General features: G+C 41.9%; 2 protein-coding genes across 2 annotated transcripts; both read right to left on the bottom strand.

The window, feature by feature from the left end:
* Positions 1 to 20,305: 20,305 nt before the first annotated feature.
* On the bottom strand, positions 20,306 to 42,664 carry LOC130100371 (globoside alpha-1,3-N-acetylgalactosaminyltransferase 1-like). Its single transcript, XM_056265806.1, has 5 exons — positions 42,575 to 42,664; positions 34,342 to 34,377; positions 21,859 to 21,888; positions 21,612 to 21,749; positions 20,306 to 21,096 (listed from the first exon to the last, which is right to left on the bottom strand). The coding sequence occupies exons 1-5, from the start codon at positions 42,643 to 42,645 to the stop codon at positions 20,406 to 20,408; spliced, it is 966 nt and encodes a 321-aa protein (XP_056121781.1). The 5' UTR covers positions 42,646 to 42,664; the 3' UTR covers positions 20,306 to 20,405.
* Positions 42,665 to 61,596: 18,932 nt separating this feature from the next.
* kcng4b (potassium voltage-gated channel, subfamily G, member 4b) lies at positions 61,597 to 66,152 on the bottom strand. Its single transcript, XM_056265805.1, has 2 exons — positions 65,407 to 66,152; positions 61,597 to 62,533 (listed from the first exon to the last, which is right to left on the bottom strand). The coding sequence occupies exons 1-2, from the start codon at positions 66,145 to 66,147 to the stop codon at positions 61,757 to 61,759; spliced, it is 1,518 nt and encodes a 505-aa protein (XP_056121780.1). The 5' UTR covers positions 66,148 to 66,152; the 3' UTR covers positions 61,597 to 61,756.
* Between the last annotated feature and the right edge of the window lie 5,937 nt (positions 66,153 to 72,089).

The following is a 72,089-nucleotide window of genomic DNA, read 5'->3' as shown; positions in this document are numbered from 1 at the left end:
TCTTCCCTCAGATGCTGTGACGAGGTGGAGCCCAAATGCTACAGATTCAGACATTGATGCAGCAATGGCGGAACACCTGAAGCACGCTCCAGGAAGAGCTGGGGGTGGTGGATAAACAAAAACCATAAAGCCATAAATAAATTGCATAGACTCTAAAAACTTTGTATGGCTGTTTAACAGTAATGCAAGACTGTTAGTAACTGAAAGTTAGTACTGCCACAGCTCTGCCTTCTATTCATCAATGATGGAATATTATAGAAAGACTCTAAAAATAGAATGTGTTGACTGTTCCTGTACTGTTACATTCTGGTTTGATTAATGGCTGCTTAACCTTAATGTGAAACTGTTAGAGAAAATGCCATTACCACGGAATTTACCACATTGTACTATTTTTATTATCTTTTTTGAACAACTGGAAGACATTTCAAATGTAATATTCACAATAAAATGTTGTGCTAAATTATAACACTCTTTTTTGCTTTAGTCCACAAATAATGTGTTGATGTACACGCGATTAAATGGTTATATAGACGTCCAGATCTGACCAGACCAATTTTGGACCTTTTTAGAACCTTTGTCAAGTTCAGATGCGTAAAAATAGCCTAATTGATTGCCTTTCACGATGTTACACAATATGGGTGTGATTATTTTATATGCAGGATTATACACATACATTTGATGTGTATCAGTTACATGCGCATCAGATACCTGTGTGTGTTTACAGGGGTTTCAGGAGAGATACCTGTCCTAACTGTATTACATGTGCATCATATACCTGTGTGTGTTTACGGGAGTTTCAGGAGAGATACCTGTCCTAACTGTATTACATGTGCATTGAGCCCGTTCTCATCCCAAGGCGTTGTTGTGGCAAAAATTCATCTCAAACAAACATCACTGCGTAAGAGACACTCAGAGTCAAATTATATAAAATAGAAGTATTTATTCTTGCAAGAATAGGAGCAGTCTAATACACAGTTGTTACCCTGTGCAGAAGAGTGACACCCCCCCAGACAGACTGAACTAGCTTTTATCTTAGTTTCAAGGCCTTCTTCCCCCCAGAGCCTTCCTCCCAGTAGTTTTCCATAGACGTCACTAGTTGGCCCAATAAGCCCCCCTGCACTAAGTGGCCTTCTGACATCTAGGTCAGAGGTCCTTGTTCGTCTGTTCTCTGGAGTGTCTCCCTCTTCTGCCTCCCCAGGTACATAAACAGAATCTTCTCTCACTACAAGTGAGACACACATGTGACATTCTTTGAATCATCTATATTTTACTAAAGATCAATGAATATCATTAAAATTGCCACTACAACTCCTCACTTTTTATCATTCTGATTACCCATAATCACAATAATAAACAATAAAACAAATTTTAAGTCATATCATCACACTTATACTCTTTATCTCTGATTTTTGCATAAATGATCACTCTCCTTGAACCTGTGAAGAAAAGTTTAGAATGAAGAAGCATAAGGCTGTTTTTGTGGGGGAAAGGCCCCGTAATATTTTAGCAAGCAAGTAAACATTTTTACTGCGCCGGGCTAAGCGAGAAATCTCTGTTCCTGCGCTCCTGTAAACAGACCCTCAGTCACGCCAGTAAGGAAAAAGGTAGTTATAACATAGTAAGGAAACAAACAGATAAAATTATAATAAAATTCACTCAGTTTCAAACCCTATCTTTGTACGCCATCTCGTAACACGGATGACCGCTGCTTGTAACCTTCTTTAAATCTTTTGCCCTTAATCTTTCTCAGAAAATAAACAAATAGAAGAAAAACAAACAGAACATACATTTAACACATCTCTCACTGTAGCTCCCGCTACCTGTATCGTCACATAATTTTGTTCATCCTTGGGATAGACTGTCATTTTCACCAATTGAACAGACAGCATGTTTCACCTGTCACTGTAATCATATTCACCCATGAATAACAAAATTATTAGAATAACAATCCTAACTCCTATCATTAAGCCTTTTCCATTAATCTACGCCCATCTCCATATTTCACCTCGGTTTTCCTAACCATATTGTGTTCACTTCTAATTCAATTTAGTAAGCTCTATTTAATGCCATATTTAACTAAATCTAACCAGAGAAGTCTTATAATTTTATCCATTCTTCTAACCAATGCAGTTGTTCAATATTAACTCTAATATTTCCATTACAGACACAATCAATATATTTTCTACATTTACAATCAAATCAATACCTAGTTTGATTCAATCAAACAAAATCATCACAAAAACAGATTCTTCTGTTAAACTTAAACCATCAGTTGTGTTGATCATCTCGTTCGCCCCACGGACGTTCTGTGTTCTTTTACCTTTAACTTTGAATTCAAACATGCTGTGGTTCTACTTAATAAGCTTCAACAATTATCCCTATAATTTACATTAATTAATAGATCTTCTCTTCCCAAAAACATTTTCCTTAAATATTTCCTAATGAATAAGTAACCAATCAAATCTTTTGATCTACTGTATATCAATACTAAGCCCTATTTTGATTTAATCAAATCAAATCCTCAAAATAATCACAAAACCACATTCTTAAACCATTAGTCGGTTCACATCCTCCTCCAGGCGTGTTGATCATCTCGTTCGCCCCATGGACTATGGGATGGTTGTGGCCTGTCGGTGTAGGTGAGAGGCTTGGACCCAGGTGTCACACTCTCCAACCATTTTCTGATCCTTATTAGGTTTTCCCTTATATCACGACCGCACCCCCACTGGAGTGAACTGTCACCTGTGAATGGAGACCTTAAGTATTTTGTTAGTGACCGCTTGACAGCCGCTCGTCCCCTTTGGTGTGACCTGTGGAATCAACAACCTGAAACATTATCTCCGGATAATTTCTTGCTCACTTAATAGCACTCGGGGTCCTTTTACCCTGAAAAACACAATATTTACTTTGCTTACGTTAACAAGTCAATATTCATACATTTGGAACAGAATTAGTTCTGTTTGATCCAATCCATCCTGACATTCTGTAAAAGGAAAATTTTAAGTTATGCGCTGCGCAGGTGTAGCACCTTTCTGCCACACTAATAACCCAGGCCAGGACAGTTAGCCAAATTCATCCATAACCATTATTTTATTGGCACATTTTGCCCTGTCTCCCAATCCTGCATGCTCTCTGTAAAGAGAAACAAATTTCGAGGTTATTGTCAGATAGTAAAGTACGCAGTTTCTTTTGTCTACTGTTCTCCCGTGTCCTTCGATGCCCTGGCGTTTCCTGTTGAAACAATCTTTGTTATTGGTGTGTGCACACTCACAGACATCAATTTTGTTAGGCAGAAAAATGGCCCCTAGTGTTCTCCCAAAATTTATTCAGCAAATGTGAACCCCTTAATAAACCATATTTGGCAATTGTTATACCATCTCCCTCTTGATGCACGACACAACTCGAGCATCAATTTAACATAACATTTAACATAGTGTTTTTTATAAAGTTTGCCATCAACACTAACCCAAACGGCGTCCTTCAGCCAAATTTTGCCTCTGAAACAAAAATATTACATTCTTCACTTAAAGCCACAATCTCATCTTCTTATCGAAGTATTTGAAAGGCAACGGCCCTCAGTCTCACATCGAATCTTGCTTTTCAGGCCTGTTGTTTGGTCTCTCAAGTCAGTCATCTACAAACATTTCCAAAGTCATCAATTTTCCCTATCAGGTCAAGTCGTGCTGTACAGACTTGGTCAATGTCAGTCAATCATTTCTCCCCCTTTGTTCACAATAATCATAAATGTGAGAGGCTCTCTTGATAATTTCATGTTGACTTAGCCAATATGTCACTTTGTTGTTTCCCTCAAATCTACAACATTTTCATTTATCTCAGCCCATGCCAGATGGTGATCTACAACTACACAATTCCAATTTACTTAAACTGATCTTCAAATCTACATTATGTATGACAAAATTATTACTACCAGACAGAGCTTGATGGCCAATCAACTTAAAGCTTGTCCCATGTTCTGTATTGTCTTTTCATCAGAATTATCAGCTTCTTTAAAATTTGTCATTTGCCTTACCCCATCTGTAATGATAAACTCATTCCAGAGGTTAATGACGCAATATACACACCATTCAGGCGGAATATTAGTGCCCCAAACTAATACATACAAGACATAAAGTGCTGTCACCATCACACGCACTCATACTAGACACACATATGTTAACTGTTCATTTTCAATATTCATTTTTCTTTATATTATTGCTAAAAGATTTACATTTTAAATAAGATTTTAAACTTCCCATTTTCCGGTAGCTTCTACCTAATTTTACATGGTCTCCCAACCAGTTTCAAAGCATGTCTTGTTCATTATTCATTAGAATTTAACAAGGTCAGCTGGGTTGTTTTGTTTCATTATCATTATTTTGCTTCAGCTTGCCCTAGCAGGCCAATAACAGAAAGACAGACACAGTTACCATCCCTTCCTCCGCTCAAGCAGTCTCTCTCACTATAAACAAATAATTTTTTCACCAGCCTCCTAAGGCTGTAACTTTGGTCAAAGGTTATTGTAATGAATACAAATTTTGACTTTCACCTTTGTCATCCAGACTTTCCTTAAATCAAAAGCTGTCTTCATTTTTAGCCACCACCATGTCTAACGACCTTCAAGAGTTAAAACTATGTTATAACATATTAGTTCAAAATCAACACTATGATTTTCCTTGCCCATAAGGCAAACCAGTACATAAAAAGTTTGCTACTGTCTCCACAACAACTAATGGGAATCACTTCATGGCCTCAGCTGGCTCTTGAAAGCCCACTCCTGTTAGCCCTTTATCTATAATCTCCATCAGGGTGTTTTCCCCTGGCATATTTGCAGACGCTTGTCACAATAAAAAAACAAGCCATACAATGAATGCGGTTTCTGGTGATTGGTATTAGAGGAACACTCACGTTTCGGGGTCAGACTGTCTGTAACTCCTCACAGCGCATCCGCCCTAACGATAAAGGATGCTGCTGGCCTCACAGTCATCCGCTCCACTCTCATACCTTTCTCACATAAACACCTCCATCTTGAGATGCCCAGTGACTTTACGTGATCCACTCTGGCTTGGGTTGCCCCCTGTCTGGCCAATAGAAGGTCTTACCCGTCATAGAGATGGCCACTCGTGCCCACTGGTGACCGCTCTTTCCCATCACAGGCTGTTTGCTTCAACAGAACTCAGCTGTTTTCTAGAGCTTAGGAAAGGCACGTTCAAGAGTCACCAGAGCCATTCCGATTGCCTAATAGTGTTCACATAGGGAGACAGGTCAATAACAACAGTATTTAATCACTTAAATCCATTAACCATCTTAAAAGCAGCAACCTAGCTGCTTGGATTATACTCAGTGAATTTAGATCACAACCGTACATTCAGTGTACATTTCCGTCGGCCCCTCCCCCGTTTCATGGTGGGGACTAAGATCAGACAAAGAAGTTACTGGTCCTAAATTAACCTAATCAAAATGTCATCTCTATCTGTATTATTATTTTAAATACTTCTTTAAAGTCATTCAGTTTTATTTTTAAAACATCTCTGTGTCTATGATCCTTCAACTGAAACACTGTGCTTTACACATTATCACAGATACCAGCTTTTAGCCAGCCCGATCTCATGAAAGTGCGTATCTATACCACGAATTAAATTTTTTCGTGTCATTTATACGCCAAAAGTAGTTTTTGCGTGTTTATGATACGCAGTTTTTCGCGTGCATATGATACGCATTATTTAGCGTGTAATACGCACGCACTCCCCATCCCTAATCCTACCCAAGAGATTACAGTGCGTAGCATATGCACGCAAAAACCATTTTTGGCGTATAAATAGCACGATAAATTAAATTCGTGGTATAGATACGCACGTTCATGAGATCGTGTTGTTTTAGCTGACTCATTGAATGAGAGAGACTCTGAGACTCTATTGGATGGTACACTGCTCTCTCATATACTTCTAACATCAAACATTTATCTATCATCTTTTAACTCTATCCCAGCTTAAGGCATCTTTGCCAGAAATTACATACGGTTTCAAATAAACATATTATTTATATTTGTCTTTTGCCCACACATCAGGAAATTTAGGCATTACAAATTTCCACTCAGATTGAGTCTGTTGCACTGGCAGTTTCAGCCACAGCACACATCAGATTCAGATAAGCAAACTGTTTCCTTACAGCCAATAACAAACTTATCTTTTGAAAGCAAAACATCAGCTTCTAGTTCTTTCATGGTCAACTTTTCAAGCTGTTTGTTTAATCAGCATTTAGCAACTGTTAATCCAGTACTGCTTCTGCTTATTTGTTCTTACATAAAAATAATTATTCTAGTTCTCAATAACGTTTCACATTTCTCAATCTCAATTACCATAGCTTAATCTCTGACTTCAAAGTTTTCTCTTCTAGGAGTTTATCAGTCTCCAATCAGGATTCACACTAACTTTGACAAGGCTACTCACTTTTGCAGTTATTATAAATCATCTTTGAGATCTGTCTCTCTATATTACCTTTACATATTTTGCAACTCACATTTGTTGGAGTCACAAAAGGATTCACTTTAAGACTTCAATCTTTTGACCTTTTTTTTTTTTTTATCTCTTATTTCTCAGACCAAAAATTGTCACTGTCGTCATTTAAACACTGATCTATTTTCAAACCAATATTATTACCAGAAATGTGTTGTCATTTTATCACATTTTTAAACACCTTCTCGGTGGTCATTTACAGTTACCTATTAAATTGTCCCGATGACCACCATTAAAACACTCTCTGTCATCTAGTGAATTTGTTTCAGCCTCAACTTCAGCATCAGACACCTTGCAGTTTGATCACTGTGAGCTTCCAAAGGGCTTCAACTTAACACGCCCTTGAAGCAGTGTGTGTCCCATTCAGGAATGTAAACAGACCCACTGATAAGCAGTTCTCTGTATTCCTTTGACCCTCCACTAATGGCGGATTCAATCACAATAGCCAAATCATACTCTTCATCATTATTATTGGCAGAACATAATTTTCATGAGCAGCACAGAAAATGCTCAAAATATTCTAATTTGTTTTCTGTCTTTACCTTACAAATTTGGTATTATCATCAACAACACTAATTACAAGTACATGTCTAACATCCGGAAACCGGGCGAATAAGCAAGCACTGTTGCTGTTATCCCAGCTTATCTTTTACAAAACATCATCTGCAAATCTCTTCAAAGTGAGATCTTCAGAGCAGAGCTGTTTACAGCATTTGCTCTCTTCTGTCTCACTATTTATTTACTTATTTATTTTCCCGGACTGTTCCGTTACTCTTCATAAAGTGTAACAATTTGTACATCATCATTTTCATTACAACTGGTTTGAAGCCTTTTTTCCTTCCATCACATTATTGTCTCAGTCTTATCTCTACTGTTTCTCCAAAACAGATTATATTACTCAGTCCGTAAATTACACAGACAACCATTATAGCTACTTGCTTCAATACCCTTATTTTCTTAACATTAATAAAATAAAGCAGATATATCATCATTTCAATCATTATTTTATCAAAATCTAGAATTGTTCCCCATTCTGCTCAAAACATTCTTCATATCATGTTAATCCCTGTCAATCATACAATGCCTTATTTTATTCTAAAACTTTTCATATCATTTGAACAGTTAATTTGACTTCCATAAATTCTGTCAGACCATGTCTATTTTCATCACATATAGTTTTCTACTATATTCCTCCTTCCTTTTCCCTACATGCCAGTTCCTTCATTATCCTCTCCTTTCTTTTCTCAAACATGCCAGTTCCTTCATTATCTATTGTTTGAACAATCCCCACACACACATGTCTCACACACCAACCTTTTTGTTTTTTCACTTCCCTCTATTTCACACAGACAGCCTTATTGCTTCTTGCCACTTCAATCCTTGTCATATAAATTTAAGTTCTATAGACATCTAATGTCATGCATCCATTTACTGGACGAAGAAGTAAAAAAAACATTATTTATCCTGGCAGTTCGACATTTTATCTTCAACTGAACAATCCATTATCTGTTCACATTTTTTACACACATGTTGAACGCAGCCACAACAACCTTTTGTCCCGCTGCCCTGTTCCACTGATTCTCGCACACTCTTAGTCTATTTGTGCTCAGTGTTCCCTCCCTGGGAAAATCATGGTATTTTCTCAGTTTTTTCAATATCTAAAATATACATTTCCCCCCATACTTTCCTAGTTCTACAGAAAAACCGGTGTATCAAATTTCGCAAGCTTGCTTTTGAGACATCCCCATACTGGCTGTTTTCTGTTCTCTTCAACGCGCGTTTTCTTTAATCTGTTAGGCGTCCCTAAACAAATCCGATTCTTTTCTTTTAACCCAAATCGGTCGGGTTGCACTATTAGTGCCCTCCTAATTATGGTTTACCAAAAAATTCTGGTTCCCCCTAATTAGCCTCAGTACCTAAAAACAATTTGCTCCGTTGTGGAACAACTAATTTTCAGGGTACCTATCTGTTTGAAATCTCTTGATCTGTTACAGTTCTCACTTAATCCCAGATTATTTATCTGCTTGAAATTTCTTGTTCTGTTACAGACCTCAATTAATCTCAGATTTTTCCCTCGTATCTGTTTGAAATTTCTTGATCTATATAGATCTCAATTAATCTCAGATTACGTACCACAGAAACAGCCTTCAGCCAATATGGTTCAATTTCACTCTTCTCCCCAATTAAACTGAATTTAATTAACTTACCCAAAAGAAAATAAATTGAACTGTCTCTTACCAGAGATGCTTCTGTTGCCACCTGCGGGTTCTTTAGATTCCAGTGGTCGATTCTCCCGGCCCTGATATCGGTCGGCCCCTCTCTCTCAAGTTTACGAGGTAGAGCTGGAACTTACTTAGTCCAGGTGGCCAAACACCGTCCGATCTCAGGTCCAGGAGGCACGTCCAAGGAATATCACTTCTGACACCAAAACTGTTGTGGCAAAAATTCATCTCAAACAAACATCACTGCGTAAGAGACACTCAGAGTCAAATTATATAAAATAGAAGTATTTATTCTTGCAAGAATAGGAGCAGTCTAATACACAGTTGTTACCCTGTGCAGAAGAGTGACACCCCCCCAGACAGACTGAACTAGCTTTTATCTTAGTTTCAAGGCCTTCTTCCCCCCAGAGCCTTCCTCCCAGTAGTTTTCCATAGACGTCACTAGTTGGCCCAATAAGCCCCCCTGCACTAAGTGGCCTTCTGACATCTAGGTCAGAGGTCCTTGTTCGTCTGTTCTCTGGAGTGTCTCCCTCTTCTGCCTCCCCAGGTACATAAACAGAATCTTCTCTCACTACAAGTGAGACACACATGTGACATTCTTTGAATCATCTATATTTTACTAAAGATCAATGAATATCATTAAAATTGCCACTACAGCGTCATAAACTGACGCTTTTGACATTTCGTCTAAATCCAACGCACATGGCACCCTTTAGCGTCAATATGAGACGCAGATATATATGGGCCAGAAGGCGCCTCCTAGTGGTCTAACCCTAACCCTACCCCAGAACTAAACTTACCCATAACTATATTGACGCTAAAGGGTGCCATGTGCGTTGGATTTAAACGAAATGTCAAAAGCGTCAGTTTATGACGCCTTGGGATGAGAATGCGTTGGTGCATCATATACCTGTGTGTGTTTACAGGGGTTTCAGGAGAGATACCTGTCCTAACTGTATTACATGTGCATGAGATACCTGTGTGTGTTTACAGGGGTTTCACAAGAAATTCTTGTTATTCTTGTTATTCTTGTTGTTGATACCCTTACAGAAAAAACACATGAATTTCACATGTTATCACATGTTTTCCACATGTGCCCACATGTGACCACATGTGACCACATATGCCCACATGTGACCACATATGAACAACATGTCATCACATGTGAACAATGTTTCACCACATGTGAACAACATGTCACCACATGCAGTAATGTTCGACCACATGTGAACAACATGTCACCACATGCAGTAATGTTCGACCACATGTGAACAACATGTCACCACATGTGAACTTAATGGAACACGTGGCACATGTGGAAAACATGTTATAGGTAATAATGTGGAGCTCATGTGAAATATATTTGCACGTTGTAATAGGTTTTAACATGTGAATTATGTTACCACGTCACAAATACTGTACATTTTTAGCTTCAATAGCCTTTTTCACACAAAATGCATAGAACATAAAGCTTATAATGCATGTGTATATACTAACACTTATATACACGTATAGTTTTTAATGAGTTTTTGCAATACTTTTATTTCAACACTGTTTACCATTTCTAAAGCTATATTGTAAATATATTTTACATAATCAACAGTATATTATATTTGATATAATCAATAGGCTACTGCAAGCACGTTTTCAAATAAAATAAAGTGGATATTAAACTTTTCATTTTAAGTGCTGCATGATTTTGACGTGGTTTAATCAATGCCGTGCGCGTGAACTTTCGAGTATTTCAAACACTGGAGCGGCCGGCGCGCAGAGTTGCCATGGAAACGGCGCGGGACCACTGCTACTGGTAAGCAACAAAACTCCCTCTCTCGATGTTGTTTAAACTTTTCACGGCTTTTTCCAGGTGAGATTAGTCTCTAAAATCACACGAATAATACTCACAACTGTTTTTGACATTTCTCTTACTTGTAATTGACACGATTCTGTTAAAAATTTACATGGTGTAGTGTCTTCGGAAAAAGTCCGTTAGGATCTCAACCGTTTTCTGAAGAGGTAGCAGCTAGCTAGGCTAACGTAATGTTAACTCGGTTGAACTTTTATTTATTAAAGTTTGGGCTTTTAATCACCTCTTATGTGTAGATGAGAGGTTTTGTAAAGGTTTTACTTGGAAGTGAGCTAATTTATTTAACACAAACGTAAACATAACGTATCGGTGATGTTACTTTCAGGAGCAAGAAAATTGGCTGAAACTAACGTTAGCTCAATGGTAACGTTAAACACATTTTGATTAAAAAATGTTCTGTGATTTCAGTAGTAACAAAATAACCCATAACAGAGAGAAAGCTCCACGACTTCAACATTTCTGGAGAAAGCTGCTGCCGGAGAAGTAACGTTAGGACACAGGTGAGCCGAGGAAGCTCATTAAATAACCTCATTTTATTTCTCAATTTGTTTTTTTAAATTGTTTATTTTAAGAAGGTTTTGACATCCAAACGAAGTTACACCGTATGAGCAAAATTAAATGAATAAGTAAACCCAAAAACAAATTCTGTTATCCTAGTTAAGAAATTATATTCTGTATATTCTTTAAATTCTTTCTCTTTTCTGCATTTCACCTCTGCTGTAGCTTCTTTCCTTTCAATAAACCTGGCATTGCATTGTTGGCTCAGTGACAAATGGCTTGTTGTGTTCTTAGATCCTTCAGTGCTGATGCCCTTCAACGGAGCGGAGTGGAGCTGATCTTCATCTCTAAAGCACTATTGATGAACCATATGATTAGTAAGTAAAACGCCAAACATACACTAATGTCAAACATACACTAATTGTCTTGGTACAAATGTTTATGTCTCTTTCTCTTATGTTCACCAAAAAACATTAAAAACAATAATATTGTGAAATAATATAAATAAATAAAAACTGTTTTCTATGTGAATATATTGTAAAATGCAATTACTTCCTATGATCAAAGCTGAATTTTCAGCATCACAGCTTCACATCATCCTTCATAAATTATTCTAATATGACGATTTGATGCTCAAAAAAACATTTATGATTATTATCAGTGTTGAAAACAGTTGTGCTGCTTCATATTTTTGTGTTTTTCAGGATTATTTGATGAATAGAAAGGTTAAAATAACAGCATTTATTTGAAACAGAAATCCTTACTCTCTCTTTTGATCAATTTAATGCATCCTTGCTGAGTAAAAATATGAATTTCTTCTTTTTTTTCTGTTCATTTTTAAATCTATCATTGACCCCAAATGTTTGAACATTAGTGTAAACTACCCTTCATATGTTTGTGGTCTATTTAACAATGAATCCTGGAGGGGAAAAAATGGTTTAAACTGTTACAATGGTTTACACAAACACATTAATCAGCACAACTGTTTTCAACATTGATAATAATCAGAAATGTTTTGGATGTTTACATGGTAAGAATGTATAGAATTCAAATATAAAAAACACTGACTCGTTAGGTCATGTTTACTCATTAAAGTCAGATGATTTCCTATTAATTCAATAGAATATGGTGACTTCAATTTACATGACGTCATGAGCAATCAAGTCATTTATATAGATCAGTGAGTAGTGCCCAGCATATCCAAGTCCACTAAAGGAGATTTCTCGCATTTTACCCCTAAACTCTGGAATATGAAGGTAAAAGAGTATCAAGACTCGAGCATGAACAATAAATACTTGTATGCTAAAATTTACACTCACAGCTCCAAAGTGAAAACCTCACCTAATATGCAATAACGTTGAAAAGATCACGGTTTCTGTCCTGACGAAAATGTTCTATTTTTTATTTTATTTTTTGCTTTGCAGAACAAGTCTGTGACTGACTTAATGAACCCAGTTGCTTTGGATCATGCTCAAAGATGTAAGGGCTACAAAAAGTTAACCAGAACTCTTATGGACTCCATCTTCTCTTTCGAAGAGATGGCAGCATGAACGGAAAAAAAGGGGTTGTTGGTGAAAAAAGAGCCTTGACCTACAAAAGGTGCAGCTAATAATTGGTAAGCATGTCTGAATATCTTTTATCAATAGTTATTATATATGACAAGCGCTGAGCGCGTCCGTCAGCGCCAGCCATAGCGCGGAAAGCACAGTTTGAATCTGACAGTTATGTCACTTCATGTCAAACTTGTTTTCAAATTTTAATGTAATCAATCTCATTTCTTACAGACCATGTCAAAAAGAGGCACCCAGGCATCGGAGGCACTGAGATCAAGGTCTGCATGGCACAAAAGTTAAAAGATCTGAGGAGACGAGCAGAAAGGTAATATTCAGACGATCCAACATCCAAGTGTGATCCCCATGTGGTCTGTTCACATTTGCGAAACCGACATGCGCGAGGACTGATGACTCAGTTTATTCCTCAGTCTACATTGTGATCTAATCACAAACTGTCAATAGTTTTTTTTATAAATGAGACGCACCACTCGTCTTATACAGTTGTTTAAGCAAGATGTATTTCCATAGCATATTTACGTAAAACGTTTAATGACATAATAACATTACAAATGAATAATAATTAATTATTAAGCCCCATAAAAATGCTTTTCAGAAACCTACGGGGTGACGTCACGGACACTACGTCCATATTTTTTTTTACAGTCTATGGTTTGCACTGCCCTAATCTTTGATCTTTTTCTATCCCAAAACAGGATGCCTGCTGCAGGAGACACAAAGGACTGAGACAACACACTTTCACAAACGCACACCACACACACACACATGCGCGTATACCTGCGTTTTTTGCGGCTTTTTATGTATAATTTTAATTTGGTTTTGCTTTGTTTGTTTTAAACATTCAATTTGTATTGCATATTTTGAAATGAAATAAAAAGTGAAAAAAATTTTTTTTTGAATTATTTGTTTTAATGTTGGGAAACATTAGGCTATAGAGCCTACACAAGAACATGGTAGGCCTACCGTTTTCTGTGGTATATTGCTTAATGATTTTTACATGGATTTCACATGAAGTTACAGGTTTACATGGTGTGTAGCTTTAACATGGATTGTTGATGGGTTTCAAATGTCATTCTATGGGTTTCACATGAGATATTTTACATTTCACATGATATCTCATGGGTTTCACATGTGATTAAATGTTTCACATGGGAATTTTACGTTTCACATGTAAGCTCATGGATTTCACATGGGAATTTTGGGTTTCACATGCAATCCCATGGGTTTCACATGTAATCACATGGGTTTCACATGCAATCACATGGGTTTCACATGTAATCACATGGGTTTCACATGTAATCACATGGGTTTCACATGGGTTTCACATCCCATGGGTTTCACATGTAATCACATGGGTTTCACATGCAATCCCATGGGTTTCACATGTAATCACATGGGTTTCACATGCAATCCCATGGGTTTCACATGTAATCACATGGGTTTCACATGCAATCACATGGGTTTCACATGCAATCCCATGGGTTTCACATGTAATCACATGGGTTTCACATGCAATCCCATGGGTTTCACATGTAATCACATGGGTTTCACATGTAATCACATGGGTTTCACATGGGTTTCACATCCCATGGGTTTCACATGTAATCACATGGGTTTCACATGCAATCCCATGGGTTTCACATGTAATCACATGGGTTTCACATGCAATCACATGGGAATATACATGGGTTTCACATGAAAATGTTCCAAAACCACACGTTTCCCATGTGCAAATTACCTTTAACATGTGCAAAGCACATGTGTTCCACATATTTCACATGTTAAATTTCACATGTGCAAAATCACATGTCCACGTTGTCACATGGGATCACATGTGTTTTTGCACATGTGAAACTCATGTGGTTTTTCTGTAAGGGTAGCTATTTGCTATCAACACTGTCCCGTCAGCTGATCTGCTCCAGCTGAGCTGCATTAGCTGGTTAACTCCCCTCGCTGCTCAATGGCCAAGCTCAAACAAGGCGCCCTATTTAAAGCTCATTCACCTTGCTCATACATGCTTGCTGCTCGCTCTGCTGGCTCGCTGCTCGCTCGCTGCTCGCTTCTGCTGCAATATTGACACAGGACTTGACGTGATTCATTCTCCATTCATCTCTGAAAATCTTCACGAAGCTAAGTTCCTTTTTAATATTCATTGCTAAAAGCTATCAGTGTGTTGGCAACATCCTTCTTGTAATGCTATCCGTGTGGCATTTGGGCTTATCTAACTAGTCGTTTTCATAAAAATGCTTATGCGATCATACTGGCTACGTGCGTTATCTGTTGTCATTGGCAACTGATCGCGTTGCTCACGCTGGCTTTTACCACTATGCAGCGCAGATTCAAACAGCTTGCTGTGATAGGAATTCACTTCTGCGGACTGCCTTTTCGGACCGTATACAGCTCATTCTTACGCATTGTGCAACAACTACGGCGGCGACACGTACTCGCTCCGGTTTAACCCTTTAAGCTATGGGGCGGTGGTTTCTGCTGCTTACGAACGATACCTCCGTCTCGATGTTCGGGATATTCTTGACGACCAGAAGCCATGAGCTCAAGTCTCTGATTTGTTTCGTTAATAAAACACATTTGATCATTATTTTGCTCGCGCTCTGCTCAGTTAACGCCCCTGAATGCGCTATCAGCTGTTAATTTATTCATCTAGCTCGTTCTCAGAGGTGGATTAATCATCTATCCATAGAGCTTACACTGTAGACTGTCAAACAGTAAATACAGATAATCTAGGTAACAGCATGTTTTAGCTATTGCGGTCTTGATTAGTCATTTCAGTAATTAATTAATATTTTTACTATTATAAATCGCTAAATTAGGGCGGCTCAGTCGACACCGTTCGAGACACTCAATTTTGTTTTGGGGGGAATAGCTCGTGTGGTCAAATAAATCATCCTCTGTATCACAGAGGATTGCCAGGTGTGGTTTTGTTTGGGGGGATATTTTAGCTCTCACAGTCTAAAACTGTGTGAGCGTTCCCTAATGCTGCTGCTGCTGTCCTCTGACTCTCTGCTATTTCATGGTGCTCATGAAAGGTCAGAGAACTCCCTGAACAGAGCCATACTGCCAAATTTCAATTCAGGAACATCAACCTGTTTGCAATCTATTCAAATAATTCTTAATTATTTTGTCTGTGTGTTCTTGACTTAACGGACCTGACAGAAATTGAGCGTCAGCGTCAGTTCTGGCAGGCCAGGTAGTCAAGCAGCTGCTATGCTATTTGCTATCAACACTGTCCCGTCAGCTGATCTGCTCCAGCTGAGCTGCATTAGCTGGTTAACTCCCCTCGCTGCTCAATGGCCAAGCTCAAACAAGGCGCCCTATTCAAAGCTCATTCACCTTGCTCATACATGCTTGCTGCTCGCTCTGCTGGCTCGCTGCTCGCTTCTGCTGGCTCGCTGCTCGCTTCTGCTGCCCGCCACCTCCCCAGCTCCTGCTTATGCATAACGTGGCATTTTCTATGTCATTTTGCTGCTCTGTTCACAGGGGGATATTTTAGCTCTCACAGTCTAAAACTGTGTGAGCGTTCCCTAATGCTGCTGCTGCTGTCCTCTGACTCTGCTATTTCATGGTGCTCATGAAAGGTCAGAGGACTCCCTGAACAGAGCCATACCGCCAAATTTCAATTCAGGAACATCAACCTGTTTGCAATCTATTCAAATAATTCTTAATTATTTTGTCTGTGTGTTCTTGACTTAATGGACCTGACAGAACTGTATTAAATGTGCATCAGATACCTGTGTGTATTTACAGGGGTTTCACAAGAGATACCTGTCCTAACTGTATTACATGCGCATCAGATACCTGTGTGTGTTTACAGGGGTTTCACAAGAGATACCTGTCCTAACTGTATTACATGTGCATCAGATACCTGTGTGTGTTTACTGGGGTTTCACAAGAGATACCTGTCCTAACTGTATTACATGTGCACCAGGTACATGTGCATGCTGCTTTTTCAAGATGTCATTCAGATCGGTTTCGTGTGCCCGAAACCGTTCTAATGCCTCTTCCTCCCTCTACTACCCTTGACGGCAGAGCAGCTAAGGTTTACGTGGAGATCCCCCCGGTGGAACGGTCTGTGGTGATGCAGCTGTGTCCCAAGACCGCTAACTCCTGGCGGGGAAATCCGCGCCTCCCCTCCCGGGCGTGTAAGTTCTCGTCCGCTCTCGCGGACAAGACTTACTCAGCCTGTGGAGAAGCTGCCTCCGCCCTGCATGCCATTGTGCTCCAGCAGGTCTACCAGGCCAAGGCGCTCAAGGAATTGCACGAGGGTAGTTCTAATCCAGGGGTTTTGCAGGAACTGCATACAGCGACGGACCTTGCCCTCTGGGCGACTAAAGCCATTGCACGCTCCCTGGGTCGGGCGATGTCCACGTTAGTGGTCTAGGAGTGACACCTGTGGCTGAACCTGGCAGACATGCGTGAGCTCGACAAAGTGCGGTTCCTCAACGGCCCTGTCTGCCAGGCCGGCCTCTGCGGCAACGCTGTGGAAATCTTTGCCCAACAGTTTTCCACGGCACAGAAGCAGACGGAAAACACATCCTGCCCGGACAACCAGCTGCTGCCTCCACCCAGTCGGTGGCGGCGCCTCCACCTGCTCGTGGCCGAGGGCGCCCCCCTGTGGACCCTCAGCATGGATGCACTGGCACACTGCTGGCCCCGGGGCCTACGCAAGTATGCGTTTCCCCCAGTGAACCTTCTCGCACAGACACTGTGCAAACTCAGGGTGGACGAAGAGCAGGTCTTGTTAGTTGTGCCATATTGGCCCAAACGTACCATGGCCCATTTCTCTGAGGAAGGACCTGCTTTCTCAGCGCACTGCAGAGACCTCCCTTTGAACCACTGAAGTCAGCTGAGTTAAAGATTCTGTGACTAAAGACAGTGCTCCTGACTGCTCTGGCTTCCATCAAGAGGGTAGGGGACCTGCAAGTATTTTCGGTTTCGGTTTCGCGAATTTGGGCCGGCCAACTCTCACGTTGTCCTGAGCCCCCGGCTTGGATATGTGCCCAAGGTTCCTACCCTCCCTTCAGGGACCAGGTAGTGAACCTGCAAGCGCTGCCTTCGGAGGAGGAAGACCCAGCCCTAGCTTTTCTCTGTCCCGTCCGCTCTTTGCGGTTTTACGTGGACAGAACGCAAAGCTTCAGGACCTCAGATCAGCTCTTTGTCTGTTAAGGAGGCCAGCAGAAGGGAAAGGCTGTCTCCAAGCAGAGGATGGCCCACTGGATAGTGGATGCCATCACCCTGGCTTACGTAGCCCAAGACGTGCCTTGCCCGTTCGGGTTGCGAGCACACTCAACTAGAAGTGTTGCTTCCTCCTGGGCACTGGCTCAAGGCGCCTCGCTGACAGATATATGTAGAGCTGCGGGCTGGGCGACACCTAACACGTTCGCTAGATTCTATAGCCTCCGTGTAGAGCCGGTCTCTTCCCGTATACTCGCCCCCAGTGCTATTTGCTCCAGTAGTTTTCCCCTGAAATGGCTAACCCTGTGAGTTCCTCCGTCACCCCTGCGGCAGTCAGACGTTGCGGAGCGTCTGACGCCAGGCCTACACTCGTATGCATTGTGGAACCTGTGTTAGGCTGGGTGTCCATATGTAGCGGTCCCTGCGGCGACCCCATATGTGTATTGCTCCACAATCAGCTCCTCTGCGGACGTGCCCGTGTCTTTCCCTCGTCTTTCCCCCTATAACTAGGCTGGAACCACCCCAGAGACTGCCATATGTTGTACTACCCTGCTTGGCTAGTCCATATGTGTATCCGTGCCTCCCTCCGGGGTAGGATGTGGCTTTCACACCGTTCCCTTCCCCAAGGGCACGCTTTCCCTGCGTTATCCAATAAGTCACACTGAGTGGGTCTTGCGGAACAGCAGTGACTGATTGTGGCGAGCAGGATGAGGCAGAGGGCCGTGGGAGAACGGCGCGAGGCCGGTGGCGTGATTGATAATGAGCGACACCTGCGCAACGCACCGGTCTCGTATCTCTCACGGAAGCGGAAGCATAAAGGAGGAGCGATGACAGTGAAGATCGAGAGAGGACAGGCCTGAACTTATGTTGTGTTTTGTTTCTGTTTTGTTTAGCCAGCAGTTGGCTGCTGCTTATACTTTTGTTTTGTATTTGTTTTATTTCGTTATTAAAGTTGTTAAATGTTCGCCGGTTCCCACCTCCTTCTTCCCATAACAACGAACCTCGTTACACTGATCTTCTCTGCTTAGAGCTCCTACTTCTGCCCAACACTGCGGTCACGACAGGAGGCTCAAGCGGAGCGCTGGAAGGGCCAGCAGCTGTGGCGTTTGGGTAGATATCCACATTCGTCAGTCTAGAATTACTCGTAGTGACTGACGAAGGGGAACGTCTCGGTTACGTATTGTAACCCTCGTTCCCCGAGGAGGGAATGGAGACGTAAGTCCCCTCACCACAGTTACTGAGCTTCCGCTATACGGCCGAGTCACAGGTCCGACTCCTCAGTGGAAAAACAAGGATGCGAGGCACCTTCTGCTCATTATATGCTCACACCGCGATGCACAGCAGCTGGTGCAACAATCGCATGCCAATGTGCATTGGCTCATTTAGTTTCACTAGAAGTATATAGGCTCTCGCAAGCAATCCCCATTCGTCAGTCTAGACTTACGTCTCCGTTCCCTCCTCAGGGTTACCATACGTAACAGAGACGTTTTCCTCAGCAAAAACAGAAAATTAAGATACTTTCCTCTCATGGTCACTGCATCACAGGGACTTTGGTTTGGAACAACATAAGAGTGAAGAAAATAATGACAGAATTTTACTGAACTTTATACTCTTTAATGGATCACAGTGACATTCCTTCCACATACATCAGAGACAGAACACATATGACCAAACTGACGTATGATGAAACCCAAACCCATAGAGATAAAAATGAAAATAAATGTGAAAAAATATCCTGCAAAGTACAAATATTTGTAATTTGGTAATAAAAATTACATCACTGCCAATTTTAGATAAGTTTGTAACTTTTTTTTGTGTATATATATATATATAAACCATGCAAATCTTTCACCAGTTTGTTTTGTCCATTGTATCATTTTGAACATTTTTAAACATTCAGAAAATTAAATGTTATTAAAAAAAAAAAAAAATTACGTGCAGGGAACGTTCTGGAAAGTAGAGGTCTGTGTTTATGGATAGACTGTCATGATATCAGCATCTGCAGTTGTCATAAATTTATTTAATGCACTTAGAAACTGTAAACACTCTGGACAAATGTGTCAAAACAGTTTTTAGTACTTAAATATCCTGTTACTTTGAAATCCATACCTGTGGCTGTAAGAAATTAATTGCTTACATTTTATCTATTTTTATCACTTGAATTCATATATATAAGTAGAAACAGGGCAGCACAGTGACTCAAAAATGTTTTGCACGTTCAGAAAACTTACAGAAATAACGTTTTCATTACATTTTCAAAATGATTGAATGGAATGTTCCTTTAACGTTCACATTAACCAAGAAAAAAATGTTCTTAATACATTTTAAAAAACTGAACGTTTAAAAAACATTCATAAATAAATAACCTAATTGAAATGTTAGCAAACCATTTTGTTAGCTGGGAAGCTGCTCTTTGCACTTTAGTGAAGTAAAAATATAAGTCTGATAATATATATAGGTTATCATCCATCAGGCAGCATAGATGTTGTGCAACTGATGGAAAAATATTTGGCATGTTTTGTTTTTTGCATGTTTAAGTTAACAGCTGCTAAGGGTTTGGACGAATTTCATTATAGTTTTTGATAACTTGAGAGAAGCGAATGATTTTGATCTCCTCTGGTTTAGATTTTTTGTCATCCCACAGATACTCGGGTGAAAGCAGTTTACTGGGTTTGTTATAAAGGAAGTACTTGTTCAAATGAGACTCCTCCTGCCATACTGCCTCAATGGATTTAGATGCATCAATGTCCAGCTGCTCCCGGCAGGTTTTAACAAGCTGATATAAGTTTTTCACTAAGCCACCGATCACAGCCCCGCCATAATAATAATCACCCTCACCAGAAGGAATGAAAGCTTGAGACTCTGGTCGGCGTTCATATGTGAATTGTTCACGAGGCTTACCATAAAACCATGCATGTATGACACCTACCAGAGGACTCAAAGTCTCCACCCCCCAGCGACCATAAAACTTTGAATCCACATCAAGGCTGAAAATATAGTCGGCTTCATTGAAAAGTCGACTCACAATCAGTTTCTCCAGTCTTGCCATCCTGCTCAAACTGATCTCCTGCCATCTGTTAGAACTAGGGACTGTCAACACTGTCAGATGATGTTCTTCACTCAGTTTCACTGCAGGAACCTGTTCTGGGTGATCAGTGAACACATAATAATGCACACGAAATCCAACAAAGTAATTCTGCTCTGCAGACTCCAGGAAATCTTTAAGAAACCGTGTATACCTGAAAAACAGAGAGGGAGAGAAACACAATTGTAAAATAATAAACTGGCAAAATTATTTTCCCCTTTTGGCAGTTTATTAAAAAAGACTGTACAATGAACTCAAATATACTGTACATTCACCCTGAGTTACCTCAGCTTTTAGATCTAGAAAGTTAAGGTTATCCATTTTTTTTTTTATATAATTCATAAATAATAAAATAATTCATAAAAAAAATTCTTTATGAATTGTGTTATGCACAATTCTATTGGTCAAGGTATGCTTAGGCTGCTAAGGAAATGCTTAGGCTGCTGCAGTTTTTGGAATAACAAAAAAGTATTGAGTTTTGAAACTTAAAGGGTCTTTTTTATAATATAACGAACTCTTAACTGTCAAAGGATCAAGGAACATTTGAATTCTCATTCTATGACCCCTTTAATGTAACCATCAGCATTACTGAAAGGGCATTCTGGTTTATTTAATATTATTTAAATTTAAAGTCAATGAAGATCAGAGATAGGAGAGGTATATACTCACTTTCCAAGAGCGAAGACTGTAGTTGCTATGGTGATGTTTTGTTGTTTGTAGATTGAATCAATCAATATGGGATCAAAAGTTCCTTCCTGTACAACTGGGGCCAACCATGGTGACAAGGGAACAATTTTGCCATCTGGGCTGTTTTAAATGAGGATATTCACAAAAATATGCATGAAATCCAAATCCAAATGCATAGTAGTATAAAAGAAAAATATATGCATAAAAAAAGACCTGTTTATGTTCTTACCCGACTGCACTGGGCTGGTTGTAAGAAAGCCTGTAAAAAAAAAAAGGTTATTTTGTTATCTTTGTTATCTTGTTATTCCTCATTTTGTAACGTCTGTTGTAGATGATGTGTCCTACAGTGGGCTGAACTTGGATCTTAACATCTAAAGCTCTTGATTGACTTTATTATTGTTAAAACTCAGCAGGGCATTACACCAAAACCATTTCCCCTTGTTACCTATCAACTTCTGCATTCAACTGAAAAAATTTAACAATAACTTTCAATGCTCTTTACAGTCCAATCAGTCCAATGGAAAGACGAGATGTCATAGGCGGGTGACGTCATCGACCAGGAAACTATAAAGCGCACCTGAAAACAGACTGTGTTAGCTTCTTTGCCTTTAGCAAGCGCTCTCTGTATGCTGTCTCTGTCTATTTATTGTTGTCTGTCATTGAAAGCACAATATTTCACAAAAAGATATATATATATATATATATATACACTCACCTAAAGGATTATTAGGAACACCTGTTCAATTTCTCATTAATGCAATTATCTAATCAACCAATCACATGGCAGTTGCTTCAATGCATTTAGGGGTGTGGTCCTGATCAAGACAATCTCCTGAACTCCAAACTGAATGTCAGAATGGGAAAGAAATGTGATTTAAGCAATTTTGAGCGTGGCATGGTTGTTGGTGCCAGCCGGGCCGGTCTGAGTATTTCACAATCTGCTCAGTTACTGGGATTTTAACGCACAACCATTTCTAGGGTATACAAAGAATGATGTGAAAAGGGAAAAACATCCAGTATGCGGCAGTCCTGTGGGCGAAAATGCCTTGTTGATGCTAGAGGTCAGAGGAGAATGGGCCGACTGATTCAAGCTGATAGAAGAGCAACTTTGACTGAAATAACCACTCGTTACAACCGAGGTATGCAGCAAAGCATTTGTGAAGCCACAACACGCACAACCTTGAGGCGGATGGGCTACAACAGCAGAAGACCCCACCGTGTACCACTCATCTCCACTACAAATAGGAAAAAGAGGCTACAATTTGCAAGAGCTCACCAAAATTGGACAGTTGAAGACTGGAAAAATGTTGCCTAGTCTGATGAGTTTCGATTTCTGTTGAGACATTCAGATGGTAGAGTCAGAATTTGGCGTAAACAGAATGAGAACATGGATCCATCATGCCTTGTTACCACTGTGCAGGCTGGTGGTGGTGGTGTAATGGTGTGGGGGATGTTTTCTTGGCACACTTTAGGCCCCTTAGTGCCAATTGGGCATCGTTTAAATGCCACGGCCTACCTGAGCATTGTTTCTGACCATGTCCATCCCTTTATGGCCACCATTATCCCATCCTCTGATGGCTACTTTCAGCAGGATAATGCACCATGTCACAAAGCCCGAATCATTTCAAATTGGTTTCTTGAACATGACAATGAGTTCACTGTACTAAAATGGCCCCCACAGTCACCAGATCTCAACCCAATAGAGCATCTTTGGGATGTGGTGGAACGGGAGCTTCGTGCCCTGGATGTGTATCCCACAAATCTCCATCAACTGCAAGATGCTATCCTATCAATATGGGCCAACATTTCTAAAGAATGCTTTCAGCACATTGTTGAATCAATGCCACGTAGAATTAAGGCAGTTCTGAAGGCGAAAGGGGGTCAAACACAGTATTAGTATGGTGTTCCTAATAATCCTTTAGGTGAGTGTATATATATATATATACACGTTGTGTTGTTCCCTGTGTGACGGCCCATGGGTTTCTTGTTTCTGTCAGGATGTTTGGGTGTGTCTTTGTGTTTGCACAAAGACATAACTGGGCCATAACAAATTGGGGGCTCGTCCAACTTGGAAATTATGCTGTTAACAGGGTGTAATTTATGTACGTTTTTTTCGGGGTTTCTTTGGGCCGTTAAAACGGTGAGTAGGAGCGCGTTTTTGTAAATTAGTGCCTTGACTAGATGTCTGACTGCGGGAAGAGGACGCGCTAAATGTGGGCTTTCCCAGCTGGTGACGTCTAGTCTGGAATTTTTTTTGGGGAAACTGGCGTGAGGGAATTAACCAGGTGATGGAATGGGGCCCATGGGTTTCTTGTTTCTGTCAGGATGTTTGGGTGTGTCTTTGTGTTTGCAGGGTGAACTTCCTGGTGGAGTGGAGCTGAGGCCATCACGCAGATCGGAGTCTAGATGGCATAAAACCCGCCCCTTCCTGATTGTCGCGGGCTGGACTGTTTGTTCTGTTGCTTGTCCCCAGCATGGCGTTCCCTTTTGTTTTTGTTGTGTTCCGTTTGTTAGAATAACTGGCATTATGTTTTGCCAGTTCCATTTGTTGACTTTTTTCTAATGATTTATTATTTGTTAAGTTAATCTATACTTTTGTTAATAAATATTCTTTTTTTGGTATTCCCTTGAGTGTGGTTTCCTCTATTTGTTGTGGCTTTTGAGCTGGGCCATAACACCTGCCCTCGTTTTATCACGGGTGGGGACACACATCAGCTTTGTGTTGCTTGTTTGGCAGTGAAGTATGGCCAGTTAGTTCTCGAGGGAGCTGACTGTGAGCATTGCGAGAAGCTGTCCGTGAGGACGCTCCGCTCCCACCAGGCGTTCTTTGAGGAGGACGGTTCGGTGTGCGTTCCCCAGGGTGCGGGTCCCGCTGTGCCTCGGGCAACTTCGCCACAACAACGGACGTGCACATCTTGGGGTTCGCAAATGGATCTGACAGCAGGGTTTGAGACGGGCCCAGCCCCTAGAGTCCCTGGGTCAGCGCAGTCTTGCAGCTAGAGAGGATGTGCTGGAGGCTGGGACATTGGTGGCCGCAAAGCTGGCAGGGCTCCTCTGTGCCGTACCAGCGGGGGGAGAGGCACTCAGTAGCACAGTAACAGAGTGGTCCTTGCTGACACCTGGGGGGGAGTGGGCCCTTAAAGCTGACCGTCTCAGGTTACGACTGTAACCTCTGTTCCCTGAGAACAGGGAACGAGACAATACGTCATCGACGCTATGGGGAACGCCTCAGGCGTGACAGGTGTCTGAAATCACTATCAAATCACATCAATCACATTGACCGGCGACAGCCCGTGAATCATTAACGTGAATGATTAACGTGCGACCTGGAAGTATATAAGGGCGCCTTGCAAACATGACAAATCACCTTATCGTCTGAAGGGACTGTACGGTAGGCAAGCCCCGAGGCATGGCAGGGAGACGTATTGTCTCGTTCCCTGTTCTCAGGGAACAGAGGTTACAGTCGTAACCTGACACGTTCCCTTTCGAAGGGAACTCAACAATATGTCATCGACGCTATGGGGAACGAAATACCCACTCCGCCATGCTGAGGGGAGTGCATGCCCTCAGGCAGTGACAACTGTACGAACCAGCAAATTCAAATGAAATGCTAGAACCACTCACCCTCAGGTCACACTGGGCTGTCAGTGACATCATTCCCTACGGTCATAGCCCAAGCTATAAGCCTCACAGGAAAACCTCCATAAACATAGTTAAATGAAAGGCCTACCTGGGCCTGCTCAAAAACCTAGGACCACAACTTCAATTAGAAGGGGTCCCTTCTAGGGAATGTGGCTAGGGAACCCGAAGGAACCCCAGCCAATCACTATTCAGGGGAACGTACTAACCCCAAAATGCCACCAGGACGGCCTGACCTGGCATCAGATACATAGACACTTAGTCTGGCCACTTCCTGTCTGTCCGAAGACAGAGCCTCTGGACACTTGCCTTAGGTAAGGCATCCAACCCGAGGGACTGCGAAGCTGGCAGTGAACCACTAGGCCCGGATCTCAGAGACGGGATATACCGGAGAGCATGACTCAGCATAGTGCTTTCCAACCCTTGCTAGCGAGGGGAGTTTCTCTACTCGATCCACGGATCAACCCAGTGTCTGTGTTTCAAAACACTGAGGAGGCCTGTGAAGGCCTAAAGACTGATCTAACTGGGAGGCCTCACGAGAGGCCTACGACCGTCTGACCAGACTCAGGAGTCCGCGTGCTCACAGTGACCCTCAATGAGGGGAGCATATGGTCCCCCTGGTAGGCAAAACCAGGCTGTAGGCAGGAAAGAGGTTCCGGGAGGGAACCAGTAGCAGAGAATGAACACTTTAGTCGAGCCAGGGCGCAAGCTCGCCTTCAGCAGCTGCCTGATAAGGCCAGCTGAAATGATAGCAAGAGGCCACTAGCTTCCTGAACCCAGCATTGCTAGGGAACCAGGCCTCACCAGGCCTCCTTGTGAGGCCTACTACCTGATAGCAACAGTATGTTGTCACCTACAGGGAGGCCTAGAGAGGCCTACTACCTGATAACGATAGTACGTGGGGAACTCACCCTCAGGGAGGCCTGGTGAGGCCTACTACCTGATAATCACAGCATGTGGGAACTCGTCTTCAGGGAGGCCTGGTGAGGCCTACTACCTGACAGCCATAATATCTGGGAGCTTTTTCTGCTACCCGATAGAAAGTCAGGCTAGCTGTCCAGTTGTCTGTCCTTGGGCTTGTCTCCAGGGAGGCCTGGTGAGGCCTACTACCTGATAGCCAATGTAGGAGGGGATTCACCTTCAGGGAGGCCTGGTGAGGCCTACTACCTGATAGCCAATGTAGGAGGGGATTCACCTTCAGGGAGGCCGGGTGAGGCCTACTACCTGATAACCATCTTAAGTGGGAATTCACCTTCAGGGAGGCCTGAGTGGCCTACTACCTGATAGCAACTGGTAGCTGAGTCCAGGTGACAGTTCCAAGGCGGCCTGCTAAGGCCAGCCAGCTGGGGACTCGCCTATCAGGGAGGCCTGGTTGGGCCTACTAGCTGATAGCAAGTCAATTCTGCTACAAAGGAACACTGTTGGGAACCATACTACACCAACGTAACTATTGGGCCCACCCACAGGAGGCCTATTACGGCTAGCTACCTGAAGCGGCTATAAAGTATGTCCCACAATGTTGGGACTCACCTCCGAGGAGGCCTGTTTAAGGCCTACTACCCACCGGTGAGCCAACTGCCCGAACCACCAAGGCCAACCATTTCTCTCGAGAAGTGGCCTGCAGCGCCCTATTGGGGGCTGCCCATACAAGGAGGCCTGCTGAGGCCTACTACCTGATGGCACAGCCTTCGTTGGCAGATAAGCTGTTTACACAGCGCCTACAGCATCCTGGTACCTAATCACATTGCCCACGGCAGTGTACTCAGCAAGAGAGCTTAGCACCCTTAAAAACAAGGGGAGTACAACATACGCCACTCTGCCTCAACGGAGGCCCCAGTTAGTTAGGGGCCTACCATCTATGCATGGGCGTCAGCTCAGCTTACTTCGACCAAAGAAGAAGTGAAGGCTTACTTCATACTCGACCCGAGCCATAGTGGTGCGAGATAGGATAAACAGAACTGGGAGTGAAGTACTCAGACCTACCCTGAATCACAGGGGAATACTCACACCTCACCCTGAGGTTACCAGGGGGCGGGCCTGCCAGCAGCTCTAGGGGTGACAGAAATGTATCTGTGCCCAACCTAGGGGAGTGGGGCTTGAATGAAAGCCAACCACCTACAACCCGGCGCTCGAGCAGTAGCTCAGCGAGGTAAGTGAAGCCCATACTGGCGGCCTAAATCCGTAGGCCAGTTCTGCACGGCAGGGTCGGGCAGGAGACTCAGTCTTCTTCGTGAAGCGAAAGACGGCCTAACCCTGCTCAAAAGGACTTATATACCACAGAGGCCTAACTGAGGCCTACCATGTCCTTATAAACCATCCTCTGCACCACGCTGCATTACTCTAGTCACCCCAGAATGCAGAGAAGGGGGCGGGCCTTGGCCTAACGACTCCCATGGGAGGAGGCTGATTATACAGGGATGCCAAAAACCTACATTCACAAAGTGAAGGGTCAGAGGAAGAAATGCTAATTTTAGCAGAACGCCTCTAATATCCCTGGCACAGCCTAGGCCAGCTACAGAGGCGGCCCTGGTGAGGGCCAGCCTGTAAGCATAGATCTATCTGAGGGCTCAGAGGAGCCACAGCCTACTAAAGAATATAGTCTGTTTTTATTCCATACAAAGGGCTGCAGAAAAAACGCTCAACCTAATGAAAACTCAACAGAGCTCAAGGGGCGAAATACTCAGAAAAGTCAAAACGGTCCCATGGGCCGGACATAAGATCTATCTGAAGCTCTAGCGTCAGTCAACACTCTAGGTAAAACATTATATCAAAGAGAGACCAACTACTCTACCCTGAGGTGGCTAATAGCCCGAAGGCTAACATAGTTATCGTTCTGGCCACCTAACGGGGAACTTCAGGGCCCTGATAATCCAAAAAAGTTCTCTTACCTTATTACCTTGACATGGCCCCATAACTCTATACAGGGAACGAGGTCTGTAAAGAGAAACGTATTATTTTTTAATCAGAAAAAATACTCTTTGAAAGACCAGCAGCTCACCTGCGGCGTGCGAAGTGAAGACTCACCAGACAGTTCTTCATGAACATGGGGTCTATCACCTTTACATACCTGAAGAGAGAAAAGGGCTAAGATATAATCACGCCCTCAAGGAAGATGATCCATGACCGACGCAACGTGCGTTTGTGCCGGATCACCTCCCTCAGATCCCTCTTCTTGCGGGAGTCGCGCCTCCTCTGCGACCTACTACTCCACGGAGGAGGCGCACGAGAGGTGACACTGGCTCTCTGGCCTCATCTAAGGTCCTCGGACCATGATAGGCCAGGCCCTCCCATCTGTCTGGGCGTGGACACGGATCTCAGCGGTATGTATGTCCTGGATACAGCTGAGCACGCCTTCGCCTCTCTGAACTCTCCAACCACCGCCAACACGGAGGTGCCGGAAAGCTCAGAGGGCGAAACCAGCGAATCGAGGAGAAAGCCTTTCTCTTTCTTCCCGATGCCAGGTTCAACCACAAATGTCTCTCCGTGGCCAGTATCGTCGCCATCCCGGAGAGCTATATTTTTTTTTCTTTCATTTGCGGCGCAGCTCAGTAACCGCCTCAGGGGCCCCACCCCCTGGTCGAGATCCCCCAGCAGATCGGCCTGGTGTACCTGCAACACCGCCATGATGTGCAGGCTAGCACCGGCCTGACCCGCTGACGTGTATGCTCTGCCATTCAACTGGCAGGGTTTGAGCTCTCAGTGTCGATTGTTTTCCCATCGACGCATACCCACGCTCTCCTATCCTCTCAACATCAGCGAGACTAGCCTGCTGATGTTGGTGGATACAGGCAGAGTATGGGTTCTTCCATGTCCTCTCGATCTCAGTTTGAGATCGGGAAGAAATGAAAGGCTCACCTGAGCTGGTGGTTCTATGTCCGGTGAAAAAACGCTCTCATCGCGAGCGATTTCTCCCCCAACGAGCAGCCACGGCAGCTGCAGCCTGCCCGCGGCGCGTTCTATAACACCAACCAGCTCAGCATACACGGGGCAGGGTGGCTGAGAAGATACAGGAAATATCTTATTATTACCACCCTCATCAGCCATCTCCTGTTTGTCCGGGAGAGCGCTTGCTGCCGGACTAAGTTTTCCCTTTTTTTTCTTTTTTTTTTAAACTTCATCCAATTGCAGCTTCTCGTCAGCTGCCGCATCGTCTGAAAGGATTACACCCCTCTCAAGGCGATCAGTGAGCTTCATCTGTGACATCCAGACGCTGAACCCTCTTCTCTCGAGAAGAGGGACAGGCGCGATCACAATTTGTACAGGCAGTTCCCTCGAGAAGTACAGGCAGTTCCTCTAAGTTTTCCCTTTTTTTTTTTTTTTTTTTTTACTTCATCCAATTGCAGCTTCTCGTCAGCTGCCGCATCGTCTGAGAGGATTACACCCCTCTCAAGGCGATCAGCGAGCTTCATCTGTGACATCCAGACGCTGAACCCTCTTCTCTCGAGAAGAGGGACAGGCGCGATCACAATTTGTACAGGCAGTTCCCTCGAGAAGTACAGGCAGTTCCTCCTCAGACGAGTGCGCGTCTTCCTTCCCAGACAGAAAAATGCACAGTTCGCGTGTGTCACCCGGCTTCAGATATCTTGAGCACAGGTCCGCACACTTCTGAAAGCATTTCATGATTACCTGATTTTCAAAGCGGTTACAGACAAAACAGTCCCTGAAGACGAAAAGATGATTTGTCATGTTTGCAAGGCGCCCTTAAATACTTCCAGGTCGCACGTTAATCATTCACGTTAATGTTTCACGGGCTGTCGCCGGTCAATGTGATTGACGTGATTTGATAGTGATTTCAGACACCTGTCACGCCTGAGGCGTTCTCCATAGCGTCGATGACGTATTGTTGAGTTCCCTTCGAAAGGGAACTGGATCGCCAGTTGAAGTTCCCTCAGGAGATCGCCATAACCTCCCTCCGGCCAGATATCGTGATTTGGTCCATCGTCACGAAGACAGTCGTTATGGCCGAACTGACCGTGCCATGGGAGGATGGGCTGGAGGCTGCCTTTGAAAGAAAAAAGGAGAGGTATGCGGAACTGGCATACACCTACCCAGTGGAAGTTGGTTGCAGGGGCTTCACTGGAACCTCCATCCAGCGACTCCTCAAGACCCTTGGAATCAGAGGTGCAAAACTGGAGAGAGTCCTCAAAGAGCTGGCAGAAGAGGCAGAGCAAGGGAGCTTTTGGTTCTGGCTCCGTAGAAAGGACAAGGCTTGAGGGAAAGACGGATCCAAAGGCTGGCTGCAGGGGGCGGCAGGGAGACGTCCCTGTCGCTGCTCCACCACCCGGAGGTGTTCCGGGATTAAAGGAGCGAAACATCAGTAAAGGGTGGCTCCCAGCTACGACCCTGCAGCCGGACCAAAGGCACTGGCGGAAGTGCGTCAGGCAGAAATGCCTTGCAGGTGGTCTCACCTGTGCTTACAACTAGGCTCATTTATTTATATTTGTTACTCCACTGCATTTTCGATGCTGAACTGAATACCAGGATCGGTCGTGCCTCAACAACCTTTGGGCGGCTTCAGTCTCGTGTCTGGAACAACAGCCACCTTTCTCTCAAAGTAAAGGTGCGCGTATATGAGTCCTGTGTGCTCTCCGTTCTGCTATATGGAAGCGAAACGTGGCCTACATACCGGCGGCAGGAGCACAAGCTTAATGCTTTTCACTTCCATTGCCTACGACAGATCCTTGCCCTGTCATGGCAGGATCGGGTCCCGAACACCACCGTGCTGAAGCTCACTAACAGCAGTGACATGTACACCGCTTGCTGCCGGACTAAGTTTTCCCTTTTTTTTTTTTTTTTTTTTTACTTCATCCAATTGCAGCTTCTCGTCAGCTGCCGCATCGTCTGAGAGGATTACACCCCTCTCAAGGCGATCAGCGAGCTTCATCTGTGACATCCAGACGCTGAACCCTCTTCTCTCGAGAAGAGGGACAGGCGCGATCACAATTTGTACAGGCAGTTCCCTCGAGAAGTACAGGCAGTTCCTCCCTGTGCGCGTCTTCCTTCCCAGACAGAAAAATGCACAGTTCGCGTGTGTCACCCGGCTTCAGATATCTTGAGCACAGGTCCGCACGGAGGAGGCGTCTCAGATGGATCGGCCATGTATGTCGTATGCCAGATGAACGTCTCCCAAAGTCCATCTTCCATGGGGAGTTAGCTGTGGGACACCGCCCTCGTGGCCGACCCAAGCTCCGCTTTAAGGATGTTGTCAAGCGGGACATGAATGTCTTTAACATCAACCCTGCCCAATGGCATCACCTTGCGGAAGACCGGGCAGGGCAGCTTGGCGGTCTGCACTGACAGAGGGCACGATTCAGTCCTGTTATGCTTACACCAGCTTTTGCTCAGAAAGACAGCATGCTAGATACCATTCAGATCGGCGCTTGCGCTGCAAAAGGCCTTGATGATTGATGATGATGACTGCATTTTCGCTCAAATTGACCTTTGTACTTGCAATTGCTTTCTGTTTGTTTGTCAAGTCGAGTTTTCCTTTGTAAAGCAGATCGAGTTTGTTTGTAAAATGCTGGATTTGTTTTTGTTTTTTTATTATGGCACAATATTAACTCCATATGCCTGAATCATAATCATACACTGTTCGTTCATTGGCCAGTGGAGAAATGGTCCCCGACTGAGCCTGGTTTCTCCAAAGGTTTTTTTCTCCATTCTGTCAGCTGATGGAGTTTTGGTTCCTTGCCACTGTTGCCTTGGCTTTTGGCTTGCTTTGTTGGGGACATTCAATATTCAACAATATTATTGATCTGCCTTACTTAAGGTGGACGATGACGTAATTTTCTTCTAGAAACAAACTTCTTGTATTATTTTCATGTTATCACTGTGAAGCGGCTTTGATAAAATCTGTATTGTAAAAAGCGCTATATGAATAAAGGTGACTTGACTTGACTTGTTATGATATTACAGATCTAGATAACATCAAATAACAGATCTATTTCCAAAACATTAACAATTTTAATAACATTGTCGTACATAGACCTTAACCCTCAGGTTGTGTTCAAAACCCTATAACACTTGTGATGTTCCCGGTCAAAAATGACCGGCTTATAAAAAATAACTTTTAAATCGCTTGTTATGCTATATTATCACCCAATATTGGATTCAATTTTTTTGTCAACTATTTTTCTTTCAATTAGGACTTTGTATTTCTATTTGCATCTGATTAATCGTAGGCCTCATTTATCTTTTGTACAAAATAAAAGTTTTTTTTAATAATTGTAACCTTGTCACAGTAGGATATTAAATGTATCACTTTGTCTCACAGAAGTACACTCTACAAGGGTGTGAATGGGAACTCATGTGATATTGGGCTGCTATGTATTGAGGACTCTTACAAAGACTTTGAGATCGAAGAGAGGCCCCTCATAGCAGCAATGGCCATCAGTGATGAGAAAACACTGGTGGAGACATCGCTTGGCTCAGCCCAAAAGGGAAGTGTGCTTTCTTACCAGCAGCCCATACTACAAACTAAGGTAATAAATATCCATATGGATGCTCCACCTTTTCCACAGCTTCCCATAGATGACTACCGGCTTTCCCCGACAGACTGGGCGCATGAGCTAACCGAGGAACAACACTTCCACCTGAAAAGTTTGAATGTCACAATTGAAATGGCAAGAAAGATTGAGGTGGCAACCAGAGAGCAGGCTGGAAATTCAGAGTGGCATCAGAATAACCTCCTCTCACTTCAGAGAGGTGTGCTTTGTCAGGGGAGATGTCTCAGCAAAGTCTCTGGCTAAACGCATCCTCAAAGGAACGAGGCAGACAGCCAAGATGAAAAGAGGTGCACACACACATAACTGTACATTTCTAAGTTAACTTTTACCCTAGCTTGCAATAACATTAATTTGCTAATTACAACACTTTGCATTATGATCACTGTATTACGACCATTCAACTCAAATTTAGAAACATCTTTTACTCAAACAGGTGCAGATATGGAGTTTATGGCAGCACAAGAATACTGCAAAATAAGGAATGTTAACTACATGCCCTGTGGCCTAATTGTTCACCCTGACGCCCCATGGCTTGGCACCTCACCAGATGGCCTATATTTGACCCTCTTGCGCAGCCACCTTTTGGCCTAGTTGAGATCAAGTGCCCCAAACATATGTTTTATGTCTTTGAAAATTACGCATTAATACCTACGTTTTAACAATGAAACCAGGCTGGTAGTGCACGTGCATAACGTGCATCATTTGTAAAGTAACGGTCGAAGAGGAGAAGATGCAGACAGATTCAGTGTAACTTAAAAAAAGTGTATTTAAAATCTCTAAAGAGGAAGAAATAATAATACTTATCTGCTCTGCATCCTAAACTGAACAGGTTTGGGTGAATGACATATGTTTGGTCAGGTTTAATGTTACAGTTAAAACTGTTTGAAGTTGGACAAAGATTCTTCCATGATATGTGTGTGTGTGTGTGTGTGTGTGTGTGTGTGTGTGTGTGTGTGTGTGTGTGTGTGTGTGTGTGTGTGTGTGTGTGTGTGTGTGTGTGTGTGTGTGTGTGTGTGTGTGTGTGTGTGTGTGTGTGTGTGTGTGCATGTGGAGAAGACGTGCATGACAAGAGAACTAAGATGAACTTAGACTTAAGACTTTTTCCCGGTTTTCCCTGAACTAGATTGGATCTGACCATTTTTTTTTTTTTTTTTTTCATTACTCACGATCAAAATGAACTGAGCTTTACAACAAAGGAACTGAACTTTACTACAAAGGAATTGAACATTAATACACACAAACTGAACTTTATTACATAAACTGAAAAGTATTATAGACCTTGAAGTGAATTCAAACTGAGTTGCGGTATCAAATTCTTCATATTGATTAATGTTTTATCGTTCTTTGTTTTGATGTGATTGTGTTTGCTTTGCCTTTTTTTTCTTTCACTGTTCAATACTATTTTTTATGTTTGTTGTGTTACAGGAAAGTGTTTCTGTATTCAACATCTGGGCATAAGTTTTATATCTTTCTAACTGGTCCAGTAGCGCAAGTGTTGTGTTGGAGGATGCTAGTGCTACACAAGTCACAATAAACAGCAAAACTGTTGAAGGAAGTTTTGTACTCACCCATTTGGTGATTGCCACTGGTGCTCTTTTTCGGGTCTAAGAAATAGGAGATACAGCAGTGAATTTTTGTGTGTTTGTGTGTTTTTATTAGCATGTGGATGCATGTGTAGGCTTACTGCACAGTATATATCATTTGCAATTGCAATAATGCATGTATTTGCCAGGTAGAAGAACATGTGTGATGGAGCTACTAACACATTACAACTAACATGTAACATACCTTAATAACTGTGGGGTGTGGTAAACATCTAATGGTCCAAATAACCAGTGTTGGCCATTAGTGGGGATACAAGTAGTGACGCTACTAGTTTAACTACATTTCTCAGTGAGGCATGCATATACACTAAACAAAATTATAAACGCAACACTTTTGTTTTTGCCCCCATTTTTCATGAGCTGAACTTTTTGTATGTACACAAAAGGCCTATTTCTCTCAAATATTGTTCACAAATCTGTGTTAGTGAGCACTTCTCCTTTGCCGAGATAATCCATCCACCTCACAAGTGTGGCATATCAAGATACTGATTAGACAGCATGATTATTGCACAGGTGTGCCTTAGGCTGGCCACAATAAAAGGCCACTTTAAAATGTGCAGTTTTACTGTATTGAGGGGGTCTGGGGGGGTTCGAAAACCAGTCAGTATCTGGTGTGACCACCATTTGCCTCATGCAGTGCAACACACATCTCCTTCACATAGAGTTGATCAGGTTGTTGATTGTGGCCTGTGGAATGTTGGTCCACTGCTCTTCATTGGCTGTGCGAAGTTGCTGTATATTGGCAGGACCTGGAACACACTGTCGTATACGCCGATCCAGAGCATCCCAAACATGCTCAATGGGGGACATGTCCGGTGAGTATGCTCGCCATGCAAGAACTGGGATGTTTTCAGCTTCCAGGAATTGTGTACAGATCTTTGCAACATGGGGCTGTGCATTATCATGCTGCAACATGAGGTGATGGTCGTGGATGAATGGCACAACAATGGGCCTCAGGATCTCATCACGGTATCTCTGTGCATTCAAAACGCCATCAATAAAATGCACCTGTCAGAGCCGGCTCTCCCTATAAGCGAACTAAGCGGCTGCTTAGGGCCCCGCCGCCACTAGGGGGCCCCCTAACTACAGATGGTAGTCGCCGCTCAAAGTGTGGGGCGCGCCCCACTGGTGGTGAATAGAGACGTGACAGGTGGGGCGCGCCAACGGGAGGAATTTTTCCTTTTTATGCCTTTATATCTTTATTCGTTCATGCCGAGTCTGCATCGTCAACTTAATCTTTGCAACGACGCAGAAAACACCAGTTTACACAGCCGGTTCGTGCGCTTGAGTGCGGCTTTATAACACTCATTATCCTGTATAGCCTATTTAAGTTATTAAATCAATATAAAGGGGCTACTCTTGGTAGAGATAAACAACTACTTGTCGACTAGAAAAAAACTTTAGTCGGAGGCAGCCCTTATTCCACATATTTTCGAACCAGCAGGGTTGAGCGCCGGAATGAGCGAGCGGAGGAATATTCAGAAATGCGCTCTCCGCTCACATGCTCTGATCGGAACAAAGGAATATTAAAATAATTAATCATTATCTGGAAGAGGTGTTAGTGAGGCCAGCAGGGGGCGCTCACCCTGTGGTCTGTGTGGGTCCTAACGCCCCAGTGTAGTGACGGGGACACTATACTGTAAATTGAGCACCGTCCTTCGGATGAGACGTTAAACCGAGGTCCTGACTCTCTGTGGTCACAAAAAATCCCAGGATGTCTTTCGAAAGAGTAGGGGTGTAACCCCGGCATCCTGGCCAAATTTGCCCAGTGGCCTCCATGGCCTCCTAATCATCCCCATATATATATACCAATTGGCTTCATCACTCTGTCTCCTCTCCACCAGTAAGCTGGTGTGTGGTGGGCGTTCTGGCGCAATATGGCTGCCGTCACATCATCCAGGTGGATGCTGCACATTGGTGGTGGTTGAGGAGATTCCCCCCTTCTATGTGAAGCGCTTTGAGTGTCCAGAAAAGCGCTATATAAATGTGATGAATTATTATTATTATTAATTATTATTAGTTTATATCTCATACACTGCCCATCATTTTAATCCCATATCAAACACAGCAGCCTATGTTATGTCTATTTTTTTTTTTAAATAGACCTGTCTTGCCAAATGGATTTCTCTTCATTTCTTTTTTTAACAGATTGCAAAGTGGCACTTTTATTTCTTTTCTATTTTTGAACTTGATACACATTTTGACACAGCTGCACTTTTATTTTCTTTATTTTTGAACTTGCTGTTATGTTATTTGATGTAGATAGTTAGTTTGTATTTAGATACTACTTGTTACTTCAATAAATTGGAACATTTTAAGCTTGTTGCGTATTTCATTGGCACTGTGTTGGGGCGATGGGGGCAGTGGGGCTTGAAAATTCCCCCTTGTCCAAAGTGGGGAATGACCGAAAAAGTTTGAGAACCAATGCAGCGTTAAGTCAACCAACCGTGTCAGATCGTTGTCTTCCCTGGACTTGGAAATTTGACCGCAAAAATGAAACGAGTCTATCCATCAGGTGCATAAAAAAGAAGAATATGTTTAAATCACTTTAGAAGGAAGCAAAGAAATTACTGGTCCAGCTTCTCCCTCTTTTTAAAGTGTGGAAAAGGGAAAAGTTCAAAGATCGAGACTCCTGTAGTATATGCAACAACTTTATTGAAGATTTGTTAGATTGGGGTTAGATAGTTGCTGGTTTGCGGTGGCAATACTCCATTATTTACTGCAAGGCAGGGCCCCAAAATTTTCCTGCTTAGGGCCCCCAGATTTACAGAGCCGGCACTGGCACCTGTGTTCGTTGTCCATAACATACGCCTGCCCATACCATAACACTATGCTCTGTTAACTAATTGTTTACTTTAAATTTCAGATCCATGCATACCCTACCTTGGTTTTATTTTATTTGTAACATGATCACTGTCTGTCTGCCTGTTTCATGTTGTTATATCCTGATTATATATTTGCAACTGTCAATATTATGTAAAGTGTCCTTGGGTTCTTGAAAGGTGCTAAATAAATAAAAAGTATTATTATTATTATTACTCTATCACATATTAATCTCAAGTTTTGTATGGAGTTCTACAAGGCTTGGTTCTAAAACCGTTGCTTATACATGTGTATCAAACTAGCTCGATGAAATATTAATAATCAATCATAACTTGTTATAATTGATTATGAATATTTGGATCAGTTTATCGGGTTAACTTGATGTAGCTACATTAAGATTACAACCAATTATTCGTTTCATCCCGTGAACACTCAATATTGGTTATTAACTAATTAATAGAAATGTACATTTCCGGGGCATGGGAAATGTCTTTCTTATTAAGTTCTACTAAGAGCAAGTAGTCAAGATCTATGATTAGTGACTCCAGATATGAGCTTGAGACACGGACAACTTTACGTGTGATATGAAAAAGACTTTATTAACTAGACTAAACATTTAATTTACTCTAAAATACACATACATACATGCATACAGTTTCCCAAGGGAAAGAGAGCTGGAGCAGAATACAGGAAAGCAAGAAGTTATAGCATTGTTTGATGTTCAGCAGATCAACAGCCTTGAGCAAACCATCAGTTTAGTTCTAATAAATGAAAAGGGGTAAGGATACTTAATGTATCAAATAATGAGGCTAAGTTTGATACTTGAATGTCTCGTCCATTTGCATTAAACTCTCCTGATGCAATTTGTTGAGGCTCCAGTTGATCTTTACTGATGTGGTATTGATGAGAGAGAACCAGTGGTAGTCAGAGGATCTTTGGTGAATGGAAAGACAAGGCCGCAGCCTGGTGCAAGCTTGGGAGTCCTTGAGGGACTTCTAGTTCAGCCTCATCTTCACGTTAGGACTTCTCAAGAAGGACCAAGAGAGTCAGAGAGCAAGAGGCCAAGAGGACCAGAGAGGACAAGCGAAGAGCTAAGAGGACAAGAGAACTAATCTTGATGATCAGTGATTTTTAAAGTGTGAAAATGTCACACCCTCTGGAGGTGCGTGAGCCAATGCAAAGCTGCCCCTTTGGAGGGAGTTTTTTTACGACCCGTTTTACGACCCTAGCAGGGCATAAAACATTTTGCTAACTTTATGACGCATTAGTATTATAAGAATCTTGTAGATTATTTTTGTAAACACCCAATGAATCTACAAGATTCTTATAATACTAATGCGTCATAAAGTTAGCAAAATGTAATGTAAATGAACAAATGGGGGACGAAGATTGGATTTTATAGAGACTAAACATGCTACACATATGATTTTGGTTAACAATATATGCAAGTCATGTTTCAGACCAAAATAGTTTAGAAGACAGAATGAATAAATAGGCCAAACTAGCCTGGGTTTCCCCATACTGCCTTGCCGCAGCGCGATTTTATTCACGCTGCTAGGTAGTCTGGATACCATGGACCAAATTTTCGCCTCATCTAGGGAACCAATCACAGAACGGGGGGGGAGCAGCAAGATGATGACGACATCTATGCGACACACCGAAGCAGTTTGTTGATACCTATGGATCCAACATGGCAGCAGACGCGAAGTTACCTTTCGATGCAGCCTTACGGCCATTTCACACCGCAAGCGTGAGCGGCACTTGAGCAGCGCGTCAGCGTAACTACATCGTCACTGCAGCTGCAGACGCGCGAGAGTATTCACACTGGAAGCGTTTGTACAGCGTCACAGCAGCGGCTCCAAAGCTACATAAGCGAGCAATTCTTTACAAAGACAACTATACATTTGTTTTTAGAAGTTGGTCATTTATAACATTGATAGTCTTGAAAGTTTGTTATGGGGAGGTGTACAACATTCGCATATAAATGTTAAACAACAAAACAACCCAGAAAATGGCTCCAATCTATTAGTTTCAGTCATACTTTTGATATGTTTACAAGACTGCAAACTCTGCGGATAAAAAACAAAACACACAAATAAACCACACACTCGGGTTTGATTTGGGTTGTGCTAGCCTATGTAGCTGTCTGTGTGTTACATAAACTAAAAGAACGTTTATATATAATATTTTCTGGCTAGTTTACTTTAGTTTTTTTTATATATAATACACAACTTTCACCCAAACTGAATAATTAAAAACAAGTTTTTACCGGGTAGCCTAAATCTTCGATAAATATTTTTGAGTCTTTATTTTCTTTTATTTGCCTACTCAAGTTCTTGTTAAAACTCACTAGACATGCTTATTCTGTGCATTTTGGGCACTTTTTTGTGTAAAATCATATTTATCAGTGTCCATCAAAAGTGTGGTTTCACTTTAATTTAGCGTGATTCGACGCCGAAACCCCCGCTTCACTGCTGCTCGCTCGACGCTCACGCGCTGCTCCTGCTCCCGGTGTGAATGCACTCATTGATTAACATGCACGCCGAAAAAAATACACGCCGCTCACGCATGGGATGTGAAACGGCCGTTAGATACACACCATCGTGTACACATAAATCTCTGACCCATCGTCTTCTTCCTCATCTAATTTCTGACGCTCTACATACGTCATCTGGTATAATTGAAACGATTGGCTATGAGCTACGTACAGGCGCATTTGATAGACATTCTTAGCACCCAATAAACGGCTCTGGGCATTCGTAAACCATGCCTCAAATACGAGAAAATGAATATGTGGTTCCCAGACCCAAGTCTCAATGAGACTTGGGTCTGACGTTAGCCAGGCTAAGGCCAAACCACATAAAAGGAAAATTATGAGATGGAAAATTAGATACGTGTTAAGACATTTATCACATGGTTATATATATATAGAATATATAGGATTAAAAGGGTTAATTTCTTCTTCTCAGCAAGAATTAGGAGACAATTCCCTGCCAAGGGGGTAATCCATTAGCCGGAAGTTGAAGCCTCGCGGGAGCCGCCATTGTAGCAGACCATCACCTGCTGTTAGCAGCCCATTGACTCCCATTCATTTTGGCGTCACTTTGACAGCTTTGTCAACTTTACATCTGAGGCGTCCAAAGACTTCATTTGTCCATTATTTATTTCTAAAGAAACACGACAATGTATAAAATGTTCCATTTGTATCTTACGTTATAGCCCCGTAGAAGCCGTTTTTTTTTTAAATAGGCTAAAGATTGCGTCATAACCACGGGACTTTCTGTCGCACAATAGAGACATTACCGTATAGACAGGAGGAGAAGCTTGCTGGCAATCTTTAACTGTCTATGAGGCAATCGGGGGGACATGGAGGCACAAAGTCAAGGTAGAAGCCCATAAATAGAGTCTATAAAAGCAATGGGACAAAATATTTCAACAACGTTTTTGAGGAATTAGGTGATTCAGATTTGGCTTGGCACAGCTACTAGAAGATTTTCAACTGCCAGACTGTCGTCACGCTCAGTTTGAGCCTGCGCAGTCGCTCAGACATCAGACAGGAAGTGCAATAATCGGGCTTCAGTCTTCTCCGTTGAAATCAATGGGGTCGCTCTGTCCATTTCTTTTACTGTCTATGTTCCCTGCACATTCTTTTGGGTCATAAAACTGTTATCAGTCTTAAGGTGTCATGTAACAGGACAATGGGTTCTGCCAGTGTTGACTTCATTTGTGGGGGAAGTTTCATAGAACTTTGTTGGGAGAGTGAGTTTGTTGGATTATTCATTAAATATAATGAATAATTTGTGTCTCTGATTGGTCCAGACGCTACACATGCAACTTTTTGAAGATATCATTAGGAAACATGGAGTTAGATTTCACTGTTATGCTGATGTAAAATTTGTAAGACCGCATTTTCCATCTTAAAAATATCTCTATACTCTCAGTGTCAAATGCAGAAAAGTTCATTCTTGCATTCATGACCCCCAAGGCTATATTACTGTAATGCCTTACTGGTCATTAGAGTAATCAAGCAAAAGTGTCCAATAACAGGATAAAAGCAGAGATAAAATACGTAGTATAAAATGAGGAAGTTTTTTTAATCACTTGCAACTGACAGCCTTGTCTGTGTTGTCTTTGTTCATGTCTCTATGTTTGTTTTGTGTGTCAGCACTTGTCTTTGTCTTTGTTTGTGTTTGCCAAGTCTTTCTCTTGTTCCGCCTCCTTGTTTCCTGTTACCCCGCCCCCTTGTTTAGTCCTTGTCTAGTCCTTGTTTTGTGTGTGTGTGTGTGTGTGTGTGTGTGTGTGTGTACATGTTTTTCTATCCCGGTGGGTACTTAAACCTGAATGCACACAGACTCATGGGGACTCGTGTCACTGTGAGGACCTAAATTGAGGTCCCCATGGGTAAACACGCTTATAAATCATACAGAATTCTTTTTTTTTTTTGAAAATGTAAAAATGCAGAATGTTTCCTGTGATGGGTAGGTTTAGGGGTTAAGGGGATAGAAAATACAGTTTGTACAGTATAAAAACCATTACGTCTATGTAGAGTCCTCACAAAGATAGTAAACCAGACATGTTTGTGTGTCTGTGTGTGTCTGTGTGTGAGTGAGATCACTCAGCTTGTTAGTCAGTGCTAGCTTAGTATTTATTTTCCGTTTTAGTTTAGTCAAGTACTAGTCTTTATTTTTCTCTAGTTCTCCCAAGTTTTATTTTTGGTTCATCATTTGTTTTTGCTTTTGTTAACTATTTTATTTAGTTTCTCTCTAGCTTGCCTTCAAGGTTGGAGTCTTGTTTTATTTCTTTGTTTACTAGTTCCAGCTATTCATTTATAGAATTTATTTTATTTTTCCTTTGCTATAGCTCCAGTTATATTTAGTTTCTTATTGTTTTCTGGTGTTCTAGTTTTTGCCAGTTTTTATTTTTTGCTCTTGTTTTTTGTTATCTCGTCTTGTGTTGGTTCCTGCCCTGCATCCTCTTGCACCCTGGTTGTTGACTCTCCTGGTCTGGCAGCTAGCCTGGTGCTACGTCCAGTCTCATCACCGACTGTCAAGCCTCTGATTTCCTGAGCCGCTGCCTTGTCTCCATCTTTGGCCGTCACGTCTTTGCTGTCTCGTGTTCGACCTACCTGTTCTCCAGTTGTGTGCCCTCCCCTATTGTTTGGACTGTATTCCTACCTCACCTATCTTGTGCAGTTACTTGTTGTCAATAAATAACACCCCTTATTTATTCTGCATCTGGGTCCTCCTTCTCAGAATTCCTCACAACTATAATGTAGGCCATGTGCATAAATGTATGCTTCTGAATGCGCTTTTGTATGTGTAAGTGTCTGATTTGAGCATGTTTCAGTGAGTGCATTAAGAGTGGCAGTACTTACTTAAAGCAGGATCTTTCCTCTTTATTTCTGAAACATAAATAGCCTATGGTTATAATGCTGAAATACTGCATGGCCACAATACATTCCCCTAATTCAGAAATCAGGGATTACTAAGGTGCAAAATAGAATTAATAAAATAAAACACAATTTCGAAAACAAAACAAAAACTTCATAAACGAAATGACTTGCAATCAAGACAGGAGAGAGTCGATTTGCATGTGCATAGAGCTGTCTATTTAACCGGCTAATTTAATGTGATTATTATGGAGAACAAAAAACTTTTTATATTAAAATCTTCCTACCATCTGGTTTGGTCAGACAAAATTTTAAAAGAACCCGATCTGGTAAAGTGGGAGAGTGGCGTGTAGAGCTAAGAACAGCAGATTTAGCTTTTGACGCGAACGAGTTCGAGTCTCCCTTTTCCGGATCCCTTTCTTCTCCCTATGCCCATCTCTTATCAGTTCAGAGAGACATTTAATTTGCCAATAGACATTGCCCCATAGACAGTAAAAGAAATGGACACAGCGACCCCGTTGATTTCAACGGAGAGAGTTGAAGCCCAACATGGGCACTCACTTCCTGATAGCCAAGCGTTCTGCGCAGGCTCAAACTAAGCTTGACGACGTAGTTGTCACGTGAGCAACCGTTCTGACCTTCTAGTAGCTGTGCCGGGACAAATCTGAATTGAAATCTGAAACAAATCTGTTGTTGAAATATTTTGTCCCGTTGCTTTTATGAACTCTCTATCTATGGGCTTCTCCCTTTACTTTATGCCTCCATGTCCACCCGATTGCCTCATAGACAGTAAACGATTGCCTACGAGCTTCTACTTCTGTCTATACGGTAATTTCTCTACTGTGCGACAGAGCGTCCCGTGGTTATGACGCAATCGTTAGCCTATTTTTACAAGAATGGCTTCTACAGGGCCATAACGTAAGATACAAAGTAATGGAGCCTTTTATCCATTGTCCCGTTTCTTGAGAAATAAATAATGGACAAATGGAGTCTTTGGACGCCTCAGATGTAAAGTTATTCGCTGTCAAAGTGACGCCAAAATGAATGGGAGTCAATGGGATGCTAACAGCCGGTGATAGCCAGCTACAATGGCGGCCCCCGGAGGCAGCTTCAACTTCCGGCTGATGGATTACCCCCTTGCATTGCCCCCATATTTGAAATTTTAGGGGCATAACTGCATTACGTATAATAGTGTTTTTGTTTGTTTTTTTGCAAAGTGAGTGACATACTCGATAATGTCAGCTCGCAGCCTCGCACATCATAAAACAACCCTGTCTCGGTTACATATGGTAACCCTCGTTCCCTGTAGGAGGGAACGGAGACGTCTGTCATGACCGATCAATAGGAATCTCGCTAGAGAGGCCAATCTACTTCGAGTGAAACTAAACAAGCCAATGCACATTGGCGTGCAATCATTTGCATCAGCTGCACAGCCTCGCAACGCGGGTATTTAATGCAGCTGGTGTGATTGCACTCTAGTTTTTTGAGTGATTGAGTGGTTCTCAAGGATTCAGCGGATAAAGGCCTGGTGCCGGACGCTCCGCCATGTCCGGGCCGAGGAGTTTTGGAGGACTTAACAGGTTTTTACTCTGGAGCAATAAGGGTGCACAGTAGGGTGCAGCAAGCCGACAGAGCCGGACCTCTCTGTGCTTCTACCCCCGTTTAGGGTGAGCACACGGGAGGAGACCGGCTCTACACGTAAGCTATAATATTTAGCGAAAGTGTTAGGTGTCGCCCAGCCCGCAGCTCAACAGATATCTGTTAGCGAGGAGCCACGTGCCAGCGCCCAGGAGGATGCAACACCTCTCGTGGAGTGTGCATGCAACCTGAGCGGGCAGGGCACGCCTTGTGCTTGGTAAGCCAAGGCGATGGCATCCACTATCCAGTGGGCCATCCTCTGCTTGGAGTCAGCCTTTCCCTTCTGCTGGCCTCCGTAACAGACAAAGAGCTGGTCTGAGGTCCTAACGCTTTGAGTTCTGTCCACTTACATACGCAGAGCGCGAATGGGACAGAGCAAAGCCAGGGCTGGGTCTGCCTCCTCCAGGGGCAGCGCTTGCAGCTTCACTACATGGTCCCTGAAGGGAGTGGTAGGAACATTGGGCACATAGCCAGGCCGGGGTCTTAGTACTACGAGGTTGTCACCCGGCCCGAACTCTAGGCACGATTCGTCGACCAAAAATGCCTGCAGGTCCCCTACCCTCTTGACAGAGGCCAGTGCAACCAGCAGCAAAGTCTTCATGGAAAGAAACTTGAAATCTAATGATTGCAAAGGCTCAAAGGGAGCATCCTGAAGTGCTCGAAGCACCAGGGAAAGGTCCCAAGAGGGCAAGGAGGGGGGTTGAGGAGGATTTAATCGTCTCGCCCCCTAAGAAACCTGACGACCAGGTCGTGCTTTCCAACTGTTTTGCCATCTATGTGGTCATGATATGCTGAAATAGCTGCAGCATGTACTTTGAGGGTGGAGGGAGACAGCCTTCGCTCCAACCCTTGCTGCAAGAAGGAAAGCACAGACCCTATCGAACATCTTCGGGGGTCTTCTCGGCGATAAGAACACCACTCGACGAACAGGTTCCACTTCAGGGCGTAAACACGTCTCGTGGACGGCGCCCGTGCTGAAGTGATGGTGTTAAGTACCTCTGGGGTTAAGTCACCTAGAACCTCTGCGTCCCGTCCAGGGACCAGACATGGAGTTTCCAGAGGTCTGGATGCGGGTGCCATAGTGTGCCATGTCTCTGAGTCAGAAGATCCTTCCTCAGAGGAATGGGCCAGGGAGGGACTGTCGTGAGGAGCATGAGTTCTGGGAACCAAGTCCAGGTGGGCCAATAGGGAGCCACCAGAAGGACCTGCTTCTCGTCCTCCCTGACTTTGCACAGTGTCTGTGCAAGTAGGCTCACTGGGGGAAACGCATATTTGCGGCGGCCCTGGGGCCAGCTGTGTGCCAGTGCATCCGTGCCGAGTGTTCCCTCGGTCAGGGAGTAAAACAGCTGGCAGTGAGAGGTCTCTGAGGAGGCAAACAGGTCTACCTGAGCCTCCCGAACTCTCTCTAGATCAACTGAACCGCCTGGGGGTGGAGTCACCATTCTCCCGGGAGCACAGCTCGTGGTAGCTCTTCGGCCACACGGTTGAGCACGCCGGGGACATACATGGCTCGAAAAGACCTCAGATGCTTCTGACTCCAGAGGAGGAGATAGCGAGCGAGTTGCGACATGCGACGGGAGCGTCGACCACCATGTCGGTTGATGTACGCAGCGGTCGCAGTGTTGTCCGTACGGACCAGCACGTCCCTGCCCTGTAGCGGCCTTTTCAAGCGGCTCAGAGCGAGATGCACTGCTAGCAACTCAAGGCAATTGATGTGCCAATGCAGTTGTGGGTCCGTCCACACCCCTGACACTGCATGCCCATTGTACGTGGCCCCCCAGCCAGTGGCAGAGGCATCTGTGTATAAATGTGAACTGAATATGAAGCAGGCCGAGCGGGGTTACCGCTGCTGCCGCTGCCATATGCCCCAGGAGCCTCTGAAAGAATTTCAGTATGAGCCAGTCGTCGAGATAGTTGAGGATGCGAACACCCTGTTTTCTCATGGGAACAAGGGCCCCCTCCATGACTTTCGTGAAGACACAGGGCTACAGGGACAGCCCGAAGGGTAGGACTTTGTACTGATATGCTCGACCCTCGAACGTAAAGCGCAGAAACGGCCTGTGTCGAGGGAGAATCGAGATATGAAAGTACGCGTCCTTCAGGTCGATCGCTGCAAACCAATCTCGGGGACGGATGCATTCGAAAATGCGTCTCTGCGTGAGCATTTTGAACGGTTGCTTGTGGAGGCTCTGATTCAAAACTCGCAGATCCAAGATCGGTCGTAACCCACCACCTTTCTTGGGTACAATGAAGTAGGGACTGTAGTGCCCTGACCTCATATCGGCTGGAGGGACCGGCTCTATCGCATAGCGGCCCGTAGCGGGGTCTGAGTGTGCTGTGCAACACTTACCTGGTTCCACGGGGCAGGAGGTGCAGGAGGCGGCTCGGAGGCGTTCTCGGACCGCACACTGCTGCCCGCAGGCGATAGAAGAGACGGATGAGAGTGGTGAGGATTCTCTCCTCCCACTGCTCTCCGGGCCCTCTTCTGACCCAGATATGAAAGAAACTGCTCTTTTATTGAAAATTTGGATACCGCTGGTTTTGAGGCCATCATCGTCTCCTGGAGAGCAGTCCCTTCCATCTCTGGGTCGCCCGTCCTAGGGCCGCTTGCCTCTGGCTTTACCGCCCTTCTTGGCGGGGGCCTGGCTCCACAGCGCTGTTTAGGTGGAGGCTGCTGCTGTGGCGCGGGAGCAGGGGCAGACTCAGGAGGACACCCCCGGCGACGAGCAGACTTAGGAGCCACGGGCGGTGGGGTGAAGGCAGCAGTCTACTTCTGTACAGCCGAGAACTGCTGGGCGAAGTTCTCGACCGCATCGCCGAAGAGGCCGGTCTGGGACACGGGGGAGTAGAGGAACCGGAGCTTGTCGGCCTCCCTCATGTTGGCCAGACACAGCCAGAGATGGCGCTCCTGGATCACGTGACCTTCGCCGCACGAAGCGCAAGGATCTTGTGGAACTTGTGCTTTGCTGCATACCTCGGTTGTAACGAGTGGTTATTTCAGTCACTGTTGCCCTTCTATCAGCTCGAACCAGTCTGGCCATTCTCCTCTGACCTCTGGCATCAACAAGGCATTTCCGCCCACAGAACTGCCGCTCACTGGATGTTTTTTCTTTTTCGGACCATTCTCTGTAAACCCTAGAGATGGTTGTGCGTGAAAATCCCAGTAGATTAGCAGTTTCTGAAATACTCAGACCAGCCCTTCTGGCACCAACAATCATGCCACGTTCAAAGTCACTCAAATCAACTTTCTTCCCCATACTGATGCTCGGTTTGAACTGCAGGAGATTGTCTTGACCATGTCTACATGCCTAAATGCACTGAGTTGCCGCCATGTGATTGGCTGCTTAGAAATTAGGTGTTAACGAGGAGTTGGACAGATGTACCAAATAAAGTGGCCGGTGAGTGTATATATAGATGAATGCAGGCAAGTTAACACATCTCATCGTTTTAGCAGCTAGCAATAACAGTCACTTAAAATGCATTATGTCAATAAAATATTAACATTAAACATTATTTGATTTTTTTTTTTTAAATCATCCACAGTCTGCTCTGATTCCCGACCTGCAGCTGAACCAGAAAATATGATGTAAATATTTTGTTCACCATCAAATATTAGCGATTCACATTTCACACATTTATATGTAAATTAATTATATAAAACTTTACTGTCAGTACACAATAGTGAATTAGATCATGCATTTATTTCCATTCAAAGGGATAGAAACCAAATTTAAAACAGTAGACTTAAACGATTCCTTATCCTATGGCGCCCTCTAGTGGGCAACGTTAATATAGCAGCCTTCATCTTTTAGTTGAAATGGCTTATGCAGTTTCGAGCAGGGGTTTACAATACCAAAAATTAAAATTATAATAGATTTATGAATTTCTGATGCTCGGGAGGACGAGAAGAGCAAATTCTAAACCAGGGGTTCTCAACTGATCAGGGTTGGAGCTAAACTCTGCAGGAAAGTGGACCTTGAGGACCAGAGCTTTAAAACAGTTCCAACCTGTCAGGTAAGCAGAAAGGGTACTCCGAGCGAGGCCGTTGAGGATAGCTTCTCGTGAAGCGTATGAAAGGTCTTCCAGCTGTGGATTTAGTTGAAGATGGTGGCTGAAAACGGTGGGACTGGCGTGGGATGGATGATTATGGAGCCAAGATTCTGAACTTCTGAAAAGAAAAACGAGACAATGAGTCAGCTATGCTATTGTGGTATCCTGGAACATGTGCTGCTCGGATGATAAACTGGCATTGCGCCGAAATTAGTGTCAGTCTGCGGACTAATTGCATGATAGCCGGGGAACGGGATCTGCCTTTATTTATGATTTCAACTACTGCCGAGTTGTCTGAGTGGATGAGTATGGAATGTCTGGACCATTCATGCCCCCAAAGGATGGCTGCTATGATGACGGGATACATTTCGTAAAGTGCGGATGATGGAAGGTTTGACTGCTGAATTAGACAGCTGAACTCTGGTGTCCATTCGGAAGCCGAACCAGCGGCCGTTGTAGTAGCCGCCGAATCCGGTGGAAGGCGCTGCATCTGTGTACAGCTGAATGTCTTCTGGCTGTGGGACGTAGTCGTTATAAAAGAAGGAAATGCCGTTCCACGAAGACAGAAATTGCTGCCAGAGCCGCATTTCCATTTTGCAGGCTTCATCCAAGGTGACTTTGTCATGTAGAGAGGGGATTGTTGCTGCTTTTGATAGTAGGTTGGAAAGGAAAGATTTTCCCTGGGGAATTATTCTGATAGCGTAGTTAAGATGGCCAAGGAGGGCTAGCAGCTGTTGCTTTGTGCACCTGTCTGCTAGAAGATAGTTTGATAGGAGCAATGAAATGCGTTGTATTTTCTCGGGAGGTAGAGATGCTTGGAAGGAGATGGAGTCTAGGGTGATGCCTAAAAACTTGATGGAGGTGCATGGCCCTAAGGTATGGCCTTTTCTTTTGAAAGGGGTACGCTTAGTTCGGAGAACACTTTGACGAGGGTAGAAAGTCCTGCGTGAGGAGGTGCGGATGTAGGTGTGATGATGAGGAAGTTGTCAAGGAGGTGGAGGATGTAGGGAAGCCTGTGATTATTGATGAGAATCCAACATAAAGCCTCCGAGAGGGAGTCGAAGATTTTGGGGCTGCTTTTGCAGCCAAAAGTGAGGCGCACTGAAAAATAATAAGCTCCTTTCCAGAATATTCCGAAGAAACGCCAGAATTCTGGGTGAATGGGCATGACTTTGAAAGACTTTGGGAGGGGAAAGGGATAGATTAGTTGGGAAAAAGGAAGGAATAGGAGGGGGTTGAAAAGGTCCGCAGAGAGGTAGAGGTCCTGGGTTTGCTGCATGAGGGACTTGATTTGGGTTAATTTGTAGGGAAGAATCGGAAATAACGGGAGCAGTGTGGCTGTTAACGCCAGAAGGAAGGGTAAAGGAATGGATGATGGGATGAAGGGATGAATGTCCATGAGGATTTGGAGCTGTTTGTGAGCTTAAGTATGCAAGAAAAGATGTCATGAAATGGGATAAGTCTGAGGTAGAAGGGGCGGATGTTGAAGGTAGTAGTACTTGGTCTCCACTAGGTGGCGCAGATACTGTTGGCTGAGGCCGTTGTGGAGGCAGTGTGGTGACGTTGTTAGTCATGATGGGAGGATAGCGTGTGAATGCCGGATGCGTTGGAGGCTCGGGAATTAGGGTTGAAGTGTTAGTGGATGTTGTGTAAAGCTGAAATAATCTTGATTTATTGTCAGATCGGCTGAAGTGGATACCTTTATCCCTAAGAGCTCGCTGAAGGCGAGTCACGGTCCAATTCCTAATGTTAAGGCCTGTTCACACCGGGACGAATTTCGCACGCGATATTCGCCGACGTTTAACGCCTCGTGACTAAACAAAGGGCGCCAATGTGAGTGTGCACACCGACGCGAAAAACCCCAGGCGTAAAAGCATCATTTTTTAAAAACTGCCTCGGGTTCGTGTTTTTAGTTTGACGCGCCGCGTAAAAAACTATCCGACCAATGAGATTGGCGCTTTTGCTCACGTGTCTGGAGCTTCTGAAGTTACAGTAAAACACAACTTGGGGGCTCTCAAACACAAAACGGTCTAGCTGAGCACACATACGTAACGGCGAAGAAGATATACGCCAAGTAGCGTCTACACTGTCGGGAAGAAATAAGACGAGGAAGATGCAAGGCAAGATGAATGTAGAGCTGCTAGTCTCGTTGGTGTCGGAACATAAAGAACTATATGACAAACGCGACAGCGACTACAAAAATCTTGGTAAAAGAGAACTGTTATGGAGTGGTATTGCAGAGCAAATGGGCGCCATCTAATGTCAGTGAAATGAATTTGCATGTTCACTCGGCTCATCGTCAGCGAAAATCGTTTGGGTGTGAACACAAAAAACGCGTTGAAAAACGCTGGCGAATAATGCGCGCCGGTATTCGTCCCGGTGTGTACGAGCCTTTAGTCTCTGGTCTGGGAGACGTAGCGTAAGTGCGCTGAGAATGGCTGCGTTTTGATGAATGATGACGCGTTTGACGAGGAGAGCGATCGCGCCGGCTTTCGTGCCTGTGGCGATCATTGATGGTAGTTCTCGTTTGCGGAGGAGAGTGATCCTGAAGTCGAGTCGGGGTTGGAGAAATCTTCGATGATGAACTATGATGTGAATGCCCGCGGGGCTGAGGGATTTCCACGGCAGAACGCAGCCGGTGTGAATTTTGGCTGCCTAGCGATTGGGAATAGATCGTCTTCGGAGTCAGAGGGGTTGATCTGCAGCTCGGGATCCATGTCGAGAAACTGAGACAAACGGTGCGGTGAAGGTGGGTTCAGTGTATATATACAGACGGGGAAGCTGATTAGTTGAGGCGTGGGCTTTCTCCCGAACTTCAGTTAACTTGTTAACTACATTTATTTTATTTTGCAGCATATTCTGATCAAGCACACTAGACAAGAAAGTGTCTGACAGACATGTAAAATAAAACATGTCACACAGCATTCATTTTAACACCTAACACCTAATTTACTATCACACACTCAATATAGATTTTTACAGTTGTTTATGTGGTGTATTTCATGAATCTTTTTTTATTTAAAAAAAATATTTAATTGTACAGTGTGAAGAAGTTTGTGCTTTTATATTCAGTTTTCCGCAATACACATATAACCAATTAAAAAATGTCCCAAATGAAAACTACTTCTGAAATCATAAACAGTTTCACTGCTTAACAGTTTCACTGTAGTTTATTAATATATATAAGTTCCAAACAACAAAGATAACATTAAATCAGCTACACATTACCAAAGTGTAAATATATACCCTATTACTGAGATGCCAGTCAACAAGAAGAAAGAAACTAATATTTTGAAGTTTCATCATTCCTCTATTAGGTAGGTCCTATATTTTTGCCCTTATTCACTTCAAAGACTGATTGCCAAATAGAAAAAAAACCTGCAAAATAAAATAAAAAATAAAAAAACAGCAAAAAAGAGATCTTCTCGATAGCACAACTAACCTGGCTTCATTTTTTCAGAACTTTGTCACTGTCTGATAAGGGGGCCAAAGTTCATAGAAATGTAACTTTATCTACTGCACTCAAGATGTGTCCTGATGTATGTGTACATACTGTATGTAAAACATCTGATGGGTTGGGTGTACTCATACAACATTCACACCCAAGTCATTCGCTGTACTAAATCCCATGTACGTTTGCATGTGTGTGAAAATGGTAACACACACACACACACACACACACACACACACACACACACACACACACACACACACTCAGTTTCGCTTTTTTGCTTGATTTCTATAGTTGTAATGATTTTATACTGTACAAACTGTTTCTTACACTAACCCTACCCCTAAACTATCACACAAAACTTTCTGCATTTTTACATAAAATAAATAAATAAAAAACCCATAATTTAGTATGTTTATTAATCCATTTCCCTCGTCGGGACCGCTGGCTGGTCCCCACAATGTAGGTTATTTCAGATTTTACTATCCTTGTGGAGGCATTTGGTCCTCACAATGTGATATAAACTTGTACACACACACACACGGGCATGCAGGTTAGCCCCATTTAATTCTCTTTCAAAAAGCCATATGGATATGAAGACAATCGCAATTTCCATTCATGCAATTTTACACAAGAAGACTCGAAGCCGTGCTACTCAACATAAAATCACAAAAAGAGATGTTAGGCAAAGCAACCACAGTCACCACTCTTTACACTGTATGGGAAAAAAACAACGAAAACGAATGGTGACTGCAGCTTTCAATCCCTAACATTCTCTCTAACGTCTTAATTTCGTAAAAAAACAACAACAAAAAACAAACAAACAAAACATGCTTAAGGCACTGAGAAAAAAATAGACCTTTAACTAAGTTGATTAAAAAAAGATTGTATGATTATTTTAATGATAAATGTTTATTTTTAAAGGGAAATATGTAATGATAATTTAGGGTGTTTTCACATCTAGTTCGGTTTATTTGGTCCGGACCAAGGGCAAAAAATTTGCTCCGAATCAGTTGACGAGTTGATAAAAAGAACCAAAATGCAACCAGGACTTGACCTTTGTGTATGTCAAAAAGTTAATACAGTTATGGCCAGATGGTCCTTTTTGTGTATATCAACAAAGCAAAGTATAATAGTTTGTAATTATTTTAAATATTTGTATGTATTTTAAAATATGAAAACTGATGATTTCCACAGTTTAGTCCACAAAGACTGCCTAATTAGACTACCACGTGAACCGTTTTTTTTTTTATCAGTCAAAATTAAAATGCCTCCTAAACTCCTAAACAGTTTGATTACTTATTAGGCCATGAGACGGGACCCCAAATTTGGGCTACCGGTACCATTTTGAGGGATTAAATTTCTTTTTGATTTCCATGAAGGTACACATCTCTAGTGTTGGAAAATGTGTATCCGATCCATGGTAGCTTTCATTAGAAATCAACACTTATATCATCCTACCTCAAGGTAAGGTGTTCAGTGACTACAAGAGAGAAAAAATGTATCCTTTTATAATTTTAAAAATGTATTTAAAAAAAATATAATTTTTTTATTATAAAAATTTATAAAATTTTATAAAACATTTTATAAAATTTAAAATTTATTTAAAGATAAATTAATTTATCCTTTTTCTTGACATATGTTTGAAAATCGTCCTCCGTAACCAAAAACTACCTTGAATCTAATGCTATCACACATTTTTCAAATACAGGGTCATATACCTACACAAAAATCACCATGCGGTTTAATCCCTCAAAATGGTACCAATCAACCCTCTGTCTCACGGCCTATATATGTTGTAGTTTATTCCTTTAAGATCCAAACTCTAAAAGTAATAGTAAGCCAGCTACAAATGACAAAGTAGTAACTACGTACCCAGTTATTGTGAGGCCAGCCAACACGAGAATAAAGGTATATACATTTTGAAGGAGTTTCATTATTCCTGTAGGATATTAGGTTTTGTGTCCTTATTCACTTGAAGAACTGAACGTCCCACAGAGAAATGAAGCAAGAGAGTGATAATGGTAGAAGCGTGTTGCTGACCATAGGCTATGTATAAAACAAGGTTATGACAAGTTTTTCTTTTTTTAAATCAATATCAGGAAACAGATTAACAGTTATGTTCAGTTGTGTTAACAACATGTTAATCTGCTTGTTTTGCATATGCAATGTGAAAGTGGTACAGGTTTAAAACACAAGCCCAAGTTCTTTTACATGTAGGAAAATTTTACAATGCAGGGATCCAGATTAACTTTTCCACTGGCTGCACTGGTGTTACCAACTTTCTCAGTTGGTCGCACCAGCACATGATTTAGTCCCACCTTTTTTTTTTTTTTTTTTTTGCTACAACATGGTATTAATCAGTGCATGCTGATGAATAGTTGTCTTAATCTGCATACCCTAGTTTTGCAGATGTAAAAAGACACTGACATGATACCTCATGTTGGCAAAATGTTTTAATCTTTTAAAGCTGAAGTCAGCAAGATTTTTTTGATCATATTCACTGAAACCTTCACTATGCTCCGACAGAACAACATAAATCAGCCGGTTTTAGACCCCATCTCCCCCCCTCCCGTCGCGCACGTTACAATATCACATGCACACAGGTACTGAAGTTACAGGTGTGTTGGATTGTATGAAGTGTGATGACGGAGAGAAAATCTACTAGCAAGTTTCCAATTCCTCTGTTAAGAACTAGAGCTAGCAGGTCCAAAACAACCAAAGAAAAGAAAATGATGTTTCGATGCTGAAGAGACGGGCACGTTCCCAGAAAATCTGGTGCACACGCACTGACGAGCACCAACTCGATGAGAGGGTGCTCGGTGGTAGTGGGGGAGGGGCATGAGAGTTGTAAACATTCAGTCCCCTCAATCTGTCACGGCTCCACCAGATCTGCACGCTCCGTCATCCACTCGTTCCCTGTCCCCTGAGTACTGATTCACAGCAGATGCACCTCATCACCTGCTCACTATAAAACATTCACTTCCCCTTCACATCCTCGTTTGGTCTCGTCTATACCTAGACACTCAGACTCACCCTCGACACTTACCTGAGCTACTTACCTGCCATACCCGTCATCCGACTCCGTTCCTGTTTTCCATCTGCCATCTCCAGTGACTCCCTCCATTGACTCCCATCCAGCCCGTTCCGACCACCATCTGTAAAGGACAGTTCTGTTTATTCGTCAGTGTTACGTCCCTTTTGGTCTGTATATGTGTTTTATCCTTTGTGGGAGGTGTTTGTTGTTTCCCAGGAAGAAGACCGGATTGGTTCCTGCAGACTGATTGGTGCCACGCCCTGATCAATCAGCTGACACCTGGACGTGTATAAAAGCTTCCTTCGTCACTCCTTCCATTAGCCTTGTGCTCACTTGCTACATTTTTGTCACCTGACTTTGTTGCTTAAGACTGTTTGTTCTGGGGTGTTTTTTTGGAGAAATTGCTTAAGAGAGAAGAGTTTGTTTGTTTCCTGTGTATTGCCATTTGTGACAAAGACTACCGCCTGTTTAACGACTAAGATTTCAGATTACCCCTGCACTGTTTTGTTTGCTCTGTTATATATATATACTTATGTTTTGGAATTGGGAGGTAGGGAGACCGACGGCACCTTTTTTTTTGTTGATCTTTATTGCCTGTTTTGGTTTAGGGAGCTGGGAAAGTAATTGTATTTTCTTTTCTTTTATTTTGTGTATTAGGGCAGTAAGAGGTACCTATAAATTACTCTTTTTGTTTGTTATTTTGGGCTGCCGGCTCCTGAGGTAAAGTCCCCAATTGTATTCTAACCCTGGTAAAATCCAATAAATATTGCTTCATTGGCTTTTCCCTTCAAAGAAACCGTATCGTTTCCTTTTTTTTTATGTTGCGTCCTTTACCCGTAGACGGGGCGTGACATGAAATTGGGGGCTCGTCCGGGATTTTTTTATTTTTTTTAAAGACGAAATTACAAGTTCCATTCTACATATCTTCATAGAATTCTAACTTACCTATTACATCTGCTGGCTTCCGTGCTTCTGTTCTAAACAAATTGTACCAAGTACCACCTCAGAAAATATGTGGTTCTCCAAGTACCACCAAAATGACCAATATTAAAATAGAGTAGTAGGCCTAACTATTTAGCTACGCACACCTCAAAACTAGTCTTCTAACCACAGGTTGAGAGCTGTCATTCCAACCACACAACTGTGCGATGCTGTTTGCAAATGTTCATTGTGCCTCTCCCAAAAGCATCGTTAGTAGCCAACTGTCGTCGCAAGTTCCGTTGTAATCAGCATAGTTCAAGGAGTCAGTGTTTCCCATATCCATAGTTCTACCAGAAAGACTCGGGAGAATAATACTGTAACAATTAACCATTATTTGTTGATAATGGTTAATTGTTACAGTAACAGCCCAGCAAGCAATATTATGATAAAGGTTCGTTGGCGTAGGCCCCGTCTGTAGCTCGCAATCCGATGGTCCGGACTCTGCATTTCCTGCCTGAAGACGAAGGCAGGGGCGCAGCTGACCCCCAAAAAAGGTGAAAGAATAATTCCACCGGGACGGAGCCCACCCCCAAAGATGGTAAAGAAAAGTATACCCACCAGTCGTGTATCCTGTAGTTCCTAAAACATAAAGAAAAGAAAAGAGAGTTAATAATAAGCATGAACATGGAACGTGGAATGCCTTATAGGCCGATGGCTAATTAGTAAGAGGCCACTTCATCATAGTGAGAACGGTGAGCCTGAAAGGTACTATGTGAAGACGTGTATTATGCATTTATGCATTTAATATTCTGCTACTGTATATATATATATATATATATATATATATATATATATATATATATATCAGACTAATTAATGTAATTTCATTAATAGATTGGTGTGCCAAGAGAGTGACATTAGACTTCACTTAGACTGAGTTAAGCAAGAGTCTTGTGACAAATTATAATAGGACATTATAGCCATAAAAAAAATCAAAGTACTTGGATACTTAAGTACATTTGAAGGCAAATACTTTTGTACTTTTACTCAAGTGAATGTTTAAAGGCAGCACTTCTACTTTTACTTGAGTAATATTTTACCTTGAGTATCTTTACTTTACATGGTATGCGTACTTCGTCCACCACTGCTGAAGTTTATAACAAACCAAACTGTTTGAAAATCAGTAGTAAATTGAGCAAGTTATGGTTATTTAAAAAGTACATGCACCATTAAAACACAATGTTACGAGTGAGCGAGCTGACTGTGGCAAGATGGCCGCCAGGTGCGGATGTCAACCTCCATTGGCCAGCAGTGCGGACGAGACATCTAGGCTTTATTATATCTATGGTTCTAACTATGTTCTGTGTATTCAGTTACTGTCACCCGTGAAATGTATTAGTTCAGAAATCCACCAGTACCACTGGAATTAAAAACATTATTACAGGCTTACCGTTTTGAATCGAGCTAAGGCAAGCAGAGAGGTTTGAACACTGGCTGGTTATGTATTTGCTCAAATTTATTTTGGATAATTTTTAACCCAAAAAAGCTACGGACTGGAGCTTTAAACAGAGGTAAGACTCACCCTATTTAGGTTGGTCGAGCAACATTTTGCTGTCCTAAACGGAAATAACCTTTTTGTCTTTACAAACCAGGTACACTTGGATTAGTGTCAAACATTAGCCTGAACGCTAATATCGCAGTTGGTGTGCTCTATATATGCTCCACTCACAACTGGACTCTAGTCTGTCACTAATCTGACGCAGATTTGTGGGAACATACACATTCACTTAATCTACTTGGGAAAATGATTTTAGAGTAAGTCAGAATAAATCCAAATGTAACAATTTATTATGTCAGGTTAATGTATCATGCCAATTATAATCACTTCAAAGACAATAAATACAAAACATCAAATGCTTTGGAATAAAGAGAAAAGATGCAAACCTGACATTAGAAAAATACATAATGCTGAAATGTCTGAAGACATCGAGCATTACAGGCTGATTTACAAACTGATCGCCCGAATCTCTTGTGGCATTTCTTTATGTACTCAGACCAGGGCAGAAACTTGTTTAACATGGAAACATGAAACAATGGGGATTTGCATTCAGAGTTTACAGCTTTTGAGGGCAGGATGCCATAAGCCCGGAAAACACACTCTCCTCTGTGTGCAGGATATCTCTAAACTCATAACAACTTTATTACCTTCTGGTTTAGTTCTTTGGGAATGACACCTTTGTACCAGTCACACTGAGACATTTCAAATGAGACCAAACATGTATTGCGTTGTATAATTGTTCACATTAAACCATATAGATTTTTGGGTGAATTCCAGGTGATCTTCTTAGCATGAGAGGGAGATGAGATGGGGAAGGGAAAGAAATGTAAATTAATACAATAGTGAGTGTCTCTTTCTCAAGAGAGAGTTCAAATGTTAATTTCCTTTTTACTCCTTTTCTCAGAGAGTAGCCCTCTCTTCCAGTTCTTCCAGTCTTCAGGGACTTTTACCTTCTGTAAAAAGGTCCGGAAAAATGACCTCAGGTAATACTAATCCCGTGCGAATAGACAGGCTGTAAATATTCCCTTATTTCCTGTTTAAAAGTAGTTTTCCGCGTTTTTTCAAGTATGGAGACGCTTGAAAAAAGCATTCAGTTGTGTTCTACACGCTGGGACGAGTCTGTGGCAAAACTGAAGTGTTTCCCACACACACACACACACACACACACACACACACACACACACAGCATTCAGATCAGAAAGAAGATCGAAAGCACTTGTTAGAGGAACATAACTTTTAGCATTAGGTAAGTGCCAAAATAATCCAATCTGAATTTAATGAATACATCAATCGTCTGGACTTAACGGTTTTATATATTAATATAAATATACATACTTTGATATAATTTTATATGCATTTTTGCTTTTCCTGTTTATTATTTAGAGTGATGTTTATTTCTGTTCAACTTTATTTCTCAATGTTTATAAATCCACCCACAATTCATACAGTACAACACATGTAATTGAGGTAAACGAAGGACAAAAGTCATTGAAAACATTTAAAAATCAAGTAAAATATATATATTTGTAAATGCTTCAGGACTAAAAACTTTTTACAAAACAAATTTGGTAAACTGATCCAAATCTTTTTTTTTTTTTTTTAGGGATTATTTGGATGAGATGTTGGGTGCCAACATCATGAATTAACTGTTTAACTGCATTTAACCTGCACCTTTAATGGAAACATGCATATGGTTTATTACTGCAACACAATCAGTAAAATGTTTCTATTTTCAGAATTAGGTTGTTTTATTTGAGCAAAATCTAGCTAGTTCATGAATATTTTTGTGGTTGATTAGGGCTTACACAAATAAAGAGGTTGGGAACCACTGATTTAGAGCATACAGAGCATAAACAATTGTTCTCTATTGCAAGGTTAATCATTTTCTAAATTAGCAAAGCCTTTAAGCACTGTCCCAATTACCCAAAATCATGCTGTCAAAATAAAAACAATCTATTCTGAAAATAAAAACATGATGTTAACAAATTTTGCATGCATCATATTCGTGTTTCCATCAAAAGTTTCTACAATATAGTAGCTACGACAATTTTAGGACCTTATTATAAAATCAGCAAAAGCTAATGTCATTTTCCTCAGTTCATGTATTTCAGAGTCAACTTCCTGTTTGATGCCACGCCCACCTACAGGATGTCACACCAAGGCTGCGTTCCAGGCCACTTTTAGACACGCACTTGCGAACTTCCCTAAGCACTTCCCCTCGGGGGAATCCCTGCCGCCATTTTGAAGTGCGTTCCACTTCGTGAAGTGGACAAGGGAAGTTTATATGGACAGACACTTGTTCCCTCGATTTTGTCCGAGGGAGCGAGTCTACTTCATATGTACACTTCAGGCAGCTCCATATACCACAATGCAACATGATTGTGACGTCACCGCAGATCTCGTCTAATCACCACCACCACAAACAACTCTGATATATTAATTATATAAATTTAATTTAAAACAACCCAAACACACCTATATACATTTGGATGCCGCATTAAACAAATTCTTAAAGGAAAAAAAATATGTAAATAATAAATCAACTCCATAGCTGATTCCAAGTGATCAAGGGCTTAGGAGGTTCCAATTCAGCCAATACAGTTTCCGCCAGTAGTGGGCACTCGTGCAACGTAAGCAATGACGTACATCCGAGTGAACAAGACGGAGGGAAGTTAGCAAGTGAAGGGCATGACAATTTTGGACTGGAACGCATCCTAATAAGGGCATCTCATTTTGAGTATGTGGTCTCACAGCTAGGGCTCAGCAAAAAAAGTTTTTATTTTCACTCATTAGGTGAGAAAATAAACTCAAAATTCACCCTAAATGATATGCGGCACTTGAACTTGGACCATTGTGCGGCCCAGTGGAAAAAAAGGTTGAGAACCGCTACTCTACATGATCCCAGCCGAGGAATAAGAGTCTTATCTAGACAAACCATCGGTCATTTTCTTAAAAAAAAAAAACATTTATATACTTTTTAACCACTAATGTTCGTCTTGCACTAGCCGTGATGCGCCACGCATGATGTAATCACGTTGAAAGGTCAAGCATGACGTAGGCAGAAGTACAGAGCTAGTGTTTACAAAGCGAACGTGCAAAGATTAAGTCAAACGCTATTTACAAAAAAAAAAAAAAAGGTAAAACAATGATGTCGGACGATTTTGAAGTTGGAGGAGAAAATGAGATGGAGTTTTTCGCCCTTTCCTACATTTCTGAACCGGAACACGCGTGACCTTTCAACACGATTACGTAATGAGTGGCGCATAACAGCTAGTGCAAGATGAGCATTTGTGGTTAAAAAGTATATAAATGTTATTTTTTTTATAAAATGGCGGATGGTTTGTCTAGATAAGACTCTTATTCCTCGGCTGGGATCGTGTCGAGACTTTCGTGAAACTGACATTTGAACCTTCAACCCGTTGGACCCCATTGAAGTCACTATATGGAGAAAAATCCTGGAATGTTTTCCTTAAAAAAACTTTTTTTAGACTGAAGAAATAACATCTTGGATGATGTGGGGGGTGAGTTAAATTATCAGGAAATTTTCATTCTGAAGTGAACTACTCCTTTAAAGGGTTAGTTCACCCCAAAATGAAAACTCTGTCAGTAATTACTCACCCTGATGTTGTTCCAACCCCGTAAGACTTTCGTTCATCTTCAGAACACAAATTAAGATATTTTTGATTAAATCTGAGAGCTGGATCACTCCTCCATAGGCTTCTAAGGGATCGAAACTGGCCGGCCCAGAAAAGTTATTAAAGACATCATTAAAATAGTCCAAGTGACTACAGTGGCTCAACCTTAAGTTTATCAAGCGACGAGAATACTTTTTGTGCGAAAAAAAAAAATAAAAAAAATAACGACTTTATTCAACTGCTCATTTCCTTCTCTGTGGGCCTCGAGTGAGTTCAAGTAGTGTAACAGCGCAGCGCTTCTGGGTTGTACGTCACACGCAGGCTCACTATTGGCCAGCATCACAAACATGACCAGTGTCGGCTAATAGTGAGCCTACGTGTGACGTACAACCCAGAAGCGCTGCGCTGTTACACTACGTGAACTCACTCAAGGCCCACAGAGAAGAAGATGAAGAGTTGAATAAAGTCGTTATTTTTGTTTGTTTTTTGCGCACAAAAAGTATTCTCGTCGCTTGATAAACTTCAGGTTGAGCCACTGTAGTCACTTGGACTATTTTAACGATGTCTTTAACTTTTCTGGGCCAGCAAGTTATAATCCCTTAGAAGCCTATGGAGGAGTGATCCAGCTCTCAGATTTAATCAAAAATATCTTAATTTGTGTCTCGAAGATGAACGAAAGTTTTACGGGGTCGGAACAACATGAGGGAGAGTAATTACTGATAGAGTTTTCATTTTGGGGTGAACTATCCCTTTAAGCCTCGTCTGTGAACCCGGGAGTTAGAATCACATGAAGAAAATACACATATTTACGGAGATATGCACCAATGGATCAGATATCATTGCAGTAGCAGTCGGGGTTGGCTGACCACCAGTTGTGTCATTGCTCATTGTCCGAAGTTAAAGAGCGTCTTTCCAGCAATCTCTGGGCGTCTTCTTTAGCACTGGCATCCAAGATGGCCACTCGCTCTTCTTTATAAATCATTTCACGTTCACGCTTCAGCTCGTGATATGAACGAGAAAACACGTGGAAGATGGATGTAGCTGGAAAAGCCATTATGAGAATACCACTCAGTATGCTACTAAAGGCCACGACCTGGCCAGGGATACTGTGCGGGACCATGTCACCGTAGCCGACTGTCGTCATTGATATAATAGCCCACCAATAGGAAGAAGGAATGCTGCTAAAGCTGTGAGGGCCAGTGGCTTTTCCCTTAGCGAACTCCTTCTCTGCCAAGTGAACGAGAGGTGAGAATAAAGCCACAGCTACGCAGAGGAAGAGAAGCAAGAGTCCAAACTCTCGAATGCTTCGCTGCATTGTAACTCCCAGCGTCTGAAGACCCAGCGAGTGTCGAGCCAGTCGCATCACATACAGGATCCGCAGGGCTCGCATGACCCGCAGAATCAAACCCAGCTTATCTAAATATCCACGACTTGCACCATGAAGCTCGGCTTCTTCAGATTCGTCTTCGCTATCCACAACCAGAGAGATGTAGTACGGTAGGATGGCTATGACATCTATGATATTCAGTGGGTTTCGGACAAACTGCAGTTTGCGCTGAGCCTGAAGCAAACGCAACAGAAACTCCATGGAGAACCAGGCCACACACACCGTTTCCACGATGAATATGTTGCGACACTTTTCTGAGCATTCGCCCTATAGAACAATAAGCAGAAATCAGATTAATGTTTCAATTTTAAAGGGGTAGTTCACTTTGAAATTAATTTTTGATATGTTTTAGCTTACCTCAAGGGCATCCAAGATGTAGGTGTCTTTGTTTCCGCAGAAGTTTCAATTTTGATATTTTTAGGTCAAACCGTTCTTGTCTGTCAGTCATATAATGCAGGTCTATGGTCACCACCTCAAAGAGCATGCACAGAGAAGTCCAAATTAAACATGATTTAATGACTCGTAAATGTAAGTACACATTGATGGCCTAAGATACGAAACGAGCGGTTTGTGTGAGAAAACGAACAGTATTTATATCGGTTTTACCTCTTGTAAACACAGTCACGTCCAAGTGATCTGAGGGCGCGGGCGCTTCGGTCTGCGCAAGCGCCGGAAAGCGCTGGAAGTGATCTCTCGCGCGTGTACGTCACTCATTGTTTACACAGAGATTTCGGAACTGTTACCTTTCACTGTGAAGATCTAAACATATTTAGATATACAGGAAATCGCAATGGAAGACGATTTCGACATATCAACAGACAACGTTGAATTTTTTAATTTTTTTTGGAAGAGATCACTTCCGGCGCTTTCCGGCCCTTGCGCAGTCCGAAGCGCCCGCGCTCTCAGGTCACTTGGACGGGGCTGTGGTTACAAGAGGTAAAAACGATATCAATACTGTTCGTTTTTTCACACAAACCGCTCGTTTCGTGTCTTAGGCCATCAATGTGTACTTACATTTACGAGTCATTAAATCATGTTTAATTTGGACTTCTCTGTGCATGCTCTTTGAGGTGGTGACCATAGACCTGCATTATATGACTGACAGACAAGAACGGTTTGACCTAAAAATATCAAAATTGAAACTACTGCGGAAACAAAGACACCTACATCTTGGATGCCCTTGAGGTAAGCTAAAACATACCAAAAATTTATTTCAAAGTGAACTATCCCTTTAACATATTACTAAAGCATGCATGGTCTACAAAATTTGTGACGAAATTGTAACAATGTACTTCATTAAAGGAATCATGCAATGAAAGACTGCACTGATTATGTTGCGCTTACCAATATGCATTTTTACAGACACCCCTGGGATGTGACGATGAGGATATTTTCCCACCGCTTAATCGACGTGTTAGCCTGACTACGTCAGACTTCGTACTTCCGCTCAATTTCAGTTCGCTTCTGTACTCAGTCTGAGATAGCGACCTATCTCTCAGTTTTCCTCCGGCCTGAAAACAGCCGGCCAATCAACGAACAGAGGGCGGGCTGAGAGCCATGACGTAGACGCTAAGCGCCGAGTTTAAGATTGTATTTTAGGTTAGGGAAATCGAAAACGACTGCGGATATGGAGACACGGGATGCAATTAGCTCTGTTGTGGAGAATATTCCCGGCATTTGCAAACTGAAGCCCGAACAAGAAGAGTGTTTGTTAAACATTTTGAATGGAGGTGATGTTGTGGCCCTACTCCCGACAGGTTTTGGGAAAAGTTTAATTTATCAACTATTACCGATCGTCAGCGAGAAACTGGGCCGGGAAAATGCCGGCAAGGCGATAGTTGTGATTGTGTCCCCCTTGGTTGCACTCATGGAGGATCAGGTTAAGGAGGCAGCAAAACTCGGTCAGCCATGTTCACTCCGGTATTTCGCTTGATGGTTTCGTTTTCGCGTCATAAAATGTGTTTATAGTGGAAGTTCGGTGCGGCTGAGCTGGCGAATAACACACGTCATAACCAAATGTTATGTGATTGGCTTACGGGTAACCAATGATTTTATACTTCAGACAAGCGGAACAGAGCGAGAACTTTTCCATAGGAATAAACTGAAAACGTTCGCTCTGTTCTGCTCGCTCCGCTCCGGTTGACATGTGTGGCCGTGCACATTTTAGTTTCGTTTTCAAATTAGCGCCAATTCGGGACGGATTACTTGAATGGTTAGTTCATTAGCCTATTATTCTTAATGAAAAACCCAACAACAAAATAGGCTTTTACATTTCGCTTTGACACCAAATATTCCGCAGTCACCTTGTCAGTCCGCCTTTTAAAGTTTAACCTTTCATTAAAGTTATACAAGAATTTTCAACAATAATACATTTGGACAATGTCTGTAATGGAAATTTTACATTTAGATGTGTTTTTACTTTTTAGATGTGTTCTTTTATCTTTTAGATGTGTGCAACTTTTGATTAACGTTGAAGATTTATGTACTCATAAGCATTTAAAGGAAGATGTTTATAGACATTAAAGGACATTATTAAAGATATAACCAAGCTGTTAGAAATGAATAAGTTAAGATAAGCTTTCTGGAACAAAATGTTTCTGGGTTACAGAAGACCAAGTAGCCAGTGACCTATTATATACTTTAAGTGTGAAATGTATGTGTGTAGCTTTTGATCAAACAAGAGATAGGCAAAATGTGTGAATTTGAACAGCAGCTAAAAACAGGAAACCTTAACGAAGATGTCATTGTTCTGTCTAGACAAATTTATGTCCAACAAGAGATCTTGAACAAACACGTTTCCTTTTAAGGCAACAAAGGCAATCTTCTGAAAAGATGCACCCTACACATGATGTGTTAGTTAGGGTATATAACTTGGCGAAAAGGACCAGCCTCTTCGCCTTCTCATATAGATGCTGTCTGTATGTGAATGCCAATTCAATTTTACTTCTTGCAAGAAATAAACATTTGATACTTTGACTTTTCAAAGGTTTCCACTTGTCTCCTTCCTCCTAACTTTTCGAATAGAATTATTTCCACGACATGTCTTAGGACAACTTTGATTAACTTTTTTGATCCACTTGAAATGTTACTACTGTGGATAAAACCCAAACGCTATAAAAAGAGGGATGTGGCGCACTAACCCTGTCCTCGGGATCAGGAATGGTGCTGATACACAAGCTGATGACGGTCACGGCGATCATGACGACTGAGAAGCATGCAAAGATCTTCCCAGGCCAGCCGGAATGAGGGTTTTCCACGATCTCCTGCAACCGGTTCATGAGCCCGACATAGCCCGTCCCTCGAGCTAACGGCCTCTGAAGAGCGAGTCTCCTCTGCCTCCTCTCGTCCTCCTTCTTCTTCTTCTCTCCCACTTCTTCCACACAGGACAGCATCTTGCGTCGGCAGCAGCGCTCCATGTGAGCCGGGTCGATGCCCCAATAGCTGAGTTCATCAGAGAGTGACACGGCGCACACCTGTCGAAGAAGCCTCAGTTTCCCTGCGGCGAGGAAGTTAAAGATGATCCTGAAGGCCACCGAGCTGCGGTCGAAGAACAGCTCTCGCCGGGTCTCGTCGTAGTCGTCGCAGAGCTGGGCGATTTCATCTGGGCTCCTGCACTGACGGAGCTGTCCCAGCCGAGACAGCGGGAACTCGTCCAGCGTGCTCCAGGGAAACGTGTAGCGATCCCCTCCCACGTTGATGAGCGCTAGTTTGCTGTGGTCCACGTCTCTGGAGACGCTGTGGAGTCGCTGGGCGCGTTGGAAATACACACCTTTGATGGTTTCCGTCTCTGGGATTTCTGTGGAGAACAGGTCGAGGCTGCTGTCGTCTGTGCTGACGGAGAGATTGCTGAAGTCATGGTTGGCATCGCTGATGATTGGCATGGTGGTGTTTGGGCATGGCAGTGATTTTCAGTGTAGTATGTGTAGCTTAAGCACTGGAGCACTGCAAACAAAAAGAGTATTATTTTATTGTATTACATATATAATACAGGAGTATTACCTCTGATATGATTGTTAAGCGCTTTGGGTGTGCAGTAGTACATATGAAAGCGCTATATAAATGCCTCATTATTGCAACATTAGCATCAACAATATCAACATGGAGCTTGATATGGATGTCTATTGCAAATATTCATGTTGATGTGAAAGTAAACTGACTTATATTAATTAGAATTTTGAAGAGGATTGTTCACCCAAAAATGAATTCTGTCATAATTTACTCACAATCATGTCGTTCCAAACACATACAACTGGTTCGAAACACAAATTAAGATATTTTTTAAATGAAATCTGAGAGGTTTTTTTTTTATTATAAATGTATGTAGTAAGCACTGCAAACAAAAAGAGTATTATTTTATTGCAACATTAGCATCAACAATATCAACATGCAGGAAACATTGTTTCAATTCAAATTAATGTCCATGGCAAAATATTCATGATGTGAATAGGTCTTAAAAAGTAAATTAACTTGGTTACACTTTACAATAAGGTTCATTATAGTTAATATAGTTAATTACATTAGTTAACATGAACTAAGAATGAACAATACTTACAGCATTTATTAATCTTAGATCATATTAATGTCAACATTTACTAATACATTATTCAAATCAAAGGTTGTATTTGTTAACATTAGTTAATGCACTGTGAACTAACATGAACAAACAATGAACAGCTGGGTTTTTATTAACTAACATTAACAAAGATGAATAAATACTGTAACAAATGTATTGCTCATTGTTAGTTCATGTTAGTTAATACATTACCTAATGAACCTTATTAAAGTGTTACCACTAACTTATATTAGTTAGAATTTTAAAGGGATAGTTCAAACTTTCTTTTAACCAATTAACAGTTTTTCACCATAACATACAGTATTTTACCGTTAAAATCACGATCATTTTTACCATGTAGAGCAGTGATAAGTGACTGAGTCTTCCCATTAATGCAATCATATGCTGCGTCCCAATTCGCATACTATCCCTCCTAAATAGTATTCGAAAATAGAATAAGTACGTCCCAAATCGTAGTATGTTGAAATGAGTGTCCCAAAGAGACCCGGATGGTCTACTATATCCGGTCAGAATCCGAAGTGCAGATCGATGCACACTCTAACGGCTGATATTGCCCACAACCCATCGCGCATTGGACGAGGATTCAGTAAGAACTACAAACACAAGTGAAAAGTGTTCAAAAACTACAAACATGGAGGACGCGCGAGTCCGGCGGTTGTGTAGAGAGGTTTAGATAAAGGGGTTTGAGTGATTAATTGTCAGTATCTAACCTGACGAAAATGTATTTATTCAATGTTGTCCACATTATATTGCATCTTCAGCATTGTGAACTTTTGCAAAGATACGTTTAGCCATTAACTTTTAAATGCATTATTATATTCAAATTCCAAACAGACGAGGAGAGTCTCGGCATGAAAGACCCACGACTGGCAGATGAACGTGCGACAACAATTCTCTCCGAAATGGTAAGAAGTTATATTAGACTGAACTGTGACGAGATGATTGACAGGGCAGTTTACGGTGACAGATGCACGCGACAGATCTGTCCGTTAAAGATGACGAAGTAGTATGTTCCAAAGCTTGCCTACTCTTTTGCTACGTAAAGTTTGTACTTTTTCTTCACAAAAAGAGTTCATACTTTTAGGGCGTAGTATAAGTAGGCGAATTGGGACGCAGCATTAGTTTTCATTCGGCCGATTCGAGAACGTACACGAAAAACAAGAGGCGCACGAACCAATCATATCCACAGCTTCACTACTTCCTGAACTTCAGCCAGCCCTTTGTTTCCTGTCTGTCATTATTGGACAAACTGATTAATCCAGGTGTGCCTGGCCTCAGTAACATTGATCAGGCACACCTGGATTAATCAGTTTGTCCAATAATGACAGACAGGAAACAAAGGGCTGGCTGAAGTTCAGGAAGTAGTGAAGCTGTGCATAAAGCCTATTTATGCAATCATAGCGCGATGGAGGCGTGTCCTCCTGTCACGTGACTTTCCCCCATTCATCTCAATCAGATCTCAATCACCCCCCACTAACCCCACCGCACGCTTTACCTGTAGTGTTGCTTTAGAAAACAAAACAGCGATTTATACACTTTTTAATGTCATATTTTATCATATTTGCATTGTTTTACCTTTGCAATATGGATTATTTTCTCATCCTTATTTATTATTATGGTAACACTTTACAATAAGGTTCGTTTACATTAATTAACTACATTAGTTAACATGAACTAATAGGCCTAATGAAATACACTTAGGCTATACAGCATTTATTAATCTATGTTCATGTTAATTTCAACATTTACTGTATTAAAATCTTGTTAACATTAGTTAATGCACTGTGAACTAACATGAACTGACAGGGTCATTCTACAGAAACGTCCACTTTTGGTATGGCAAGATGTCTTAAAATGTATTTCTTTTTCTAACATTTAAACTTACACCACATTATTAGATTACCATTTGACTTTATGAATATGCATAAATGACAGCTTTTTTTATATTTTTTGTGCATTTATTTAAAGATCGCATGTACCATTTTTTTTGTCACTGGTGTTACCTTACTTCTTTGGCAATATTAAATATTTTTATGAAATATTATTTCAATTTTTTTTCAGCACATGTAGTCAGAGTTACCAAAAAATAATAATAATGCAACAAATAAGGAGAGGGTTCTCAAGTCTCACGCATTGGCCGTGAGACACGCAATTCAGCCAGTTCACACGCTCACACGCCACACCATGTATTTCTCACGTTGAAAAGGCAATGCCAACCAAGTTGTCCTGCAAGCTTTATATAACGTTGTATACGAGGCGCAGGCACACAAAGTGAAGTTTCCTGCCGCCAGCGCGTCCGTATCTCGGCCAGATTGCGTTCGTTACTAGGCAATATAGATGCGCGAACATACGGAAGTTGACGGAACATTTCTCGGCCACCGCGACATCGCGCGAACACACGCACACACATTCTCGGCCACCGTAGCCTACACTAGGTAACCAACAATATCGCGCGAACACACGTCGTGATCATAGGTCGTGATGGAGAAGTTGGAAGAAAGCTCGTCTAACATTTTTAGGCTAGAACATTTTATATATTGCCCATCGTATACATTATTATTGATGCAGTCAAAAACTCTACAACTACTTTGCAACCAGGCCAGAAGCTTTGGCTAAGGGACATGTTAGTGGCTATGGGAAGGAATGAAGATGTATTTCTAAATTTTATTTTAAATGATATATTATACTGTAGGCCTATTAGTCTTTCTAGTTACATTAAGGCTAGAGCCTACATGTATTAAAGCAGAGTGCTCTAGTGCTCTGGGTAATATTTTATATCCTGTCAAAACATACATTAATCATTGCCATTGCATTTGTATTTTTCAAAGATGTCAGGGAAAAATGCAAAAAGATTTGTTTTTTCAAACTGTTTGGAGCAATTTGTTATATTTGTGTAATTTTGAAATATAACATTAAAGAGTATATTTGATGTGATGAATTGCTCTGTCATTTATCAGATTTACCAATTGTTATAATTTCAATTTGTGCTGGTTTATTATGAACAATGGGTAAAATTGGGGGGCGGGGCTCCACTGGGGCTCCTCCCATAACCGCATGTGATCTCACTCCAAGCTTTTGATAAAACTTGAGAACCCTGAGATTATGTTTTATTTATTTTAATCAGGTTTGTTAAAAGTGTGCTTGAATGAGATTAGTTCATTTGCGCAACCTTGTATTTGCTATAACAATGAAAATATTTCAAAACCAGTTAAAATCAAGTAATGATGCAATCCTTTAAATCTTAACTTTTGAGTGTAGCAGAATTAAATGGATGTAAAATTATTATCATGTCACATATGGCATTGTATTTAATGTGACAGAAAAAAAGACGGTAACACCAGTGACACATTGAATCAGCAATGACATGCATAAAACCAAATATCATTATTCTTCAACTATAATTAAGTAGATGAGACTAAATTGTTACATTTGGCATATAATCTAAATGAATAGCTTTGAGTAAAGTTTATCTATAAATGGGAGTCACTGGTGTTACTGGTGTTACCCATAAGAAAGGTGAAACCAGTGACAGTAACACCAGTGACAATTTTCATGAAAAATTCATTTTACAAAATGGCTGCTGCAAGGTATCAAACCACATGTTGGCAATCATGGTATACTAACTAAATTAAGTAGTTTAATCCATTTGTATTCTCATTTTTTTACAATTACCTATCAATAAATTAGGTCATACCAGTGACTTCAACTAAAAGCTTCATATGAAATCATGAGATAAATGAGAATATTTCTGATAACTGAAAAGAGACAGAGGATTTATTATGGGCGTTTCTTCATAGAAATGGGCTCTATGCACGGGGGTATTTCCGGTGAAGGTCTAAGGATGCTGGATTACTTCCGCCGATCGTAGAGTCCAATGCTATACCGAGAATTTATATTGGTTTTTATACTCTATTGCTATACTAAAGAAACATTAGTCACAAAAACAGACAAAACAGACACCCCTCATTTTGTTAATGCTTCTTTGTTTATTATATTAAATAAACATAACTATATATAAAATTACATCTAAACGTATTAAAGTTTCGTTTCAAAGAGGAGAGGACAGTACATTTTAAAGACTCTGCTATAATCCCGTTTTCCTCGGTTTTCCTCCGCTTTAAATCTCCCCAACCGGAAACGCAAGAGCATCCTTGCATCAAACGCGGAAGTTATGCGTGCATATAGCCCATTCAGGAAATTGGAAGAAGGAAGTCAAGTGATGTCATCAGTGTGATTTTTATTTCAAAATAAGAGATTTTTGTTTAACGGTAACACCAGTGACACAACTCCAGGGGACCAGTACTTTCATTATAAATTTTATAATATTTATTCTGCATTTCGGGGTTTTTTATGTCATTTACATAATATATTATATAGTTATGTATACAGTATTGTATTTTAAATGGTGTAAAAACCTGTTATTGACCTCAAAATAAAGCATTTTCCCTCTGTACATGACTGTGGGGACGAGCACTTCTGTGGTGTTTGGAATTCTATATAATTAATAAAAAATAAAATATTCCCACTTGATGGCTCAAGAAGGTGTAATTGTTCAAATAACATATTGTTTTATTTTAAAATGTAAAGAAATTGTAATTCTAAAGTGTTTTTTTAAGTGTAATATTTCTGTAAAGGCTAGGGACAGAAAAATGGACATTTCCGTAGAATGACCCAACAATAAACGGCTATTTAACTTTAACAAAGATGAACAAATACAGTAACAAATGTATGTCTCGTGGTTAGTTCAGGTTAGTTAATACATTAACTACTGTTAACTAATGAACCTTATTGTAAAGTGTTACCATTATTATTTATGTTTTAGGAGGTACTGCCTCCTCTTGCCTCCTCGGAGGAAACGCATGAAACTGAAGCTCGTTCATGAGTCACATTCTAGAACAAACCTCATTGGTTTTAGTGCACGTAGCTTCTGTGTTTACAGTGTGTGATGTGCTATGTATGTGTGTGTTTACTGTTTATATGTCAATAAAAGCCTAAATTATGTTTGTTCATCATATAAAATCAAACATCTCTTCACAAGACTTGGATTAAACCGCTAAATTTATATGAATTAGTTTTACAATGCTTTTATAGGGGAGAGCGGGGTTGGTTGACACACTTTTCACTCTCTGTCATATTTCTCAGTCATGCTATATGTTAAAATAGTCTAACCAGTAACAACTGAAAGGTTAAGATCTCAGCTACTCAACAGGTACATTTAATGTTCACAAATTATTCCTAAAAAAAATTATT

This window comes from Rhinichthys klamathensis, unplaced genomic scaffold (assembly GCF_029890125.1).
Source record: "Rhinichthys klamathensis goyatoka isolate OS25496 unplaced genomic scaffold, OSU_Roscu_1.1 h1tg000240l_1, whole genome shotgun sequence".
Taxonomy (NCBI): Eukaryota; Metazoa; Chordata; class Actinopteri; order Cypriniformes; family Leuciscidae; genus Rhinichthys; species Rhinichthys klamathensis.
Note: the sequence above shows the minus strand (reverse complement) of the source record. Positions and strands in the feature narration are given on the sequence as shown.

Coding starts and splice junctions, on each gene's coding strand:
- kcng4b (XM_056265805.1), bottom strand. CDS start 66,147: ATGCCAATCATCAGCGATGCCAACCATGACTTCAGCAATCTCTCCGTC. Junction 62,534..65,406: donor TTCCTGATCCCGAGGACAGG/GTTAGTGCGCCA, acceptor ATTGTTCTATAG/GGCGAATGCTCAGAAAAGTG.
- LOC130100371 (XM_056265806.1), bottom strand. CDS start 42,645: ATGCAGTATTTCAGCATTATAACCATAGGCTATTTATGTTTCAGAAAT. Junction 34,378..42,574: donor GAGGAAAGATCCTGCTTTAA/GTAAGTACTGCC, acceptor CCTATTTCTTAG/ACCCGAAAAAGAGCACCAGT. Junction 21,889..34,341: donor CAGTGGCAATCACCAAATGG/GTGAGTACAAAA, acceptor TTTTTTTTACAG/GCTTTCTTACAACCAGCCCA.